Genomic DNA, 72,089 nt, shown 5'->3' with positions numbered 1-72,089 from the left:
CGGACTCGTTTTGCGCTCCTGCTGTGCCTCTATTGCAAGGAGTTGCAGTAGCATGGCAAATATGGGTATTTTCGGAATGAGGGCGAAGAGACAAATGAAATGGGCATATTCAAAGGGGACAGTTGGAGTAAAAAGTGTAAGGACTATTGCATATTGTGAATAGAAGGGCGGGCCTAAGTCACGATGGTACATCGATAACTTTGCTTTACCCGCTCACGGTGTGTGGATGCGAGCGGGCCAAAGGGCCCCGGGCCTTCGACTGGCCAATTTGGGGTCTGATGCGAGGGCCGAAGGCCCGAGAAAAGGCCGCCGGCAGGGCCCAAACTGGGCCGGCCCCCCGTCGAACCGAGTTTTCCCGGGGCAGCGAAGCGGAGCAGCGAACGGAGCTGGCAACCGGTTTGACGGGAAAGGGGGGGGCCCTAGCTTGTTTTACAAAAAATAAACGAGACGGGCCAAAAAACAACTTTGTTATCAAAAAATCAGAAAGCGACATTTTTCCACTAACTTTGTTAAATTTAGAAAAATGTAGACATCTCAAGTGTTTTTGGACCTAGCCAACTTTGCACCTGGGGTTGATATGTCCTAAGGGAGAGTGGGGTAATTCCGGACGCTTTTTTTCTTTTTGGTCTTTGAGCTTCTAAAAAAAATTATGAAATTTCATATCCAAAGGAGTCTAAAATTTCATAATCACGTTCTAAACCTCAATTTTCATATCCTGCGTATGAAATTTAAGATCGTGTAATGAAACCTAAGATTTGGGTTATGGATTTTAAGATTAACTGGTTATAAATTTTTAGAACAGAGTAACTTATAACTCCGGTTCTTAAAATCTAGATTTTCGTTTTGAAAGTTTATAACGCTTGCCGATTTTAGAGCAAGGTTCTGAAATTTTTAACCGTTTAGTCCTGCTGCCTACTCCATGGTTAGGTTAATAAATAGGTGAATTTTTCATTTTTAACGGCATGTGTTAACAATTTTTGAACCGCTATGGTAGGAGTCCTAGGGGCGGTCTACTAACTGAAAAGCGTACCTTTTATGCACTAACTGGAGCAAGCACGCTTTTGCTTGCGTATGCCTACTACTGTTTAGTGCATACATGCCATATGCACGGTATAACATGCATGAGTGCATGCTTGGCGGGCATGCGCTTGTTGGAGCGTACTTGCAGGCATGCTCCAGTTAACGCATGTTCAAAATTTGTGTGTAGTATTTCCCAAGAGGCTGCAAATCGCGTCCCTTGCAATGCCTGACCGGCCACCGTCCTCCGGGCCGAGCCGAGCCGAGCCGCAACGAACCGAGCCGGCCGAGCCGAGCCGGGCCGAGCCGCCCCGAGCCGAGCCGTAGGGTGCCGAGTCGGCGGCGCTGCCTCCACGGAAAATCACCGCTCGCCGGCCGGCCGAAGCTACCTGTGCCCGGCGAGGGGTCGCGTAATCCCTCGGCCGCACGGGATTTCGGCGACACTGCGTCACTTTTAGTGTGTCTTTGTCTCCAGTGCTGTGCACATCGTATCCAGTCCGCGTCACCGCAAGTTCGCGTCATCAATTTTGTTTCGCTGTACCGTTAGTGCGCGTAGTGCGTAGAGTGCAGTTAAAGTGTTGCTTGTGGTGCCGAACAGCCATCACTCGTGTTCAAGAGTTACAAGCTATTTTGGCGACCCTCGGAAAATGGACGTGTTTTCGCCAAAAGCGGTGTCACTGAGTGCTGTTATTCCATCTTCTTAACTGCAGGGACGGGCGATGAACGTGCGGGTGGCGTATTATATCAATTCGCTTCTCCTCTTTCATCCTCGTCCCCAAAGTAGTTTCTGCGTGTCGACCGAGTTTCCCCAAAGTGCATCTGGACCTTGTCCACTGCTGCGCCTCTGACTGTTTACAGCGTCGACTCAAGTTTTGCAGAAGTGCTGCACTACAATGCTTATTTCCGTTGGCTAGCTGCAATGATTTTCGATAATACTGAGTGTCGAAAGAAATCATATCTTTCTGAGATTTCATTATTTGTAACATCAAGAAAGAGAAATAAGTTTTAACTACACATTTTGTGGGCAGTATTGAAACTATTATCATGTTTCATAATATTGGTTGTAGAGATTCAGAACCAAATGTGAGTTTTCATAACACATTGATTCTGAAAATTAATATGCTAGTTCTTACATTTCATAAACCACTTCTGAAAGTTTAGAACAGCAAGTTATGAAATTTAAGAACTTTTTGGATATGAAATTTAAGATCCATTGTTCTACAAATAACTTCAAATCCAGATTATGAAATTTAAGAAGCATTTTTTTTAGAGTGTGAATATGCTTCTTGGGTTAAATGTTATGACAGGAGAGTAAAGTATGGACCTTTACCTTCAAAATGGTATACATGAAAGCCAAATCTCAGCAACGGTTAGGGAGATATAGGCGCCTAACAAAAGCCCTGCACGTGTCCGGAATTGCCCCAGCCTGGGGTAATTCCGGACGACCTATGGGGCAATGCCGGACGACCTTAAAATTTGACACTACTCGAGCTTACTTTCGCTTGTTTTGATGTGATGCATGCTTTTAGAAGGCGTTCAAGGACATTTGCTGCGAACTGAAGTGTTTGATAATTACTCAAAGCATATTATAAGGAATAATTTGTATCAAAACCCCTAAATTGACAACACTGTCTAGAGTAAAGCTCTTAAACATAGCTGCAATGCTATTTTTCGTTCTTTCTTTATCCTTCTTAACGGTGGGGATGCATGTCCACAATTTTGAACCGACTACCTTAATATTATGCGGGAAATTGAAGAAAATAACCCTTATCGTCCGGATTTACCCCACAGGTAGTGAAAACCTCTGATGTTCAACTGTAAGAAAACGGCGAGCCATACGAGCACTCCCGAAACGCCAAAGTAAAGTCCAATGACCATATAGTATGATAAAAGTTTAGTCATGGGACTGAACTTGGCGGTAAGGTACGATAAGTACATGGAAATGCGAGGGAAAGATGCAGCTTTTGCCTATTTTTGATGGTACTCAAATTTCGTGAAGCGATCACAGGCAAACGGTTTGACCTCCTACTTTGGCGATTTGCAATTCTCCTTTTAAACTGATTATCTTCCTCTGTTAGGCGGGCTTTTGAGTTATCTTCACTCAAACCCAGTGAAAATCGAAGTGTCCGGAATTACCCCGTGTCCGGAATTACCCCACTCTCCCTTACTGGTATCAATTGAACCAACAAAGCTTGAACCGATTCCGTGACCTAAGCCCGGATTTCGTTCCACCATGGGCTGGAGTTACTCTATATGGTTGGTTCCGTCTCGAGTTAAGTTGGCTGTTTGGGTTCCATCACCAAACTGATTTGGAGGCTCAACAATAAGAACTGGCATTCTCTCCAGACACAAACGACAGGACAGAAGTGGACTAAAATGAGACAGACAGCAGAAGTTGATGTTAATATTTTTCAACCAAATTTTTTTTGGGGTGATTTTAGGTATAGACCAATGATTTAAGACTGTTTGGAGCAAGTTCTGAGGGGGTCGGGGTCAAACCCCGTTCAAGTTGACCTGGATTCGCCCATAATGACTAAAATTTTGGGCGAGGAATTCCTAATGACCCAAATTTGGACCCAAATTTGGGCGAGGAAGATTTCCTCACCCAAATTTGGGCGAGGAAGATTTCCTCACCCAAATTTGGGCGAGGAAGATTTCCTCACCCAAATTTGGGTCATAATACTACGGAGCCATATAGGTAGCTGATACACCTCTCCTCATCCAATTTTGGGCGAGGAAGCCTTCATCGCCCAAATTGGGTGAGGAAACCTTCCTCGCCCAAATTTGGGTGATAAAGTATACCTCGCCCAAAATTGGGTATTGATCATGACTTTTTCATTCTCGGTGTAGACAAAAAGTTCGGTACCGTGAAAGCTGGTAATACCAGTGGGTAATTTGGATCGCCCGAAAACTCTTCTATATGATCGGTTATGCCGCCTACCTGTAGCATGGAAAACCGTTTCGGCCACTAGCATCCGAACCTGTGAGTTACTTGGCTCGAACCAATCATGTAGAAGAAGGTGTTCCAAATTACCTACTGGTGGTCCATTACCCGCATTTACGGTACAACAGGCATAGCAGTCACAGTTCATGAACGTCTTTTGATGATTTCCGTGTGGAGCTCAACAAAAAAAATTGACATGAATGCACTGAGAATCCAAACGCTATGAGTATAGCGTCGCATTGCACATTAAGTGCAATGCTTCATTCCCATGCATTAGCAAAAGCGCATCTTCGGGACGCATTGCACGTAAGGTGCAATACACTGTTAAAAATCCAGCCGTTTTAGAAAGGAAAATTCGTGCAAAGTTTGAAAAACGACTACTGACACACTGTCATGGGACTTATTTGTCCCACGATTTATGCAATTTTAAGCACATCCGACGCTGATACAATTTTGTTCCCGTCTGGCGACACAATTTTGTCCGACGCCTGCTGCAAATTGTACTTTCACTAGACAATTTGTCCCGCCTGGCGGACACATAATTGCATCACCACCGGATGTGCTTAAAATTGCATCATTCGTGGGACAAAACAAGTTCCATGACGTTCTCAAACGGCAAATCTGTTTTAAAACGAAAAATAATCATTTTGAAAGAAAATGTTACCATTTGGTAATGAAAAGCGTTTTCAAAACAAAAATCTGTTTGGAAACAAAAATTTCGTGTTCACAAACGAAAAAACACCATTCGCACAACGCCTTTTTCTGTTATATCCTTCAACAGTGGGCATTGTTTTAAAAATTTGCGTTATTTTTTCCGTTTGTAAATGGTGCGAGCCATTCCAACCTTTGTTCGTCGTTTTCACCGAACTGTTTTCAGTTACTGACGGCATTACAATTCGAAATGCACACTAAATGTTTATGTAGAATTTTGTACGTGCCACCTGCACGATTTTGTGCATGCGGGGAATTTGCATGATATTATGCGTGAAAATGCATAAATTTATGCAAATTCACGCACAATTTTATGCACGACGGCACACAAGTTTAAAATTATGCATCACCACGTACAAAATTGTACATAAACATTAAGTGTGTGGTCATCCGACATGTTGTATATTACAAGACACTCTCAGGTTAGACCAAATATTCCTCGTTTCGCCGCAACAAGCAAAGGTATTATGGCTGCTTACGGCTGAACCGCTCTGTTTGAGAACGGAAGTTTTCTAACAGTGTATGAGCAGCCTGCAGGCTAAAGTCCTTACGGATAGCGTGTTTGTAGGTTGCGGATAGTTTTGTGCAGCCATATTACAGATCGAATTTTGTTAGTAATACGGATGTTTTTGTCCGTAATACAAGGTAGGTTTACGCCAGACCGCGTCTTGTCGTAACAGGCTTCGCGATGTCTCGCTGCCTATTCATCAAATCCGCGCCTGACGTAAGGGAAGGTGGGGTACCATGTGACGGTTTTTGTTAAGTGCCCGTCAACCCAATACTACCAATCATATTACATCCATAAGTACTCATGCGAACAAAATGATTCTTCACCTTAAAATTTCTGTTGAGATTTCTAATTTATCTGTCTTGGTTGCTGAGTTATCCCGAGTTGAATGGGCCAAGTCAAAGTGTCACTTCGTACCCCACGTAGTACACTATGTGACAGCCTTAGTGCACCATGTGACAGTGGCCTTTTGTCAGTGTTACAATCCTATTCAGCGTATCTATACGCAAAGAATGAATGAAGAAGTCTTCCAGCTTTTTATTTCCGTTGAGTTTATCAATTAATCATCTTTGGTTCCCGAGCAATGAAGGTTTTAGTTATTAGTGTACAAATGTCATGGGCTGAACACATTCAACTGAGTGAATCGTGGAATCCCATAGCGAATGACGGTAGTGTCACATGGTGCCCAGATCAACAGTTTTAGGGGAGACAGCAATAACGCTCAAAGTTTGTGCCGTAGAGAATCGAGCCAAAGGTTATTTTGCGCTTAAAACATCAAAGAAGAACATCTTGCAGAGCAAATTTCCTTAAAATGTATTTTAAAAGTAAAAAGCGGACGCGGCGGGTAATAGAAAAAGTTTCTAATGAGCTATTTTAAGACTATTTCCAATTCTGATCGCTACCATTCCCGTCCTTTTCGAAGGAGAGTCACGACCTACTGCACGTCGATTCTCCTTCCTGATACCTTCCTTTGAGTCTTCTTACCGCTGTTGGATAGCAAGCCGTTTGGGAGAAAAAGCCAGAGTCACATGGTGGCCGTGTCACATGGTATCCCACCTTCCCTTACCTACCTTGGCCTGGGGCGCTAGCCTGCCTTCGGCAGGCAATGGCTCGTCCATTGTCGGTAATTATTTTAACTTGTCGCATGCTGGGGGGCTCTGCCCCCCAGACCCCCTACATTTGAGACAGAGATGCTTCATCTACAGATAACACGATCTTGACCCTTGTAACTTTTTAACTTGCCAAGGCTGGGGGGCTCTGCCCCCCTGACCCCCCCTTTCTCCAAGACAGGAGTGATCTATCTGCAGAAAACTCGATTTTTCGCCGTTTTTTATGTGTTCTTCGACTATACAAGGTAGGTTTACGCCAGACCGCGTCTTGTCGTAACAGGCTTCGCGATGTGTCGCTGCCTCTTCCTCCGATCCGCGCCTGGCGTACCTACCTTGGCCTGCGGCGCTAGCCTGCCTTCGGCAGGCATTGGCTTCTCCATCGTCGGTTACTTCTAACTTGATGCATGCTGGGCATTCTAGATCCCTTGTAACTTTTTAACTTGTCGGGGCTGGGGCCCCCTTTCTTCAAGACAGAGGTGATCTACCTGCAGAAAGCTCGATTTTTCGCCGTTTTTTAGGTGTTTTTCGGCTATAAAAACTGAACCAGTTGACCTAGGATAGTGAAATTTCGCGTGTGCCGAGCCAAGAACATACCTAATAAGCCAGCAAAATCTCAGCCAGATCGGCCGAGCCGTTCAGGAGGAGTAGTGTACACACACACACACACAGACAGACAGACACACAGACAGACAGACAAAACTTTTCAACCGCACTGGAGTAACAGGCTTCGCTATCGCTCAGCCAAAAAACTGAACCAGCTGAGCTAGGATGGTGAAATTTCGCGTGTGCCGAGCCAAGGACATACCTAAAAAGTGTGCAAAATCTCACCAAAATCGGCCGAGCCGTTTAGGAGAAGTAGTGCGGACACACACACGCACGCACGCAGACAGGAAAAACTTTTCAACCCCACCTGAGTAACTGGCTTCGCTATCGCTCAGCCAATAAAGATTTGGGAATCCGTATGTCACAACGAAATTATCTGTAAATTACGGACATCAAAACCTTTATATTACGGACAAAGTATTCGTATTTCAAACAAAATTCGATCCGTAATATGGCTACCCAAAACTATCCGCAACCTACAAACACGCTATCCGTAAGGACTTTACTGTGTACCGGGGAGGACTGGAACCACGCCACGTCCACGCGGGCGGCCTGCTCGCCGACGCGCTGCAGCGACGTGTCCAGGAGGTCGCCGATGACGGCGAAGAAGAAGAGGAAGAGGAGGCAGGCGGGCACCACCACTGCGGCGTACGGGTCGATTCGACCGCCCGCCAGGTTGAAGGTGCCGACCAGGGACACGGCCAGGTAGCCGTACACCATGGGCAGCAGCACGGCGTTGACATGCCGCGAGGCGGCGGCGCTCACCACCAGCACGGCCTGGTGGGCCGCCACGGCGCGCGCCACGCAGGCCTCGGTGCGACAGTGCTGCCAACCAACCCATCGCGAGATCAGCAGACGTGACCACATGACGACCGTTTCAAAAATTGTGCTTTTTGCAATCCAGTTAATTTTTGGAAGCCAGTGAACAAAAATATTGAAAGAGAATCCTCTTGTATTCAATGAAAAAAATCTCAAATCACAAATTTGGATACATGTCTAAAGTAGCTATTGTGAGTTCGTCAAATTTCCGCGAATTTCTCTAAACCCCTGCAGCAAACACACGTGTTGTTGGTTTGCGTGATTTGGACCAAACGGTGGGACCTCAACAGTTCGAACTTTGTGTGGATCATCAGAACACATGACATTCTGGCTCAATTGGACTTGATTTAAGGCCAGCTAGCCCTAAACCAAGACAATGTGTTTCCAGTTCTTTCTGGTTTCAGCCGCCTTCCGCGTCACCTTAGCGTACCTTGGTCTGCGTCGCCACGGCCCTGGCCAGGGCGGCGGAGCTGCACACAGCCGCCAAGACGAAGGCCATCACCGCGATGAGCGACGCGCCTGCCGCGAAGGACGACATCACTTGTAAGGTCAGCATGCCCCACCAGTACGCACTGCCTGTGCAAGGACAGGGACACCCCTCGGTCAAGGCAAAAATCAGAAATAGATCACGTTGGGGCGGGTCAAACGACACCGACAGAAAGTGTTTCGCCCCCCCCCCCCCCACACACACACACATAGGATCCGCTCCTGCTCGCAGTGAGAGGCACTGACCTTGGACCGGTGGCGGCCAGGAGGAGAACGTGAGCGTGCCGGTGATGATGGGCGTGGCGACGAGCACGGCGGTGCCGCTCGCCACGGTGCAGCTCTCCACGCGCACCAGCCACCGCAGCCAGCCAGCGGCGAGACGCATGTCGACCTGCTGCAGCCGCCGCACCTGCGCTTACAAAATATTTTTTCGTATTACGAAATAAATTGTTTGTACGTTACATCTGCTCGCCACGGTGCAGCTCTCCACGCGCACCAGCCACCGCAGCCAGCCTGCAATTTTTTAAACCCTTTTTTAACTTTTTAAACAAAAAAGTTGTCTTTATTTTTTTTTCTTGAAAACTATTGCAGATAATAAGCCAATCCAAGTCCATCCTAAGACACTTCTCGGGATGAGTGTCCCTGATTCCCCTCCCCCCCCCCACACACACACACACACAGATCTGAGCAAATATGCGAACAAAATATTACGAGAACCAAAATTTTAAACGTTTCGACTAAATTTCCAAAAAATGCCCCAAGTCACTTTACCTTGAGCCAAAAAGAAGCTTACTCAATTATCGAAAAGGGTTTTAACGCAGAAATTGTTGGCTGAGATTTGCACACTATTTAGGCATGTTCTTGCCATTTTTTTTTCACCATCGTAGATCAACTGGTTCAGTTTTTATAGGCGAAAAACACCTTAAAAACGGCGAAAAATTGAGTTTTTCGCAGGCAGATGCATTCTGTCTTGAAGAAGGGGGGTCTGCCCCCCAGCCTAGCCAAGTTCAAAAGTTACAAGGGTCAAGATCATGTTTAGATAAAGCAACTCTATCTAGAACGAAGGGGGGTCTGGAGGACGGAGCCCCTCAGCATGCAACAAGTTAGAAGTAACCGACGATTGACAAGACATTGCCTGCCGAAGGCAGGCTAGCGCTGCAGGCCAAAGGCAGGTACGCCACGCGCGGATTGGAGGAACAGACAGCGAGACATCGGGAAGCCTGTTACGACAAGACGGCGGTCTGGCGTGAACCTACCTTGTAAAATCTTAATCCGTCTACATAATTGTTTTTTTTACAAAGTGCTTTTAACATGTATGAGCCCCCTTAATCAGCCCTACGTACCTGCGCGTCGTCGAGGCCGAGACGCCCGTCGCTAGAGGTGCCTGCGGAAGCTTCGATGGGACGCGTCAGCTCCAGCAGCTCCTTCAGCATCGCCATCGTCTTGGCTTGCTGCGTGGCCGCGAAATACTGCTCCTCGCCGGCACAGGTGGATTATGAGCTCATATACGCCAAGCCCAAAGGCAATTTCGTGGAAGCGGGTAATATGGACCACCAGTAGGTAGTGTGGACCACCCCTAAAACTCCTCTGTATGATCGGTGATGCCGCCTACCTGCGGCATGGAAAACCATTTCGGCCACCAGCATCCTAATTTGAAAGTTATTTGGCTCGAACCGATCATTTAGAAGCACTTCATGGGTGGTACATATTACCCCCATTAACGGTACTTGAGTATTTTTTTTAGTATACACTCTCAGACTCGTAATGACTTTTTATCTCTTCCTATAAAGGTTTTAATGCAAACGTAATATGTACTATTTTCTCTTAAGCTATGCACTATTTTGTTCATTGTATAATGTATTTAGTCCATTAAACCGGGCTTTTTGTCATTTGCAATGTACTTTTTAATTTCCACATGATCTATTGACAATTTTATCTTCATAACGATCAAAATTGTGCATAGTTAAGGGGAGGTTCTGGTGAAAATCTAGCTATTTTCCAAATGGATCCCACAGGCACAATTTGTGCGGAATACAAAATCTTTCTTTGAGGAGAATAAAATTTGACTTTTGAAGGCAGATGCCAGGCTCTGAACCCAGTCGAAGAGTCTTTTTGAGCCTATTTTGGCTGTATCTTGAAAAATCTTCTTGCGCATACTATTTTGTCGTAAAAGGTTGACCTTGACATTTTTCACTTCTTCGATTCATTTTCAAAAGATGCCAGCATGCATAGCTCAAAATTTCCATAACATTAATAATTGTAAGCTTTTTAAGGGGGCTCACACACGTTAAAAGCACTTTAAAAAAAAAATTTGAGGTAGACGGATTAAGATTTTACAATTTCTGTGTTAAAACCCTTTTAGATAATTGAGTAAGCATCATTCTGGCTTAAAGTAAAGTGACTTTGGACATTTTTTGGAGATTTAGTCGAAACGTTCAAAATTTTGGTTCTCGTAAGATTTTGTTCGCATACTTGCTCAGATCTGTGGGGAAAAAATCAGGGAGACTCATCCCTAGTAGTGTCATAGAATTGACTACAATGGGCTTTATATACGCAATAGTTTTCAAGAAAAAAAATAAAAACAATTTTTTGTTCAAAAGTTTGTTTAAAAAATTGTTCAAAAAATGTTTTTTATTTAAACTATTGCAGATATAAAGCCCATTGTAGTCAATTCTATGACACTACTGGGGATGAGTCTCCCCACAGATCTGAGCAGGTATGCGAACAAAATCTTACGAGAACCAAAATTTTAAACGTTTCGACTAAATTTCCAAAAAATGTCTAAAGTCCCTTTCCCTTAAGCCAAAATGAAGCTTAATCAATTATCTAAAAAGATTTTAACACAAAAATTGTAAAATCTTAATCCGTCTACATCAATTTTTTTTTTTTTTTTAAGTGCTTTTAACGAGTATGAGCCCCCTTAAGGGAAAATCGGAGAAAACATTCCATTTCCCGTTTGCTGAACAAACAAACGCTATGAGCAAGAGAGAAAAAAGTCCATATGGGTGATTCCACGTTAAGATCGCACACTTCCCGACTTCGATGTCTCCGATTTCGCTGATATTTGGTGAATCGTCATCAATTAGTGTATAGATGACTCGTGCAAAATGGTTTTGGTCCGAAGTGGACCTTTCCGGAGATCTGGATACGTGACCTTTTAGGGTAACTAAAAAAACCGCGGTGCACTGTGACAGAAAATCATCCATAACTCGGTCATTTTTTAAGATATCGCACATCCGAGACCGGGTTTGGAAAGAGCATAACAATTTGCCTTAGACTGACCACTTTTTAGGTCGATAAGTCAACATTCATTCTATTCACTTTTTCTGAACATTAGTAAAAACTTTCATGAGCTAATACCTACGTTTCGATTTGTCTCATATTTGGTTTATAGGCCCTCTATACCAAGTAGAATTACCCCCTAAAATATTGCGTCTCGTTTGGCACTCGTTTAACCGTGGTGGGGTGAAACATGCTACAACGCACCAGAAAATCACGTTTTTTCTCGTTTTTTTCGCGTTTTGCACTTGCGCACGGCCCACACGGTGAAACCGATGTCTGGAAATTTCCAGATATTTTTTTCGCATTTCCAGATATTATCTGAAATGGCCGGTTTTTTTTTCAGATATTGTGTGGAAATGTCTACTTTTTCCAGATAATATCTGGAAATAGTCAAATCCCAGATATATATCTGGAAAAAAAATCGGCATTTCCAGATAATATCTGGAAATAAATTTTTCCAGATAATGTCTGGAAATAAATTTTTCCAGATAATGTCTGGAAATAAATTTTTCCAGATAATGTCTGGAAATAAATTTTTCCAGATAATGTCTGGAAATAAAGGCCTTGACGCCGAGGTTCACGGATTTGCGACCTGGGGGTCCCCGATGGTGTCCTCGAGGTCCTCAGGACACGGGGAGTCCAACGTTGAGGTCGCCGACGCTCTAGGACCAGCGGTTCCGGAGATACAAGGACGTACCACAAGGAGTCCGTCAAAGCAACTTTTTAGTCGGAGGCCAAAATCATCGTCGGTCTCTGGCTGCGTTCCACTTGGGTGTCCGGGACTTTTGACTTCAGAACTGCGTTGGGGTGCTCCTGGGCTACCAGGAACCCGTCAGGGGTCGCCGTCGGGCCTCCGGTGCGCCCAGGATGCCGACGAACGTCAGGCCCGCCGGCGCGCCGTGGCGGGCCGGGTGCCTGAACGATCGTCGCCGCGGCCGCGGCCGTTGTGGCGTTGACGGACACGTCAGCGGCGTCGGTGCCCACGGCGTCAGCCCCCGTGGTCTATGCTGTTGGTCGTGTCGGAGGACGCGGCGGTGGTGGCGACGCGATCGTTCAGGCACCCGGCCCGCCACGGCGGCGGGCCTGACGTTCGTCGCCATCCTGGGCGCACCGGTGGTCCGACGGCGACCCCTGACGGGTTCCTGGTTGCCCAGGAGCACCCCGACGCAGTGCTGAAGTCAAAAGTCCCGGACACCCAAGTGGAACGCAGCCAGAGGCCAAAGCTGTTTTGGCCTCCAACTAAAAAAATTGCTTTGACGGACTCCTTGTGGTACGTCCTCGTGTCCTCGTATCTCCGGAACCGCTTGTCCTAGAGCGTCGGCGACCTCGGCGTTGGACTCCCCGTGTCCTGGAGACCTCGACAACGGTGTTGAACCGTGTGGCGGCACAGCACCCACGTTCGTCGGCATCCTGGGCGCACTGGAGGTCCGACGACGACCCCTGACGGGTTCCTGGTAGCCCAGGAGCACCCCAACGCAGTGCTGAAGTCAAAAGTCCCGGACACCCAAGTGGAACGCAGCCAGAGGCCAAAGCTGTTTTGGCCTCCAACTTAAAAAATTGCTTTGACGGACTCCTTGTGGTACGTCCTCGTATCTCCGGAACCGCTTGTCCTAGAGCGTCGGCGACCTCGGCGTTGGACTCCCCGTGTCCTGGGGACCTCGAGGACACCACCAGGGACCACCTAGGTGGTGGCGACAACGGTGTTGTACCGTGTGGCGGCACAGCACCCATGTTCGTCGGCATCCTGGGCGCATCGGAGGTCCGACGACGACCGCTAACGGGTTCTTGGTAGTCTAGCACCACCTAAACACGATGCTGAAGTCAAAAGTCCCGCACACCCAAGTGGAACGGAGCCAGAGGCCGATGATGATTTTGGCCTCCGACTAAAAAGTTGCTTTGACGTACTCCTTGTGGTACGTCCTCGTATCTCCGGAACCGCTGGTCCTAGAGCGTCGGTGACCTCGGCATTTGACTTCCCGTGTCCTGGGGACCTCGAAGACACCATCGGGGACCCCAGGTCGCAAATCCGTGGACCTCGGCGTCAAGGCCTTTATTTCCAGACATTATCTGGAAAAATTTATTTCCAGATACTGGAAAAAGTAGACATTTCCAGACAATATCTGGAAAAAAACGGCCATTTCCAGATAATATCTGGAAATGCGAAAAAATATCAGGAAATTTCTAGACATCGGTTTCACCGTGCAGCCTTATTCAAATCTCGCGCGGTGAGTGGGGAATGCAGTTTCCGCTAGCATCCTGGCCAATGGAAGCCTCTCAGAAGCCAGATGGCTGAATTTTTCATACCAACATATGAATTTTTTGGCCCGTCCCGTGTATTTATTGTAAAATTAATACCAGTGGGACGGGCATAGTATGATGCATCCTTTGCGTCCGTCCGAGGACTTCCCGTGTTTTGATCTTGACCAAATTTGGTATGCACCCTCCTTGGGTGGCCCTTAAAACCGCTCGGTGGCTGCAAATCCAACCCAAGTCCCGGGGGGTGCAGGTGCATCATGATCTGCATGGGATCGAGGAGGATTTCGGCAACCGATAAGTAGATCATTTCGAAGTACAAAATGCACAATCAAATCGCGCAAAGCACGTCTCTGTACGACAAACCGTTTGTTTACAAAGGCAGGGAAATGGGACATCAAATTGTAACATTTCTGTAAAATGACCCATGCTACAACGAATGCGTTTGCGTCACAACACTCTGAAAATTTGAGTCGTCATTTGATGACAACATCAAGGCTAATTTTTCTTACAAAAATGTAATCAAATCAATTGATGACATTGTTGTCACGCCCCTACAATAAATATGGGAGCTTTGATGAAAGTGTCATCAATTTGTGTTGAAATTGTCATCACTTGAAAGTGATGAAAATATCATTCACGTTTTTGTCATGAAGTGACAACAAACTTTCACAGTGAAGGCGAATTTTGTCACGTTTGAATGTGATGTCTCATTCGTTTGAATGTATATTCACGTTGAAAGAAATAAGACATCCATAAGGCTGCTGTGTTACGTTCCAACAAATGTGACATCGTATTCATACGAACGGGACGCAATAAACATCGTTACGAACATAACGTCCAAAGGGGTATGCACTCACAAAACCTGTGACCCGACTCGCTGTAACGCTGTATAACGCCTTAAAATAATCGGAATTTGGCTAAAAACACCCAAACACCTCAAAAATGGGCAAAAATGGAAGAATTTCGGCTATTACGCCTCCTATTACGCACGCGTGCTAATACAGTCAGTGACCAGACTATTTCGCGAGTTCAAACCACCTCGATGACGTCATGTTCGTTGAAGAACGGTCCCCACTTTAAATTTTAGTGTGTTACTGCTTGCAATTTCAGACGCACCACGTAGCTGAAAGATAAGAACATGGTGGAGCCATCCATGAAGCCGACGCAGGCCTCTCTCAGGGTCTTAGCAGCAAAGGCACTGTGCATGAAGGACATGGCCCCCACCGTGAACGTCAGCACTGGGTTGACGCGCCCTGCGCTCGCCCAACGCCAAAACCAAGCGCACAGCCTGCGGGGAATGCAGCAGAATAAGTTTAGCAGTCTGACCTGCCTCCGACAATGACTCTTTTCACCTGTCTGACTTATGAGTACACATTTTTCCTAGACACTTCTTTTTTCAGAAATCGTATTGTGGTTAAAATTTGCCATTCGGTCTTTCCCAACATCTGGTTAAGCGAAAGCAGGGGATGCCAACGGCCTAGGGAGGGAGCGCGTGAAGCCATGCTCGAGCAAGGTGCAGGGGTAACTTATTTTGCTTCGATTTTAAGATCTAGGCCGTTGATTGCAAAACGCTTTGCACAGATCAAAAGAGCACAAAATTTGGGGTGCATTAGGCCTAGTAGACTGCCCGATACTTCCAATCCAACCGAGCACAAGGGCGGAAACCTTCACATGAATATGGCGCATACGAGTTTTTCCTAAATTTTATAATTTTTCGTGTTTTTTTGGTGTTTTTTCTGCACCTTGATATTAGGTAAGGTGGGAGTTTTGAGAAGGGCAATTAGCCCAATGCACCCTAAATTTCAAGCCCTTTCCATCGGTGCAAAGCGTTTTGAAAAACACAGTCTAGTTTTCATAATCTCGAAGAGTTGCGCAACCTCTGCACTGACGGCGCGAGCATCGCTTCACGCTCCCTCTAGGCCGTTGCCACCCCCTGGCGAAAGTTGCTGCAGAGCGAAAATAATTTGAAGCCTAATAAGGTAAAAAATCAATTGTGGGTCACATTTTTGAAAATTCCAAATTAAGGCCTTTAATTTTGACCTGGTGACAAAAGTGCATGTGCGGCCTTTAACTATGGTCCTTGGACTACGTTTTGCAGCATAGTAGCCCCGTCTATCATCCATATTTACTAAGCTGTGGCTGTTATAAAAATAGTCTGTTTTGGCCCACAATTGATTTTTGGAACCAGTTGTGGGTCAGCATTGTAGAAAGCTCAAATTTGGATATGATTTGCTTAAATGCGAGAGGAATTCACTTCTGAATTTATTTTTCGGAATCGTGAAAACTGCAGGATCTGTAGTACAATGAATCAATTCTGGGTCATATCAATTGTGGGCCATTTCGTCTTTTTGCTTGTAAATTGACCACTTTTGCAAGATATTTTCTTATTTTTATTAATAAAAGGTCCCTGGTTCTCAATAAACCAAGCAGGCACGTTTTTCACTCAAAGAGGAAAAATACATAAACCGACATAAACAGGCTTATTTCACTGTGAGACAGATGTGAGTTAAACGTCCTGGACTAGAGACGAAACTTTTATAGTGCATATTCTAGGGCCGCCGGTGTGGTAGACAATCCAACACCACACCCTGTCATTGTGAGGTATTGCTACAGTTTATAATCTATTTCAGTCAGAATATTTAGTCTGTAGGGATTGATTTGACTCCTACAGGGCCGTACTGGCCTCGGGTGCCTAGCCTGCAGTTAGAGAGCGGTCCCCTTCCGGGCGCTATGTAAGCCCCGCAATGCCCCCTTCCCAACAAAAAAAGCCTTATGGCGGACTGGAAGTAAGAGCTAGCGTTGTCATTCGGGGCTGTAGCCTAAGCTTTAACAACCTTCGTATCGTAGTACTATATGTGATTGAGCAGAAAAATGGAATTTACTGTGATACATCAGTCATTCAGAAGCACAGAAAACAAAAAATATAAGAAAAACTACCGCAAAATTCGTCAAAAATAATGGGTCGGGCATGGTAGCGAACGCTACTTTGCCATCACCCGCGCACCATGGCATCGAATGATTTCGGCTGTACTATGGTAAATTTATGTTCCCTGACCTATTATGAACCTAAATCAGCAAGAACGTCCCGTTTTACCTCGTAATAGCTTCACGGTGGCAATTTGAAAAACAAACGATTTTTCGGCTCGTTGGATGGGCGCATTTTTCGCGACTTTTTGAAGGGCCTTCCTTTGAAGCCTGATAGGAGCTGTTACAGTCGTCGCTCGGACATACACGCTATTTGGGGAGACAAAGAAAGGTTGGAGGAAGGTCTACCGCGAAAGTCAAATCGGTTCAATCTCCGCCGGGGTTGCGGTGACCCGTCGAAAAAAATGACCCACAATTGATTCGTGACCCACAATTGATTTTTTACCTTAATATCCAAATGGCTCGTCCTAAGACCGCTTGGACTACGTCGATTTTTTGGGCTTTTCCCTTTGAACCACCACTGGCTCGTGGAGAGAAACTATCTTTTGTCCTTGTCAGTGTTTTTAGCCCTTCGAAAGTAATATCCTTGCTCAAATCTTAAGCCAGATTCTTGCCAGGGATCCTTAAGGGGGCTCATACAAGTTAAAAGGCCTTTTTTTAAAAAAAAATTTGATGTAGACGGATTAAGATTTTACAATTTCTGTGTTAAAATCCTTTTAGATAATTGAGTAAGCTTCATTTTGGCTTAAGGGAAAGTGACTTTGGACATTTTTTGGAGATTTAGTCGAAACGTTTAAAATTTTGCTTCTCGTAAGATTTTGTTCGCATACTTGCTCAGATCTGTGGGGAAAAAATCAGGGAGACTCATCCCCAGTAGTGTCATAGAATTGACTACAATGGGCTCTATATCTGCAATAGTTTTCAAGAAAAAAAATAAAAAACAATTTTTTAACAATTTTTTAAACAAATTTTTCAACAAAAAATTGTTTTTATTTTTTTTCTTGAAAACTATTGCAGATATAAAGCCCATTGTAGTCAATTCTATGACACTACTGGGGATGAGTCTCCCTGATTTTTTCCCCACAGATCTGAGCAAGTATGCGAACAAAATCTTACGAGAAGCAAAATTTTAAACGTTCCGACTAAATCTCCAAAACATGTCCAAAGTCACTTTCCCTTAAGCCAAAATGAAGCTTACTCAATTATCTAAAAGGATTTTTACACAGAAATTCTAAAATCTTAATCCGTCTACATCAATTTTTTTTTTAAAAAAAGTGCTTTTAACATGTATGAGCCCCCTTAACTTAACATTTAACTAATACTTCTTTCATAACGTAACATAAGACAATGTTCGCTAAAGGTTAAGGGTACGGACTTCTGAAAGTACTTGCAAAAGTATATCCACACAAATTCGAGACATAAAAAAAATAACCTACCCTTTTGAAAAGATGTTAGAAGTTAGGGGTAATAACTTTAACTCATATCATAACGTTATGATGCCCTTATGAGGTAAGTTAAGGATCCCTGATTCTTGCTCCTCGATCAATGGCTCACAAAATCATCAAATTCCAACCATCTATCACATACACTCCGAAAACAATATTGAAGTCACTAAAGTGAAAACAATAAATGGAGTGGGCGCTAGGAATTTGCCTGCCCAACACACCTGTAGCAGCCAGACGACCACAATGCACCTGCAGCAGGAGGGTCGCCCTTGATTACTGCAAGAATGTTCTCTAAAAGAGCAGTCATAGTCTTTTCTGAAGTTCTCTCCATGTCGGCAAAGGTTTTCTTTCTCAATATTTCGTCTGTGAACAAAAACTTAAAACTTCCATATAAAGATTTTTTTTTGTCGACGGCTCCTTTGCTAATTGAAGACGATTCCAGGGATCCTTCACTTAACATTTACTCAACACTGATACAATGTTCGCCAAAGGTTAAGGGTAGCAAGTTCTTCCAAAATATTCTACTTACAAACGTGAGAAGCTACAAAAATAAATTATCCTTTTAAGAAGTCACAAGCTACGAGTGTTACTTACCTTTACCGCTTACGATAACGTTATGATGTTGTTAGGCAAGTTAGGATCCCTGATGATTCTTCGTCAATATGCGACGGATCGTTAGGAATTTTCCCCGTACCTACGTGAATTTTCGAAGAACCTTCGTTATTTACCAAGTACCACCGTATGTTTTCAAAGTTCCCTTCGGCAATTTTTTTTCCAGCCAGAGGTGCCTTTGTTAATACCAGAGATAGTCGTAAATGTCTTAATACCAGAGATAGTCGTAAATGTCAGGTGATCAAAGAGCGACCGCTGGACTTGTTGCTCGCGTTGAGATTCCAGCCACACTGACTCCACACAACAAGCCTGCCGAGGAGAGTCAGTGACCTGCGCAACGTTGGGGCGTGGCGCGCGACTCGCAAACACAAGAGGCCTATTTGCTGCAGGGCTCCTCCCACAAGGGCGCTTTTTCCCGTGTCATGGGTCGGCTGGCCGCACGCACTGTGGCCCAGCAAATCGATGAGACACGAAAACACAAGCCTGTGGTGAGACCGACTGACATGGCACGCTGGATGCGCAGGACCAAACCCAACGGAGGGCAGAAATTCAACCTACCGTCAAGTCCCCTAAATGTGGACACGAACCCTAAAGTGGGACATTTTGACTATTTTCCCTATTCTAGGCTGTAAACGGCTAACGCGTAGATATTTTGCGAGGTATAAAATGTTTTTGAGACGGTAGGACCCCTCCGAGACCATATCCGCAGAGAGTGTCTTGTTCCCGCTCATACCCCCTCCCCGAAAAAATCTTGAAAATTGGAATTTGATGCAGAAAAAAAGAGAAGTTTTTTCAGACGTCTAGCGCGGATTCAGGGCTTCGAGCCGTTGATGCTCAGACCATTCTAGACTTCAGACATGTTGTAGCGCGTTCTTTTATCTACAAGATGCACTTCAGAAAATTTGTTTCCGACGCTTCGTTTTACGGTGGGAAGCAATCTTCTAAGGGGCTGTAAAGTGGGACACACGAATTTTCTTCGTTTCTTTTAGGTTTTGACCGATTCAGAGGCGTTACATTCACCTCCAGCGTCCTACAAACGCCCGCAAACGCCGCCTGGTCTAGGTCCACTTGGAGGCCCAGGCAGTCGGGCAAGAACGGTTCGGTACGCTTTAAGTCAGCTCAAAATTTAAATGTTTGAAAGCAAATGCTTCCTCTTGGCTTAACCGAAAAAGATATCGTTATCGACCATAAAACAAATCTTGCGTAAAATTATATTTTGACCAAAAAACTTTTTAGAATAAAAGTTGCCTGGCAAACGGTTTTTAATTTTCAAAATTTCAACATCTATTTCTTGCCGTGCATTTCGAAACTTATAAAATACGACCTGAGCAAAAAATTTCATGAAATGTTTGTGGTCAGAAATTAAAGTTTAAGGCCATTTTGTTTTATTGGTTTTCGCCGTATTTCAATTGGTTTAGGCGCTACGGCGGTTTCTAATTTAAATATATCTAAGGAAAACTAATTGATTGAAGAGGCTCATAGCTTAACCAGTCGAGATATCGAAAAAGACTTCAGAACCAATCTTGCTTCAAATTAAATTTAGAACATAATACATTTTATGAAATCTTTTGCTACTGCAAGTTTTTGGGCGAAAAAGAATGAACGTGTCCCACTTTAGGGGACTTTGTCCCACTTTAGGAGACTTTGGCTCCTAAATTGGGACACGGTTCTTGCTGCTCATACTGGAGCCCCATGGGCTGAAAATTTTTTTTGTTTCCGGTAAAAGACGTGTTTTGACATGAAGATTCTTAAATCCCCGACGATTTTCGGTGTCATCGTTATTCTGTGAATAACAGACGATTTTCCGTAAAAATCGTCCCACTTTAGGGGACTTGACGGTACATTCTGTTTTAGTGGAGTAAAATAACAGGAAAAGTAGCGATACACATCGGCAACCTAGGCCCGTCCCGTACATTAACAAATGTGTGAATTTCGCCTTTGTTTAACCCTGACGGATTTGAACCTGAGTCTGGGGTCAAAATAAATGTTATTTTCGTCATCAGCGCCCTCAAAAACATAAGAAACAATGCTAAAACTCGAATGAAAAGAAAGTTTAAAATATACCCCACTGGGATTTGAACCCGGGTCCAAACTCCTCCGATTGCTTGAAACTAGCACCGTTGGTTTTGTCTCGTCGCCCAGATTCCAAAAATACCCCTACATGCCCTGCTAGCTGTATCCGTTGCCGAAATCCTCCTCGACCCCTTGTAGACCATGATGCACCTGCAGCAGCGCCCCCGGGGCTCGGATCGGATTTGCTACCACCGGGCGGTTCTTAGGGTCACCCAAGGAGGCTGCATACCAAATTTGGTCAAGATCGGACCACGGGAAGTCCTCGGACGAACGAACGGACGAACGGACGCACAGCAGGGATCATACTATATGCCCGTCCCTCCGTCATTTTTTAACAATAACAGGAAAAGTAGCGATATACATCGGCAACTTTGGCCCGTCCCGTAAATTAACAAATGTGTGAATTTCGCCTTTGTTTAACCCTAACGAATTTAAACCAGGGTCTAGGGTCAAAATAAATGTCGTTTTCGTCATCAGCACCCTCAAAAACATCAGAAACAATGCAAAAACTCGAATAAAAAGAATGTTCCGAAAATACCCCACTGGGATTTGAACCCGGGTCCGAACTTCTCCGATTCGTTCGAAAGTGGCACCATTGGTTTTTTCTCGTCGCACCGATTCCAAAAATACCCCTACATGCCCTGCTAGCTGCATCCGTTGCCGAGATCCTCCTCGACCCCATGTAGACCATGATGCACCTGCAGCAGCGCCCCCGGGGCTCGGATCGGATTTGCTGCCACCGGGCGGTTCTTAGGGTCACCCAAGGAGGCTGCATACCAAATTTGGTCAAGATCGGACCACGGGAAGTCCTCGGACGAACGAACGAACGGACGAACGAACGAACGAACGGACGCACAGCATGCATCATACTATATGCCCGTCCCTCCGTCATTTTTTACAAAAAATAAACGGGACGGGCCAAAAAATAAACGGGACGGGCCAAAAAATAAACGGGACGGGCCAAAAACAGTTCTCGTCGGCGCTGCAATACTTAACTCTACCCAACGGTCACACTTCTGTTAACTGGGCTGATTTGGCGGACCGTTGCTTCGGCGATGGGAGCACCGCCGTTTGATCGTGATTCCTGTTAAACCACTTTCTAGCTTAAGTAGGCGTCTTATTTGCAAATCGTGTACGCGCACTTCTAATGTTGACTCTTCGGGAAAACAAACTCGTTTTCAGGATTCGATACCCACAGGAGGAGTCATTGACGCACGGTAAAACCGGAATCTTGTTTTCCCAGGAACCCAATGGTGAAGGCGTAGGCGATTTCCAGGAAGTGCCTGGTAAAACTGGGAACCGTTTTTACCGTGCGTGATTGTAACTTGTTTTATTTGGCTCTTCCGCGTTTCGGGGTGGCAATGCAGGCCTGAGCACGCCGAAAAAAGTGTGAACATAAGTTTTAAAAATATGGACAATTTCTTTTAGCCCCTGGATCTTATTTTCTGATCATCATCCTTAACCTTGAAGTGCGCGCTCAGGTTTTGATGATTAAACGTGCGTCTACTTTGGCTGAAAAGTGGTTTCCCAGCTAACGCCAGAACAACGAAAACGCTGAAACGGCCGTGCATGCATCGCCGAAGCCACGGCTCAGTAAACCAGCCCCGTTCCCACCCCCTGCTTGCTTCTGACCACTCGACCACTCTAGAGGCGAGGCTTACTTGTCTGATCAACCACTCAACACAAGTTTCCCGTTTCTTCTTCTTTATTTTGGCGGGGAGTTGGGGGGGGGGGGGTGAAAGGGGTGGGTTTAAACAGAGGGATTGAAATCGTTTATCCCTCACCGCTTTGTAAAAATTTAACTTTAAGACACCTTTGTTGACTGTTACTTTGCCCTCATTTTGGCCCAATTTTTCCCAATGGGGTGTGTCATTCTTTTCCTTTTGGGGAGTCTTAAGAACCCCCCTTGAACGCCTCTGTGCAATTTGCCTCTGTGCAAATTTGAACAGTGTTAGTAAACCAAGCAGGACGTCATTGTGATGTAGGAGAGAGCGACACGCCAATATTGCAGCACAGAGCAGGTAAGTTGGTGGTTAGGATCCGTAAAACAATTCACTGTAGGGTCAGGGCGGGGAAGAACTGGACGTTTTGCAATCTTTCTCGATTTTGACTCTAATTGACTATCTTTAGCCAATGTATCGGTTGGGTCTATTGATCGAGCCTCAAAGAAAGACATTTCAACCCTCAGCGAGTGCGTTTGCGGCTTCATTCAGTAATAAATGAGAAAAAACAGTGTGCGATTCTTCCCCGTCGAAACGGGGAAAAATCGAACACCTAAGGGGAAAAATCGAACATAGGCTTTAATTTAACAAAAACCCATGAAAGTAGGTCAGAAATCTCTTGGGAACGATATTTGGGGGTAACACTTGCGATACCCACTGAAGCAGGCGCACGAGTACTCCTAGGTAGACAGAAATCATCGTAGCATTGTTGGGGGGTCCGTGGCGGCACGTTTTTGAGGTTAAATGACCAAAATGTATGAAATCGTCAACAGCCGTGTTTATTTTCCCACTAAATGTTGGGAAATGCTAAAATACACTTGTTACGACCACTTTGGTGGGATGTTAGGGCAATTCGTCGATTATTATAGAAAAAAGAGGTGTTCGATTTTTCCCCGCACCAGTGTACGGTTTTTCCCCGTTTCGTATTTAACCCTTCATATGTAATCCAGCTGAAAATCTGCTAAAACATTTGAACGTATCTTGGGCTCCACACTTCCAACTTTCGTTTACAATTAGAATATTCGTCTCAGTAGGCTCGGAAAGTCGTTCAAAAGAGATATTGCGGGCACCAACTTTGAAAGTTTTTAAGGTGTTTTAAACGAGACCTCGTTTAAAGGTGACTTTGAATACTTTCCGGTTCAAGTAGGCTAAATTCCTCTTGAACGCAATCTAGCAGATCATCAATAAGCAATACTGAATACTTTGCACGTCCCAAATCAGGCAAATTTGTGGCGAAAGTGCGGTGTGCGTTTCTTCCCCAACTTGCAGGTGTCCGGTTTTTCCCCGCCCTGACCCTAAACGAAAATCAACCGAAACGATCTTTATTAAAAGAAAACAAACTGAAACGATCTTGAATAGTAGAAAATAAACTCAAACGATCTCTAATAATAAGAGCCAGGTAAATCAATGAGCAGCTCGAGGAGGCCTAGGAGACTAGGACGCAGGCGTGAAGTCCTTGGCGTCGCAGCGTCGGCAGAGCACCCTGGCCTGCTTGGGCAGTGCGGTGCGCACGGTCGCTCGCTGGGCGCGGCAGCGCGCCGCCACGTGCAAGCAGTTCTCGCGCTGCAGCACCACCAGCTCCACGGCGCGGAGCTCGCACTGCGTCAGCAGCGCACTCAGGTCGGCGCCAGAGTAGGGGATGCTGTAACGAGGAATCTCCGTGAGGGCACTGTCAACAACAATCGTCTAGCCCCTGAGAGTGAAGAGAACTGCGAACCACGCACATGGGCCAAAACCCAGCGCAGGCGGTCATACCAAAGTCCCGGATGCATTTTCAGCTTCAGGTTTGCTAAATGAAACACGAACCAAACGTGTGGCCCCACCAATATCCTCTGAACGAGAAATCCATTGGTCCACACGCTGAGTTCGAGTTCTGTTCAGCGACTCGAGCTAAAACGCGTCTAGAGTGCCGGTGCTGGTCTTCTGGCCGACTCTGCCGTGTCCAATAGAATTGAATGCGTAATTTCTCGTAGTCCCAAAAAGAGTACCTCACAAACATTTTTTCAAAAGGGTAGGTTATTTTTTTATGTCTCGAATTTGTGTGGATATACTTTTGCAAGTACTTTCAGAAGTGCGTACCCTTAACCTTTAGCGAACATTGTCTTATGTTACGTTATGAAAGAAGTGTTAGTTAAATGTTAAGTTAAGGATCCCTGAATTAATATTGAATTGCGGTAGTATATTTATCACTTTATCCATGAGACAAGGGGTAATGGACTCGCAACGGAGCTGGCCGGAATCTCTGCCTTGCGAATTGTAGTCCATACTATTTCTCCGACTAAATATGCGATTTTTTAGATGGCTCGGGCATTTTTGGAAAGAAGATACCTTAAAGTATGCCCAAAATTCAAAAGAGTTTCAATTTTCCCACCAGGGCTTGAACAGGAACAGCTTCACCGTTGCGCTTCTCAAATGCGCAGGGCGACGGCCATGGTGCCAGGGGCGACGCAGAGGGGACGCATCTTCAACTTGCGAAATAAGCTCCTGGATGCCGCAATAGTGACCGGACATAATTTGTCTTCGACACGCTTATAATCTTACGTTGGTTTTCGTCCGTAATACGATGATTTTCCATCGTAAGGTACGACAAATTTCCAACCTGCATAATACGCACGAATGTCACCGTAAGGTACGCTGGATTTTCAACGAAATACGCATGTTTTCAACGTATTACGCACGATTATTACGTGCGTAATACGTTAGACCGTCCCTTATTTTTTCAAATTGAACCGAGACAAAAGTTCGTGGTGCCAAATTGTTCCATTTGTTAAGAAAACACCTCTGCCAAAGTTTGGTGGTGCTACGATATCGCATGGCCGAGCCTGAGGGGCCTAAGTGCAAATTTCAAAAATCGTTCGATTTCGGAATTTTGAAAGTAGTCTTCCCAGTAAACACGTCATTTTGATGCCCGTAGGGCGAAAATTCCACGCGTTTTGCCGTATCTCGAACCGTTATGGCCGAAACGGCGCTCTGAACGCGCTCCGCCACCGCGCGGAAGGCCGATCTGGACCCAACTACGATGCTTTTGGGCTGCCCCGAGCCGCCCCGGAGGGCAGTAGATCGCTGCGTCGCTGTCAGCACCTTCCCTAAACATGTATCTGCATTATCTCTGAAAATTCCAATGTGGTTAGTGGGATACTCAATAGGAAAATGCTGAAATATGCCCTCGAAGTGTCGAATTTAGCCATTTTAGCATTTTTCGCGTGTTTTGCTGTAAAATTTGGTCTTTACCACGTCTGTATCGAAATCTAACCTACCAATTACTATGCAATTAGTCAACCACATGTTTTGGGAAGGTGCTGACAGCGATGCAGCGATCCATTGCCCTCCGGGGCGGCTCGGTGCAGCCCAAAAGCATCGTAGTTGGGTCCAGATCGGCCTTCCGCGCGGTGGCGGAGCGCGTTCAGATCGCTGTTTCGGCCATAACGGTTCGAGATACGGCAAAACGCTTGAAATTTTCGCCCTACGGGCATCAAAATGACGTGTTTACTTGGAAGACACCTTTCAAATTCCAAAATAAGACGATTTTCAAAATTTGCACTTAGGCCCCTCAGGCTCGGCCATGCGATATCGTAGCACTACCAAACTTTGGCAGAGGTGTTTTCTCACCAAATGGAACAATTTGGCACCACGAACTTTTGTCTCGGTTCAATTTGAAAAAATAAGGGACGGTCTAGTAATACGTTGAAAACATGCGTATTTCGTTGAAAATCCTGCGTACCTTACGGTGACATTCGTGCGTATTATGCAGGTTGGAAATTTGTCGTACCTTACGATGGAAAATCATCGTATTACGCACGAAAACCAACGTAAGATTATAAGCGTGTCGAAGACAAACTATGTCCGGTCACTATTGCGGCATCCGGAAGCTTATTTCGCAAGTTGAAGATGCGTCCCCCCTGCGTCGCCCCTGGCACCATGGCCGGCGCCCTGCGCATTTGAGAAGCGCAACGGTGAAGCTGTTCCTGTTCAAGCCCTGGTGGGAAAATTGAAACTCTTTTGAATTTTGGGCATACTTTAAGGTATCTTCTTTCCAAAAATGCCCGAGCCATCTAAAGAATCGCATATTTAGTCGGAGAAATAGTAGACTACAATTCGCAAGGCAGAGATTCCGGCCAGCTCCGTTGCGAGTCCATTACCCCTTGTCTCATGCTTTATCACTCCAGACGTGTGAGAATCAGGGCCCAGACCAGCAAAAACAAAAGATACTAATTGAATTTTTAACGTGATAATTTTTAATGCTGCAACCTTAAATAACGCTGATGAGCATGAAAAAGTCTTCTTACTCGTTTTAAAACAAAGAGTTCGTAGCTAACTCTTTAACCGACTTTCAGTTTAAAACCAACTTTAATCGTTGGTAATCAACCAGGTCAACCTTGGAAGTGAGTGACTTTGTGGTTTGCCAGAAATCTAGTAAGCCTGGTATTTCCTCGGCAGTCAAAATCGACGCTCATAAAAATGGCTACAAGTTAGCAAACATCTAGTAGGCGAAAACCTAAAGTCTTCAGTAAAACAGTCCCAACATTTGAAAACAACAAACCAATTTCAATTTTACTGCCAAACTTCAATATTATTGTTAGGAGTGCATGAGCAGTTACCTGTCCCTGCCGCCGGTGCCCACGCCCAGCCACAGCTCGCGCAGCGTGAGGCGGTGTGTGCGGATCAGGGCGAACAGAGCGGGTCGCGGCAGGCAGGACGCCTCGAGCCTCACCACCCCGGACTGGCAGGGCATCTCCACTGCGTCCTTGCGGCAAGCCAGGCTCTGGGTGCCCGACACGCTGAGGCGGCGCAGCGAGGGCAGCGCGCCGTGGACGGCTTCCAGGTGCTCCCACTGCACGTACCTGCAGATGAAAACAATCCAATGGTAACGCATTGGGGAACGGGAACGGGTCCGAATCGCGCCGTAAGGAAGGGTGAGGCAGCTCGTAATAAGGGACATTTCGTTCAAAAGTAGAATATTTATCCAATGGGGTCTTCTGGAGGACGTTTCAGTGAGACCTGTCTGACCGGCTCAGTTAAACGAACTACCCGACCGTTCCTTAACGACGCCCCCCCCCCCCCCGGTCTATAGTTGTAGGAAGCTTTCAACGGCCCATGGGCCAGTGACCAACATGAGTACTTTTTAAAGGGTGTAGATGCATACCGCACGTCGAGCTCCTTCAGGTGCTGCCGTGGCACGCGCCTCAAGATTTCCAGGCTCCACGCAGGGTCTTCATCACAGTGCAGTCGTGTCAAGGAGCGGATCTGCATGCAGGTAAATACTATTAGCCGGGCTAAAAAAATGTTATTTTTCGGCCGCTATTTAAGAGCTTTTCGGCAGGTACATATGAGAAGGGATCCTTAACTTACCTCATAAGGGCATCATAAAGTTATGATATGAGTTAAAGTTATTACCCCTAACTTCTAACATCTTTTCAAAAGGGTAGGTTGTTTTTTTATGTCTCGAATGTGTGTGGATATACTTTAGCAAGTACTTTCAGAAGTCCGTACCCTTAACCTTTAGCGAACATTGTCTTATGTTACGTTATAAAAGAAGTGTTAGTGAAATGTTAAGTTAAGGATCCCTGCATATGAGCCGTGTGAGCTTCAAAGCTGAATATAGGCACGCGCTGTATCAACACTGAGAAACCAAACGTGCTCTAGACAACAACACTGTTATGGTCAAATGGGTGCCATTTTGGCATCAGTTGTGGTCTAGGCAACGTTTGGTGTGGTTTTTCCATGCAATGACCGAACCAAACGTGGTCTAGACCGCCGTCTTGGCAGGAACATGTATTTCTGCAGAAAAACTTTTGAGGGCACTTAGTCCTTGGAAATTACTGAAGAGGCGGCATTGTCGGGATTTCGCGATTTGCAGTTAGCAGTGAATTGGTCTAACTTCCAGGAGGCGGTACTTACGGTCTGGTTGGAAATGGCCTCCAACACGTCCTGCTTGGCCTGCACGTTGAAGCCCGCGGGGGAGACGCTCAGGTCGTACAGATCGACGTGCCCACCTTCGACTCCAGCGGATGCTTCGCCTGGAAACAGAAATCAGTGCACTTAACTCTCACTCGTTTCCGAACTCGACGGAGACGCCTTCAATGGCCGAGCACGAAGTTTGGGTCACCAGTCACCAAAACTAAACGGACGGTCATTTTAGCAGATGTTCTATTCTGATCAAAGTGCCATTGTACACACTTAATGTCATGGGACTTTTTTTGTCCCACGGTTTACGCAATTTTAAGCACATCCGGTAGTGATGCAATTTTTTGTCCGCCAGGCGGGACAAATTGTCTAGTGAAAGTACAAGTTGCAGCTGGCGCCGGACAAAACCCTTATAAAAATTATTTGCTCCGAGATCTGTCCGAGCGGGGTTCCAGCCCGAAAGGGGTCCGTCGGGCTAGTCCGACGAAGCTCCAGAATGTTCCCAAATCGGCAACTTTACGGATGTGTCCGAAAACCGAAATGCGGGCTGGTTTCGGACTGTCCGAGTCTCGGTTCCGAAAAAAATCCGACGGCGGTAAGCCAGAGGCAAGCCGTATTCGAACCCTCGCTTCCTACCTTCCTCTCTTTCTTTGCACACCAGTGCTGACGTCGGAGCCAACTGAGCTAACCCGACAGATGAGGACTGGGGGCTCCGGTGAGCCTCTTCACCGACTCTGCGCTGCGCTCTCCGCTCCGCTCCTTCCTCTGGGCGCTAGGAGGCGCGATTTTCAAGATAGAAGAGTGGGGATTTCTCAGGGGGACCTTGAATTTAAAATATTTTACGTCAAACACATTTTCTTATGCATACCTGTATTTAAAGTTTCATGTTTCTCCGGTTGTACGAAACAATTTAAATTAATTGAATGAATGCATTCTTGCAATTTTAACCACGTTTTGTGGTATTTGTTTCGGCACATACTCAGTAACGACAAAAAATTGCTGTATTTCCAATAAATTTTTTATTCTAAATTTCCTTACGAAAGGCGAATGTTTGAGATTGAACATTGCGGAATCACTTGGGCATACCTCAACTGTAGCTCCGCTAGAGGAATATTTGTCTAAGTCCCAAAGCGAGGGGGAAACGGTACAGAGTTCCGAAAACAGTCCGGAGGGGAGACTTTCCTCGGACGTATTCCGGGTAAGTCCGCTGCCCCGGACTCCCGGCGGACCGACCCGGACTTTCCAGCGAGTCCCGGACACATATCGGTCTGGCCCGTCCGAACAGCGGCCCCTTCGCGGACTAACCACGGAATCGTCCGAGGGCATTCGGACGCTTCTGGGGACAGCCCGAGGCGGCGGGGGCTCTTTCGGACGGCTGGCGGCAAGATTTCGGAACAATTCGTTTTTACACGGGAATGTGTCACCAGACGGGAACAAAATTGTATCAGCGTCGGATGTGCTTAAAATTGCATAAACCGTGGGACAAAAAAAGTCCCATGACATTTAGTGTGTAGTTACGGTATTCCATCGGGTCATCAAAAATGACCCCTTCGCCCCATGGAGTGGAGAGGTACGCTCCCTTTTCTCTAAATCAACAGTTTGTATTATACTCGTATAAATACTCGTACTTGGATTCGCACAGCAAAATTTTAAAAGGTTCATCTTACACACGGCGGTGGAAACAACCCTTAACATTCACCACACTTCTAAGAAAACGGAGGCGTTGCTGTTTGAAGAATCAAGCTCAAGGTTAAGCTTGAAATAACGCATGACCATGTTCTCCAAGCATTTAGTGGGAATCTGATCCGATGAGCCCATTACCCTTGGTTTGAAGCGTTAACTGCGGCGCTTCAAACCGGGATAAAGCTGCAGTTTCACAACGGTCTCATACACTTACCTGCAGTAGAGGAGCTCGACTGCATCGCAGCGGCCAACGCTTGCAGGTCTGGCTTCACTTCAAGAGCGAACTCGTCTAAGGACGACCAGCAGGAGCCGTTTTCAGAACCTGGCAAAAGAACGATAGACGTTGAACGAAGTGAACTGAAAACGCTATGCTTCTTCCCCGGGGAAGAACGATAAGCATTGAACGAAATCAACTAAAAATGCTGTTTGTTCCCGAGGCGATGGTGGTTCTATCGAGTAAGATGTTACGAGAAAATTAAGGCGCTTGTTTAGAACGACTCTATAATTTGTCTGAAAGTCTGATGCTCTTCCATGCAACCCTCTGCTTTGAGTGATTTTGAAAGCGATATTTGTGGATTTGTCACGGTTACACAAGAGAAATATACAAGGCGCAGGGCAGGCGCGGATACCGGGGTGGGGGTGGGGATGGGGTTTTTGCCCCCCCCCCCATAGCCCTAGATAGCCGCCTGACAGGTAGGCAAAAAGTGATTCTTTGACCCAGTATGTAGGCAAAGAGAGTTACTCCCCCCCCCCTCTGGGCTGCCTCTAGATCCGCCACTGGCGCAGGACGGAGAGGTACGCCAGTGGACGGGCTATCGATTGGACTATCCTCTTCTTGAAATCTGTCCCAAACAAACCTGTCATATTGCTGCTGTGCGAAAGTCTTGAAGAAGGCCCCTCTTCAGTGGACGTCGCAGGGTCTCCAATTCCGCGTTCCTCCTAAAAAAAATTACGTTGTGTAAGCCGAACGGCGGCACACGGCAAAATTGGTCCCACAATAGACCTGGCGCCACACCTGGCGCGTTACCCCTCATATCGGTGTCTTACCAATGATGAATATTGGCAGACTGCACTCCAAATTCACTACTGAGAAATGGCGTGGAGTCATGATACTGAGCTAATTCTCAGTACTCTACGACACAAATGTATCGTATTACAATTCTTTCGAATTGTGACGAAACTGATCATAAGTTGCTGAGAACCCCTCATCAAAGGATACTATATTCACTGAGCTGTAATAATACCAAGCTTTTTGTTCGTAAGACGAAGAAAGGGCTCATTAAGATCTTGGCAGTGTGGACCTGGATTCAGTCCTGACGTGTGAGATGAAAATCGTGGGTGATACACGAATATTAGGGGAAACGAGTTGGAAGGACAGAGACCGAACACGAAGATCTACTGCAAGGACACCGCAAAACCCGTCAACAGCGCACCGTAAATGCGCGTAATGTGGACCACCCCTAAAATTCTTCTTTATGATCGGTTCGAGCCGAGGTACTTACAAATTCGGATGCTAATGGCCGAAACGGCTCTCGATACCACAGCTAGGCGGCATTACAGCTCACAGAGAAGAGTTTTAGGCGTGGCCCACATTACCCAATGCTGTTCCATATTACCCGCTTTCAGGGAATCAAGTAGCGCATCGTTGGCCTGTCTGAAAAATGCTTCTTCGTGTCTCCTAGACAAGAAGAGCCTTCCCTATACGTTCTCGGGGATAGTTACTTCATCATGGATGGACGTGGCCAGCGTAACTCGCATGAAAAAAAATTTAGACGGTTAACCAAAAACAAGTGACACATTCACGCCCTAGCGAACGCGTCACGTTCCTGGAATGCGAGTGTTATCAGGAACTGGAGGGGCGTGGCCTGGAAGGCGGGCTCCTAATCGCGACTAAAGATTCAAAGACCTGTCTTGTTTGCTCAGTTCGTGGCTGTCGTGTCGCGTGCTCTCGACGTGACTTCGATTGTTTGCCCTGCCACAAAACACGGGGTGAAGGCTCTACACTAACAAACGTGAGCCTCTAAAGTGGCCATCACTGGGAAAACTGTGTGGTTATTTATGTTACATTTGCTCAAGGAATGAATTAATTTTCTAGGTTTTTCAATCTTGAAAACCTTTACTCCCATCCGTCTTACATGTTCCTGAAAATTTCCATACCTGTTCAACGCACGAGACACATAGTAAAGGGGTTACAGGCGGAGCTGCACTACAAACCTAACTGTCTACTAAGTACACACTTACAAATGCATGCTTGCAAGTACACACTTACAAACGCATGCTTGGCCAAGTACACACTTACAAATGCATGCTTGCAAGTAAACACTTACAAACGCATGCTTAACGCATGCTATTATACGGCGTCAAGCATGCGTTTGTAAGTGTTTACTTGCAAGCATGCATTTGTAAGTGTGTACTTGGCCAAGCATGCGTTTGTAAGTGTGTACTTGCAAGCATGCATTTGTAAGTGTGTACTTAGTAGACAGTTAGGTTTGTAGTGTAAGATTGGTCATCCCGCTGACAAAAAAAATTAAGCCCAGTTCTACATATGATGTATAGAATCAAACTGCACGGTTGAAAAAAAACACTAAATATGATTACAAAAATCTTTTTTTGAACAGTTTGAACTTTGAAGTACAGCTTCCTGCAGAATCAGCCGACAGTGCAATGTATGGTACCACAGAAGCTTATGTATGGTACACAAAAGCTTAGACCATCATCTTTGAAAAACAGTGCCGGTCGGTGCTCTCAGGCTTCAACACAAATTTTTATGAGTATAAAAATGAAAAGGGTAAGAAAAGTACAGTCCACCGGGGAAGTAAAGTACAGGCATAGGGGAAGAAAAGAACACCCTGTAAAAAACTTAAAGCGGGATGAATATGGAATTGATCACGGAAATAGATTTGATTAGGCGAGACAAGCAAAAAATGTCAACACATGTTTTAGAATTAGACTAAAAATAAACAAGTTATAGGGCATTTACGTCAAAAGGGGAAGAAAAGAACAAAAGAGCTGTACCCACTTATCGCTGATAAAAGGCTTCTAGGACCTCCTTTAGTGAGTCCATGTAGAATCAGAATCAACTGACCGATTTTGACAAAACTTGTAATGGCAAGTGGAAACTGTCCACTTTAGGGGTCAACGTGTATTGAGCCAAGATTGGCGGTCTTCTGGTTCGAAATCGCATTTCTTTTCGTTGTAAGCTTACTTTTCGTTCACGGTGGTGTACTTTTCTTACCCTTTTCGACAAGTACTGAAATCACATATATTTTGGCAATTTGTACGTAATGTGGGGAACTACAATCAATGAACAGTGATCCATTTCATCAGGAAGGGACTTGATTATAAGTTCACGAGAGCAGAAAAGTTAAATCCTCATTTGGAACTTCTGCACAGTGCAGAGTACGCGTTTTGTACTTCCCTTCCCAAACCTACCCCTATCACCGAAAATCGGTCAGTTGTCTCACCCTTCGAATTTCAGTGAATATTTAAATCGAAATCACCTACCATTGGCTTGAGATGCCCACTGGCGATCACAGCGAAGGCCAGCGTCCTTGCTACCGTGTCCTCGGAGGCGTGCCCCGAGGCGGCAAGCCCCTCTGCGAGGCTCAGGGTCGCGGCGAACGTCGCTCCCGATGTGCGCAGCGTCAGCTCGCACTGCACGGGCTCCACCAGCAGCCGAAGGGCGTCCTCCGCCTTGAAGTGTGTCTGCAGCAGCTCCTCCACGCGCCCACACGCCGCCTGCAGGTGCTGGGCGGCTCCGTCGGCCAGCTCCTGGGCACACACGCTTAACACCTTACGAAGAAGTTTAAGCATACACAATACAATTTAATTTACTTATAATTAGTAATAATAATAATAACTACACTGAGAAAACCTTACAAACTAATTTGGGCCTTACAAAGAAAAGTAGTTTGTATAACAAAGTATTTTGAGCATACATAAGCTTACAAAGAAAATACTTCGCAATTTGCGAATTATTTCTTCGTATTACGAAGTATTTTAGTTTGTTACACGTATGCTCAAAATACTTCGTACGGTTTTAAGAGTGTAATAATAGTAGTAATAATAATAAATAGTTCGTAAAGTACGAACTTTTTTCTTTGTAAGCTCAAAATTCTTTGTTATAACAAACTGCTTTTCTTTGTAAGGTTTTCTCAGTACAGGGACAGGCGCACTGCACTGGAATTCCAACTTTCGGCGACAACGCAGCCAATACAACCAGACGCATCACCGGAAAAAGGAAGATACAACTACATATCACCGAAATAAAGGTCGGAGATCAGCGAGGCTGGCCGTTTTCCTGGGCGAAACAGCACTCTTAACCGGAGAGACACACAAGTATCACCCTATTTACCGCGATACATCTTAGTATCTCCATTTTTCCTGCGATACACTGTTAAAAAAGTGCTGTAAATTAACAGCACTTATGCTGTTAAGTTTGATAGCAGCACGACTTGTTTTATTACGAGCATGTTGTAACCTTCGTTGCTGTTTTCTGACAGTCCGATTGTTATAAAACAATACTTCTTTGGAGTCTTCGATGAAGTCTTTGCTACATTTGTGTTGATCTCATCGTGCTGTTATTAAACAAGACCCTTGTATCCTGACAACAATGTATGTTTTAAGATTGCAAAAGGCTGTTTCTAAACATGAAACCTGTTCAACGACAACACAACTATTTTGAATGACGATTACGTTGTTCTTACTTGACAAGGAAATTGTTATGAAACGAAAATGCTGTTTCTGGATGGGTTTCCCGATCAGGCACAAAACAATACTGTTGTTATTTAATAGCATTACTGTAGGTGATTGTGTTGTTAGAGTGGATTTTTAACAGTGTACGTCGAAGTATTACCCACTATCGGTCAGACAGTTATGTCTGATCCCTCTGAGGGTGAGATGAACCACTATTTGATTTACAGTGTGCCGTAAACTGGGGTAACATGAAACAATTTTCGGAAAACTTGAGAGGGATGCTTTGAACCCCCAGTGAGGTCACTACGAAGACAAGACGAGAGGTTCCCCATGCATAAAGCAAGATGGGAGAAATCCGGGCGGATGCGAGCCTGTTACGCAGAACAGAGCACTTAGGGGGTAGGGAAAAGTCAGACGTCCGATGTTTCACTGAATTTTCTGGAATTGCTACTGATAATGAGTAAGGGTTCGTGTAGGGTAGTGATAAGTAGTAGGGAGAATCCCCATGACCCAAAGTAACCTGATATGTAGTTGAATCTAAATTGGGGATGTGCGATTTTCTACCGCTCCTGCAGTGTTTGTTTCTTCCCCGCACTGACCCTACATTTGAGCACAGCAGAGGGTAATGCTACCGTAGAACGGGGTAGGGTCAAGGCGGGGAAAAACCGGACACCTGCAAGTTGGGGAAGAAACGCACACCGCACTTTCGCCACAGATTTACCTGTTTTGGGACGTGCAAAGTATTCAGTATTGCTTATTGATGATCTGCTAGATTGCGTTTAAGAGGAATTTAGCCTACTTGAACCGGAAAGTATTCAAAGTCACCTTTAAACGAGGTCTCGTTTAGAACACCTTAAAAACTTTCAAAGTTGGTGCCCGCAATATCTCTTTTCAACGACTTTCCGAGCCTACTGTAACGAATATTCTTATTGTAAACGAAAGTTGGAAGTGTGGAGCCCAAGATACGTTCAAATGTTTTAGCAGATTTCCAGCTGGATTACATATGAAGGGTTAAATACGAAACGGGGAAAAACCGTACACTGGTGCGGGGAAAAATCGAACACCTCTTTTTTCTATAATAATCGATGAATTGCCCTAACATCCCGCCAAAGTGGTCGTAACAAGTGTATTTTAGCATTTCCCAACATTTAGTGGGAAAACAAACACGGCTGTTGACGATTTCATACATTTTGGTCATTTAACCTCAAAAACGTGCCGCCACGGACCCCCTAACAATGCTACGATGATTTCTGTCTACCTAGGAATACTCGTGCGCCTGCTTCTGTGGGTATCGCAACTGTTACCCCCAAATATCGTTTCCAAGAGATTTCTGACCTACTTTCATAGGTTTTTGTTAAATTAAAGCCTATGTCCGATTTTTCCCCTTAGGTGTTCGATTTTTCCCCGTTTCGACGGGGAAGAATCGCACACTGTTTTTTCTCATTTATTACTGAATGAAGCCGCAAACGCACTCGCTGAGGGTTGAAATGTCTTTCTTTGAGGCTCGATCAACAGACCCAACGGATACATAGGCTAAAGATAGTCAATTAGAGTCAAAATCGAGAAAGATTGCAAAACGTCCAGTTCTTCCCCGCCCTGACCCTAATATGAGACATGAAGGAAAATCGAGACATAGCGCATATTTTTCGGCTATTGTCGTGTTGCTCTCTAACGGTCGTTCGGAAGACCACCGTCAATTTTTTTTCGTGACCTAGGAGGCCTTGACAGCTTACAGGAAACGCACGAAGGCAATCAGAGACTCGCCAGGATTATTAAGAACCAAACGAAAATCCTCTAAATTCTGACAAGTTTCATAAAGCTAGTAAAAACCTCCCCAGGAACCTCAGTTAGGAGCGAGGGGGTAGCAACTCCCAAAAATCGCGGCCCGACTATTACGTTTTGAGACTATTACGCGTAATAGATGGGATATTACGTATATTACGCGGCTATTACGTTCTATTACGGACTATTGTGCTACGCGGTTATTACGCTTTGAAAAACAGCGCCAAATCTTTCACGTTGCTTCCGCTTCCTGCAACATACTCGTGTTATGAAAAATTCCGCTGCACATTTGCAGTGCACAGTTTTTCTTTTCTTTTTTGGTTATTTTTGAAGGTTGTTCGAAGTTATTTACTAGAACTAGGTCCAAATCAGGTGAATTTTCAAAGTGGTCCAAATCAAGATCTTCTTTCAGAAATGGATTCGTCTCGTCAAGACAAACAAAAAATGTCAACACATCTCATAGGTTTGGATGGGAATGACAACGTTATTGAGCTTCAAAAGTACCAAGAAGGTCATTTCTTGACCATCTATGCAAGTTTGTAGGTGAATAGCCTTTTTATGTTCCATCCAAACCTATGACATACGTTGACATTTTTTTGTCTTGTCGAGACAAATCCATTTCTGTAAGAAGATCTTGATTTGGACCAATTGGAAAATTCACTCAAACCGCTGAGAAATATTACAAGATTGGATTTCAAGGCGGCACTTGTAACGTCAAGTTGAAAAGATCTCGGGTTAAATTCATTTCCAAAAAGTTTTAGTAAATTTTCAAAATCGTCTAAACTGACTTTGATGTCATGAAACGACTGCACTGTACAAATTAAGGTGATCGCCGTCCTTCCAGGTACAGTAAACGCTGTACCTCTAGGTACAGTAAACACCGTGCTTCTAAGTACAGCAAATCCTGTTAATAAATTAACGGAGAATACCCTACATTTTTCGCACAGTGTACCCCCTCCACCCGACTCTGGGGGAATGCCGACAACCGTGCGTGGAGTATAGCCAACGCCATCAGGAGCTGTCAATACTCCCTGACAGGGGCATTTCTGACCTATTACGCGGTTATTACGCAGCTATTACGATAATATTACGTGTATTACGTTATTATTACCGATATTACGCGACTATTTCGGTTATTACGCCGTCATTACGGCTATTACGTTGTTATTACAGAGCAGGTGACCCGACTATTACGCGAGTTGCTACCCCCTCGGTTAGGAGTCGGGTTCTCGTCCGAACAAGGTTTAAATCTGTAGGCAATCATGTCAACAAAATCAGGACAAAATTTGGTTCCATTATGTCTCTTCCCAGGCTGCCTGTTCCCGAAGGGATACAATTTTGTTACCTTGAAGCGAAAATAGATTTACCATTTTTCGCTTCATACATGAGGCCAAACATACTCCACTGTAAATAATTTCAAGTAAGGCGGCGTGCAAATATTACGTCACCTGTTTTAGGCCACTTTTTGACCCCCTCCCCCCCATCATCACTCAGCGTCATCCCTGACGCAACCCCCTCCCCTCCCCCTATGATGACGTAGTTTTCTTATTTTCTGAGTTCTCGCAAGCGAATCACACTGTAGGTGCAAAAACATTAGCAATATCTCAAAGTATGATACAAAAAGTCTTCATTTGTAAAGACTAGTAAGAAAAAATCAGTCATGGCACTAGAAACGAAGCAAAAAATGGTCAAAATTGAATCAGAATCAAAACTCGGCTTGGCCGGTCGGGTGGCCGCAGTGTCGTCTACGCGAAGCCGACGCCACGCGGCTCTAAGCAGAAAACTACGTCATCTCTGCTCAACCCCCCTCCCCTCCCCACATCATCTACCATCACTTTCCGTCAGACCCCCTCCCCCCCCTAAACGGGTGACGTAATATTTGCACGCCGCCTAATAACGATTTTAACACGAATTTGTTTTACTACCTGACCGGTCTCAATGTTCTTTGTTAAGAATTTTCCTGTGGCAGGCACAACTCATGACTTCTTATACATTTTTCAGCTCTCTTTACCGACACCGATTTTTCTTCCCTCCAGACTATCTCCTTCATTATAGTCCCCAATCATCTTTAAAATGAATGACAAGAACTACTAAAGCTCCAAACACGCCGAGCAAATTTTCCATACATCTATACCATTTTTCTCTTTTGTCTCATATTACCCCACATTGCAGGGAAATGTGGGACTGCATTCCGAGGTTTATTGAAAGGTACCTACTGCACCTAAAAATCTGAAATTTGGTGGGAGTGTAGCCAAAGGGTCAATGAACAAGTGATGAACACCTCAGCACCTCAAATCAGGGGGTGGCAACGGCCTAGGGAGAGCGTGAAGCGATGCTCGCGCCGTCTTTGCAGAGGTTGCGCACTTGTTCGAGATTATGAAAACTAGACTGTGTTTTTCAAAACGCTTTGCACCGATGGAAAGGGCTTGAAATTTAGGGTGCGTTAGGCTAATTGCTCATCTCGAAACTCCCCCCTTGCCTAATATTAAGGTGCAGTAAAAACACCGAAAAACACAAAAATCATACAATTGAGGAAAAAAATCGAATGCGCCATGTTGATGTAAATGATTCCGCCTTCGTGTTCGGTTGAATTGGAAGTACTTATCGGACAGTCTACTAGGTCTAATGCACCCCAAATTTTGTGCTCTTTTGATCTGTACAAAGCGTTTTGCAATCAACGGGCTAGATCTTACAATCGAAGCAAAATAAGTAACCCCTGCACCTCACTCGCGCATGGCTTCACGCGCTTCCTAGGCCGTTGCCGCCCCCTGCTCAAATTGAAATTGAAAGGGGGAAATTCACCAAAAAAAACTCGAAATTTGTCTCATATTACCTCGTTTTACGGAACCTTGGTTGGAACGAATAGCGCCACTTCATTCGAAAACAGTTGCTAATTTTTAACGATTTAGGAATTAGCCGAGTCCACCCAAGAGCGACACCGGATGGTGCTGCCGCTCTGTGGCATCTCTCAGAACCTTTCGACGGTTACTTGCAAACCAACCGATGCGGCGCTCTGGTTACACTGAGAATGAAAGAGTCACCACCATCGCCCTTTCATTGGGTAACGCACGCACCGTTGCCCAAATTTGGGTGACGAGCCCGCGGTGACCAAATTTTGGGCAGTCATAAAATCGTCGCCCAAATTTGGGTAACGCCGTCGGCGACGCCGTAAGGTCCCCGATGACGCTCTACGGGGCCACCACGATGACCCAATTTGGCGTTGAGGCCTCCGTTCATCGTGGTGGCCCCGGAAGGACGCCATCGGGAACCTCACGGCGTCGCCGACGGCGTTACCCAAATTTGGGCGACCAAACGCCTGTTACCCAATTTCTGGTGATGAATTTTTCGTCACCAAAATTTGGGCAACGAAGTTGCATCACCCATTTAAAGGGTGATGGTGGTGACCCATTCATTCTCAGTGATTGTAACGGTGAGATAGTAAATAAACGTCATCCCTACCTGCACTTGCTGGGCGTAGTGGCGCACGGCCCTGCGTAAGCCCCACAGCGTGTGGGCGTCTTCGCAGTCCGCTGAGGCAATGGCACGGCACTCCACGCACCACAAGGGACGAACGGATCTGGAAATGCCATTGAAGACAGGCTTTGGCTTTAAGGATACTGTAAAGTGAAATTTCCCATTGCAAATCGAAGCGTGGACAGGCATGAACTAGATAAACGTAGGACAGTGTGGGACACGTCATCTAGTGCGCACCTGTCCCACACTTGGATTTGCAATGCGATGTCCTGGAAACGTAGGAGGCAGGAGGGCAAAAACGGTACCTGGTTCTCCCAGGAAGCCTAGGGGATCCTTGGAGTGGCTGGAAACCAGGAACCGCTTTTGTCGTGATGAAGTTCAATATGTGGTTCACATTCAATTAGTATGGCATGGGATTATTCCTGATTTTGGAGGCCCCTAATGTTTTTAGTCTTTGAGTTCAGGAGTTTTTTGCCGTTCTTCCACAGATTTTCTTCTGACATAGAAAAAGGCAGGGGTCCTTAACTTAACTTAACATTTAACTAACACTTCTTTCATAACGTAACATAAGACAATGTTCGCTAAAGGTTAAGGGTACGGACTTCTGAAAGTACTTGCAAAAGTATATCCACACAAATTCGAGACATAAAAAAATAACCTACCCTTTTGAAAAGATGTTAGAAGTTAGGGGTAATAACTTTAACTCATATCATAACGTTATGATGCCCTTATGAGGTAAGTTAAGGATCCCTGGAAAAAGGTTCCTTATAATCAGGGTTTTAGATATTTGCGACTAACTAAATTTAGGGGGAGTTTAAGTAACATTTGTAATGTTTTCATATTTTTTCAGCCTTCTATTGGCCACCCTGACATGAAAATGGACATCACCATTGGATATTCTCCATGCCTTTTGCCCATTAAACCATCTTTGGTTACGGGTCTGGTGGCACTTTTTAAGTTTTCGCAAACTTTTTAGATTTGGTCTATATTTGGGTTTTAATCCTCGCACGTAGGATTTCAAATTCAAATGTTGTCCCGTTGCCACATCTGTTTATGGTCAAAATGAAGACAAAGCAGCCGGATTTCAAAGACATGTTTTCTTTCGGTTTTTATCTTGAAAACTAGAATCATGACTGTTTTCATGCCGCTTTTGGACATTTATTGACCTGTTAGTTATAACTAAAGATTGAGATATAGTATTGAGACGGTGCTGTGGGTCGGAATATGGAAAGCTTTGGTTGTACCAAGGCCCAAAGAGTCAAAAAAGCAAAAACCGAAAATCGATAATCGATTTTCTCCACATTACCCTGCGCGATCACGATCCTAAGTTTGTGAAAGATTTCGATCAGTGCGGTGTCGCAGACCGGAAGTTCGAGCAGACCGAACAGGCTGCAGTTCCTTCGATTGCGAACATGTTCGCACATCTCTAGGCAGAGTTCTCATTTTTTCCGCGACGGGGGACAGATAACGATAGATCTGTCTGGGCACGATCCACGTTAAAAAGAACATGACTAAGACGATCGTGACACTTCGTACATTCGTTGCTAACGTGACGGTGAACATGAACGCACCTGTCATTGGAGGCGTGCGCCGAGGACTCGCTGAGGGCAAAGCTGTCCATGAAACTGGTGGGCTTGTGCAGTAGTACCTGCAACAAATGGGAGACAAGGATAAATGATTGACACAATCACGATGTTTCTTTACTAACAAAAAGGTAAGGGAGGGTGGGGCACCTAGTGACACTTTTTGGATTTTGGCACTCACTTCGATACTGTGCGAGAAATGAATCTACTTACACCTCAGAAGGTTGCTTTGATCCTTCCTTGATCGAAATAACATGTTGTGGCGTTTTGACAAAACCTATTTCTATTATTTACATAGCTTCCCGCAGACCTCTGCACTTGTCACTTGGTGCCCCAGCCCGGGGCACCTAGTGACAGGACATATACCTCACATTACCAGCATAGAGCGACGCTCCAGCTAATTGAAAACTATCCGTTTTGGACTCTTTAAGCTTTTTAAATATCAAACCATTCTGAACGGCGCCATTTTCCCCAAGAAACTGCATTTTACTAAATTGCCAATCAAATTCAATGTTCTACCAAATTGTCGTTAAAAGTAGTCTCATTTATGTTTCGTTGTGTGACAATCGGTGACAATTTACTTCGCGGTTGCCAAATCGATGTTTTGAAACGTTTAAATCGTTGAAATACGGTAAATAGAGTATGTCTGTCACTACCTGCCCCGGGGGCTCATTTTCGTTCAAAATTTTATATTAAGGAAATGAAATCACATGTTTGAGCTGGTTCAGCGAAAACAACTTACTAAAGGTCCTTATTATTGATTAAAAGTGCCAGAACGATCGGCAGTGCCGTTTACTGGAAGAATGGCGAGAAAACATTTTGTTAAAAAGTCGTAAAATCTGTGATTTTGGGTTATTATTTTCTTGCTTTTATTCTAGGGGCTAAAATATTTTGTTCAAAGTATCACTTTCACTTGAACATGATTCCACAGCATAAGACCTTTAGATTAGCCACCTCGAGGTGTCTGAAAGTGCCATAGGGTGGCCAGGGCACCCCTGTGTCACTAGGTGCCCCTGTCACTAGGTGCCCCACCCTCCCTTATGCGGGAGGGTTTCGCTCAGTAATGTCATATCTTTGAGCGCCAACAACAGAGTCAAAATTGACTAGACAGAGCAGAGATATGCAAATATGCTTTGGAACTTGACTTCAGCACCAGGAGACTACTGTCCTCGCTCATCAAGAACGAGAAAATATTGGACTAAGGAATTAAAATTTTCTTAAATCAAATAATGGTGAATGGAGCGAGCAGTGAATAACTAAGAAGGAATTAAAATTTGGCAATTTGAAAAGCTTTATTGAACCAAACTGAGCTTGCAACAGAAAGGGACCGCCCATTAATTACGTCACGTACCGAGGGGGGGAGGGGGGATCTGCTTGGCGTACCGCTGCGGTACCTGAGGAGACGGGGGTCCGAGTCAACAAGTGCCCATAAGTTCTTAACGTAATTATGGACGGCTCCTTAGTCATTTGTAATACCCTTAAAGATGTAGCTGCCCCTCAGCACGAAAGTTTGGGACAGAATTCACTAACGCAATGACACGACTAATACGCAAGCGCATACTTCCTCACTGATGAGTGAAGCAACAGATTGTTGAGATATGCGTGGATGGGTAAGTAACTAACAGTAGTAGCAACCAATTAAAGAAACGTATCAAGCAACAAGGTAAAGATTAGCGCGATTCAAAACGGCAGAAGGGAGAACAGAGCAAATTCACTAGCGAAAGAACTTAACGAATATGAATTAAAGGAACGTCCACTGATAGTCTATTGTTGTCGTCGAGCGTCGAGCAAATGACAGGAAGGTCAACTCAACCGGAAATGGCGCCGGCAACTTAACCCCACTCACCCTTTCGAGAGCAATAATGTAAGAGTTTCCGAAGCGACACTTGTTGAACTACAATTTAAATACTCTTTGTCAAAGGGGTACTCCAATGAATCCTGAAAAGGAAGAAGAACAAAGGTAAGCTCTATAAACAGCTTCTGCACAGTCAGAAATTTTGTCGTAAATTAGCGACGAAAATGTCGCTAATTTTGATAGCGACGGAAATCGTTCTCAAACTATTTCGTCGTAACTGAACGACTAAAAAATCGTTTTTCTACGACAATGTCGTAATCGCGATTAAATATTTTGGAATCTGAAATCCCCGAAAAGTTGGTCAAAAGTTACAATTTTGCTCGTTTTTTTAGATTTGTGTCGTTTATTTACGATTCATGTCACAAATTTACGACAAGAGTCGTAAATGTATGACTGAAGTCATAACTGCACGACATATTCCATAAATCAATTCCGATCGTTCGTAAACTTACGATTAAGTCGTAAACTTAGGACTTAATTCGTTTCAAAACGGAACGTCTCGCTATCAAAATTAGAGACAGATATGTCGTAAATTTACGACTCGAGTCGTATATTTACGACTTCAGTCGTAACAAAATATGTCGTTTAAAAACGACACAATTGTTCTACAAAATGTCGTAAATTTACGATTATTGGCTGAGCGATAGCGAAGCCCGTTACTCCAGTGCGGTTGAAAAGTTTTGTCTGTCTGTCTGTCTGTGTGTGTGTCTGTGTGTGTGTACACTACTCCTCCTGAACGGTTCGCCGATCTGGCTGAGATTTTGCACGCTTATTAGGTATGTTCTTGGCTCGGCACACGCGAAATTTCACTATCCTAGCTCAACTGGTTCAGTTTTTATAGCCGAAAAACACCTAAAAAACGGCGAAAAATCGAGTTTTCTGCAGGTAGATCACCTCTGTCTTGAAGAAAGGGGGCCCCAGCCCCGACAAGTTAAAAAGTTACAAGGGATCTAGAATGCCCAGCATGCATCAAGTTAGAAGTAACCGACGATGGACAAGCCATTGCCTGCCGAAGGCAGGCTAGCGCCGCAGGCCAAGGTAGGTACGCCAGGCGCGGATTGGAGGAAGAGGCAGCGACACATCGCGAAGCCTGTTACGACAAGACGCGGTCTGGCGTAAACCTACCTTGTTTTTAACAGTGTGCGCATGCGCATCCCCTCACCGCCCGGTGCGCATGCGCAGATGCTCTCATTGTCTTGCTTTTGTTCTTTTTCTTCCGTTTCAAGATTCAATGGAGTATCCTATTGAGAGGAGGGAGGAGGGGAGGACTGCGTTACACTGCCACTGAAAATTGAAAGGTGTGACTTTTGACTCTGTAAAGGGTGATACTGGGTGATAAATATTTGATCACCAAAGGGTCATACTAATTTGTATGACGAAAAAGGACCAATTTCGATATGACCGAAAAACAGTCATACTTTTTATGTATTACTGATGAAGGTGGACAAATAGCCAAGCTTAAAAAGGGCCAGTCTCACTGATGTCTTTCCTTTCTTGGCAAAAAAATGGTCAGATGTCTCATTCTTTGCCTTTCAGTGGCGGAACACCGGACGGGAGGTAGAACTCATCGGAACATAACGCTTCTATTTTAAATTTGAGAGCACACCTTCCTCCGAAGTAGGCACGGGTGAAAATGGAGAGAAATGTTGCGAGACGTTAAGCAAACACAGTAGGAGGGGTCTGGGCCACACTCCAAATATCCCACAGAGCTTTTACTTCGTAACACGAACAAAAAGCTTAGTATTATGATTGCGCAGCGAAGTTAAAGTGGTCTATGATGAAGAGATTCTCAGTAACTTCTGACCATTTTCTTCGTACATATTACGAGCAAATATCTCTGTACTAGGGCAGATTTGTGTCGTAAAGTACTCAGAAAAAGCTATGAACTATGACTGCACGACATTTGTCAGTAGAAAGTTGGGAGTGCACACTGTTAAAAATAATCGTAAATTTACGACATTTTGTAGAACAATTGTGTCGTTTTTAAACGACATATTTTGTTACGACTGAAGTCGTAAATATACGACTCGAGTCGTAAATTTACGACATATCTGTCGCTAATTTTGATAGCGAGACGTTGCGTTTTGAAACGAATTAAGTCCTAAGTTTACGACTTAATCGTAAGTTTACGAACGATCGGAATTGATTTATGGAATATGTCGTGCAGTTATGACTTCAGTCATACATTTACGACTCTTGTCGTAAATTTGTGACATGAATCGTAAGTAAACGACACAAATCTAAAAAAACGAGCAAAATTGTAACTTTTGACCAACTTTTCGGGGATTTCAGATTCCAAAATATTTAATCGCGATTACGACATTGTCGTAGAAAAACGATTTTTCAGTCGTTCAGTTACGACGAAGTAGTTTGAGAACGATTTCCGTCGCTATCAAAATTAGCGACATTTTCGTCGCTAATTTACGACAAAATTTCTGACAGTGCAGCTTAACGCCGCGCAATAGGATACTCCAATGTATTTTGAAACGGAAGATGAAGAACAGAAGTAAGCTCTAAAAACAGCTTCTGCAGCGTTGTGCTGTGGTCGTCGGCAAGGCTGCAGAGCCGGTAAAAACGGGGAAGTCCTTAGACAGTGGACAGCCTCAAGAGCAACCTAGCTGAACGCCTGAAGCATGAAAAGCTCGCACCGCAAATCTCATGCTCCAGGCAGGCGTCAAGCTCAAGACAGAATGAACAACAGGTCTAATGTAAGTGTATCACAGTATCAAGTGTGAAACGAATTATGAGTCTAGAAACTGACTTGCATGCTACCAGAAAAACCTTTTATGTGGGGTGATGAACCACTGCGCACTTGTGCGATCGAACGCCACTACATCGTGGCGGGGAAGAAAAAGGACGATAAGACGAAGATCGAAGAAGTTTGAGAGGAAATAGACAGAAACGTTGAAGACAAATCGGTGATAGAGGCGGCTGGAACAATCAAGGAAGAGGTCAGGATCACAGGCATCGCCTACCAGACCTGGTCTAAGGAAATTCATGAACGCGTTCAGGAAATCAGCAATTTGGATTTCCCCCTGCAGCATTCCTCTGCCTTCCCTCATAGTTGTTACTGATTACTCTCTCAAACTCGTTTTGACTTTTTTCACTCCATTATTGACTTATTGTCCTTTGCTTACGTAGTTTTTTAAGCAGCAAACATAATATTTAGTATTTCCTCTGTAACCACGCCCATTATTGTTCACTGTAAAGACTAAATTGTCATAAGTTATTGACTATTTTTGAAGACTGCGTATTAACCACTCTTAGTCAATAGCAAATTGACTTTTAGTCAATATAACGAACGAAATCTTACATACACACTAAATGTTTATGTACAATTTCATACGTGGTGATGCATAATTTTAAACTTGTGTGCCGTCGTGCATAAAATTGTGCGTGAATTTGCATTAATTTATGCATTTTCACGCATAATATTATGCAAATTCCCCACATGCACAAAATTGTGCTAGTGGCACGTACAAAATTCTACATAAAGATTTATTGTGTAGATATTGAGGAAATAATACTTTTATTGCTGTGTAAAGTACTATTTAACAAAGGACAAAAAGTCAGTAACAGTCTGAGAGTGTAGACAGAGACCCGGGCTCCTCAGGCATGTCGTTCCTTTCTTGGAGTCCTTCTCGACATTCCTCCCCGGTCCATGCGTACTGGGTTTACCGGTACAGTATCGATACGAACCAGGGCCAGGGACGACCTAGACCAAAGATAAACGCAGGGCGCTTCAGCGACACAATTCTCAACCTTTGTTTGGTCGCCTCACGCGATTGTGCGAAGAGGATCCAAAGGTGCAGTCTCGATCCCGGTCAGTATCAGTGGTGGCGTGATGCAGCTACGCAGCGCAGAGCCTCCGCCTCAATCCTTTGGAACTCAATGACGCGTAGATTTCTTTTTTTTCTTCTTCCTTTTACGGCAGTAACTATGTAACGCACTGAAGCTGGGAGACCACTCCGAGGGATACGGGCGGCTGTTCACTGGCCGCTTCCGGACGCGCTCCTGCGAAAGTCCAACCGCTCCCCAGTCTGAGTTACGGCTTTCGACACAGCGGTGAGTCCACTGCGAGGTACCAGTCTGATTGCGAGAGTCGTTGTCGTCGCTCTGTTCCTCTTGCACCTGTGCGGGATGCCCCATGAGTGCGAGAGAGAGAGCGCGACGAAAACTACTCTCGGAATCAGTCTGCAGAAGCCCACTGCCACATTGTCTTTGACACTGTAGGGTAAGGTTACCGAACATGAATCACTTTTAAGAAACGTACTGTATTTCGCCCGAAACAAGCGATTACCTAGATTTTCTTCGATACACTCCGAGATAATCACGAAGACAACCACCTCTCAAGAACTGATTATTTAATAAGAAATGCGTTGAAATTTACAGCGCTTTGAAATTTCCCTGATATTAGTGATCCATGTCTGACTCGCGTTTTGACAGGGGCGTTCCAACTACTTCCGGTCGTCTAAATTTTGAAAGGGTGCACACAACGAAGGTGTCACTAATTTTTTTTGAGACATTTCTGATGAATGGATTCTTTGTAATAACGCTTAGAATTTCGACTCCTAACCTAACCTGTAACCTGACCGTTTTTGGACCCTTTTGCAGCGGCACTTTTTCATTTGCATATTGTAACGGTAACGGTAAGAAGGATCAGCTCCCCCGCGCGTGATTCTAGCAGTCAGAAGTGCAGTCTACATGATAAACTTAAAAAAAAAATTAAATTGGTCGATTGGTTTGGCGGTACGGGCTCGCTGACAAAAATGAACCATGGTTGGTACCACGATCTGTGTTCGGCACTTTACCCAAAGGTTCCTTCGAAATTTGAAGAAGATCGCATTGAAGCTCCTACCGTTCGATCTTTTGGAATTCGCGAAGAATCTTCATGAATTTTCTCATACTCTGCAAACTCAAGTGGCACACACTTCCTGGTGCATGCCTGGCAGGCACACACTTCTTTTCTGCATGCCTGGCAGGCACACACTTGCTTGTATGCATGCATAAGCGACGGCAAGTGTGTGCCTGAGGCATGCACCAGGAAGTGTGTGCCTGCCAGGCATGCAGAAAAGAAGTGTGTGCCTGCAGGCATGCACCAGGAAGTGTGTGCCTGTCACACACTTGAGTTTGCAGAGTACTCTTGGCAGGGTACCAAGGAGTCCTGGTTCAGACTGCCGCAGTACCACTCAAAAAAAATTTCAATACAAAATTCTGTAACATGGTTACGCAGTAATTTCCATTACAAATGTTACAAAATTGTGTATCAGATGTGCACAGACAATGTATTTTAAATGTACGGGACGGGCCAAAGTTTCCGATGTGTATCGACACTTTTCCTGTTATTCTCCATTCTTATCATTATGAGGTAAAACACAATTTTGATTTTGTCCACAGAACAGAAATGGCTTCCAAAAAAGGACCCAAGTCCTCAAGACAGCAGAGGAAAGACTCGAAACGTAAGTTCTTGCGAATATTTCAGCCCCCCCCCCCCGGGGGGAGGAGGGGGGGTACGTCTCACACAACCCTAGCCATTTGGGAGTACCTAAAGGCTGTACACTGTAAAAAATTATGTTGTAATTTAGCAGTAAATATGTTGCTAATTTTCTTAGCGATCAAAGTTGTTTTCAAATGACTTTCGTTGTTTACTAACGAGTTGCGTCGTTCGTCCACAAGATGTTTGTAAACCGGTAGACAGCCTTATTTGCATCAATTTTTATTGCCGATTAGGTCACAGACCTAGTAGAGTCCCGGTTACCCCGCAGTAACCACTTCTTAGATTGTCCGGGTTGTTTGTACGCAGCAAAATATTGTTTTGAAACAGCATAAGTCATAAAAATAATTAGCAACGAATTCGTCGTTTTAAAACAAGCAAACTTGTTCACAAACAACAGCGTTGTCGAGGTTGGTAATTGTGTTGTTGTTTTAAAACAACAATTTTTAACAGTGTACATACTTATAAGAAAAAAAAACACCTTACACTAACTTCAGGGAGTCGAGGTAATCTGAAATTACCAATGAAAAAGTATTTAAAGAGGAAATAAAATTGCCGGCATCTGGCAGTTGGCCGATTCTAGACCTAAAACGCCTATCCCTCTCTTACTCTCAACTCGTGCGTGACTGTAAAATGGTTTTGCCGGCAGCCGACGAGGCGGAGGCTCAGAAGGAAGGCACTGTATCCTGGAGACTGCCCTCCCTGGCGGACATGCTGCCGTCTCTAATGTGCTGGCCAACCTGGCCCTCCGTGTCGGCAATCGCGTGGACCAGTGACCCGACCGACTCCCGTAAGCGAATCAAAGTGAATAGTGAAGGGGGAAGCAGGGGGTGGCAACGGGTGGCAACGGCCTAGGGAGAGCGTGAAGCGATGCTCGCGCCGTCAGTGCAGAGGTTGCGCACTTCTTCGAGATTATGAAAACTAGACTGTGTTTTTGGAAAGGGCTTGAAATTTAGGGTGCATTATAGGCTAATTGCTCTTCTCGAAACTCCCCCCTTACCTAATACAAGGTAGGTTTACGCCAGACCGCGTCTTGTCGTAACAGGCTTCGCGATGTCTCGCTGCCTGTTCCTCCAATCCACGCCTGGCGTACCTACCTTGGCCTGCGGCGCTAGCCTGCCTGCGGCAGGCAATGGCTTGTCCGTTGTCGGTTATCTTTTAACTTGATGAATGCTGGGGGGAAATAGAGTTGTTTTATCTACAGATGACACGATCTTGACCCTTGTCACTTTTTTACTTGTCGAGGCTGGGGGGCTCCGCCCCCCAGACCCCCTTTTTCCAAGACAGAAGTAGTCTATCTGCAGAAATCTCTATTTTTCGCCGTTTTTTATGTGTTTTTTGCCAATAAAAACTGAACCAGTTGAGCTAGGATGGTGAAATTTCGCGTGTGCCGAGCCAAGGACATACCTAAGAAGTGTGCAAAATCTCACCGAGATCGGCCGAGCCGTTCAGGAGGAGTAGTGCGGACAGACAGACAGACCGACAGACAGACAGACCGACAGACAGACCGACAGACAGACAGACAAAACTTTTCAACCCCACTGGAGTAACAGGCTTCGCTATCGCTCAGCCAATTAAGGTGCAGTAAAAACACCGAAAAACACAAAAATTATAAAATTGAGGAAAAAACTCGAATGCGCCATGTCGATGTAAATGACTCCGCCTTTGTGATCGGTTGAATTGGAAGTATCGGACAGTCTACTAGGCCTAATGCACCCCAAATTTTGTGCTCTTTTGATCTGTACAAAGCGTTTTGCAATCAACGGCCTAGATCTTACAATCGAAGCAAAATAAGTAACCCCTGCACCTCACTCGCGCATGGCTTCACGCGCTTCGTAGGCCGTTGCCGCCCCCTGGGGGAAGAGCTGGTGAAAAGTTATAAAAAAAAATTGATGTTGAGCTATGCATTTATGAGTACATTTGTGATTATAACCGTTTAACGCTGTATTTTAGAAGACAATTACATCTAGGGTCAAAACTAGAGCCAGCTGCCATGTTCAAAAATATTACCACTTTTTCTGGACACAACGAACTGTAGCTAATTATAGTTGACAGAAGTTTAAGTAGTTTAACTGCAGTTGAAAGAAATGCAGCTGGACAAGTAAATTACTTTACATTTAAAATCTTCTTGTGATCAGTAGATTAACTTCACTCAAAGAACAAATGGACAACACGCCGTGGAGTGACTCTTGCAGTTTTGAAATGAAAATGAAAGTTCAGTCCTTTCCACCCGTGGTAATTTTCCTCTTCCGCTTCCTGGATCAATTGCCGTGAATGCGTTTCAATCACGCACTCGTCATTTGTCCGTACACTGAAAACTCGAGTTTTCAGTGTGCTTACAGGGGGAGGAAGTTGTTGGGCTGATTTTTTGTCTGCCCTGGAGGACAGTGGCCACTTTAAAGGTCGGATTCGTTCTGTCTATCGATAAGACATGATGCTCAGTTTGAGCACTATGCGTCGATAAGAAAGTATCCCGGGCTCAGAGACGCATGCTCACGTGCAACCATTTCGGTCTCATATCTCCACGAGACGCGTCCCATTTCCGGCCTCGTGTTCGCCACCTAAGCGCCCGCCAACTGCGAATCAGCCACTTGAGGCAGGGAGGGGACTTTGAACTTAAATTGTGGGCACTCACCGATTAAGAGGGCAGTAGCACTTGGTCACGCTTTCTCAATTTTCTTCGAACTTTGTGTTTGAACCTAAATAAAAAGACTTGGATGAATGCTGTAAAGAAACGGCGGTGACCAAGTGGGTGATTCCGTACGTAGGGGCCGTTTTAGCCACCATAGAAAGTCACACAATCAATCTTGCTTGTTCGGCCTGAATTTTGCCTAGATCGCGTCAATAGGACACCAGGACGACACTCTGAGCGTGGGCGAGCTACAAGTTGGCTTTCGTTTTCTCCCCCAATAAAATATGACGAAGATTACTCAAAATATGACGGAAATTACGCTTGATGGAAATTACAAACAGATGTTTCTAGCTCACTGCAAATGCCCATCGCCTCAGAAATATTCTTTAAGTTTGGCACACTAGTCCCACGTCAAGACACGCCTTTTCACGTGTAGGATGACTTTCTTAACCTAATAGGAGAGGGGTGAGAGGGGCATTCGGAAATTGGATCAATTGTTACAACCCACCGTTTTCAGGCATACACAACGGCGGTGGTTTTCAGCAGGGAGCACTCCTAGTAGTTTTTATGATGGTTACTTTGAAACCACTAAGACAAAAGTCGGAGTACGGTGGACATTTTGTACGCGTTCTGAAAGGACACTTCCAACCAATATACGATCGTAAAATTCAAGCAAGATAGTCACTATACGTTAGAGATTTGATGGGTGTGTGTGGAATTCGAAGATTAGAATGGAACAAATGGTTACAGAGCCGCAAAGTTGGTGTAAGGTGCGAATGGACATGACGGAACTTACAAAATCAACCCTTTTGGCCCCCCTCCCGCGTCACATGTTGGCTTTGAAAGTCCATATACAAAGGGAACAAGCTAGTCTGGTGCCAAACAAGATTCTTAAGTGCATAAATGGCTGCACTCGAATAAATTTGCCCTGGGGAGGGTGTGGACACGGAAACGCCCACTAAGCGCGGAATCACCCCAGTGAGAGATCAAACTAAAACAACAAATTTAAAAAAATGGTTTATTTTAAGCTTGTCAATAAAGGCCTTCACTTCGCGCACGATTTCAGGCAAAGTTTTCAACTTTGCTGCAATCGGTTAAGTGCATCTGAAAGAGCAGAAAATGGTCCATGAAATGAACCTCGGGCGTTAATATCGGACGAGAAGTAAGATACACATGGTCACCGCCGTTTGTCCCCAGCATTCATGCAAGTCAGTTTGCTTGAGGTCCAGACAGAAATTTCGAAAAAAAAGCGCACTAGGTGTCACTGCTCCCCTAATAAGAGGCCAGAAAAAGCGCTGGCGGGTAGTGCTCGAGTTCGCTCATGTAAAGATAGGGCAACCTAGTTGGCGCCAGTCGCTAATTAAATAGGGTATTTCAGAAGAGACCCGGCCTGGGAGCCAAAAAATGCCATCTGTACCGAAAACACTCAAATAAAAAAAAAATATACCAAAAACTTAAAACAGCCAAATTTTTAAAAAATGAAAACCTAACTTTTAACTTTTGTTAAAACAATTAAAATGTTTTTTTTTTTCTGTTGTTTTAGGTTTGAGATGTATTTTTGGTTTGGACCTTAGAGGTGATTAAAGTGAAGCGTTCCAATTTTTTTTTGAGGTCCGGTCTCAGTTTATTTTTTGTCCCGAGACTCCGAGAAATTGCACAGTTTTCATCCGCCTGCACAGGTCCGGTCATCAAAGTGAGGGACGGTTTCCTCCGAGGAAAAACCCACAGCACCGAGCTGGGCACGACGTACTCGGCCTTCCGCGGAATCCCTTACGCCAAGCCGCCCGTGGGGAAACTGAGGTTCAAGGTACGTGTCGTCTTGCCTGCATTGTGCTGCTATGTAACTACACGATGACATTAAACTCATGAAAACATGTCATTGCATGATAATAGCTAATTGCTCATTTCATTCTAAGACGATTGCTTCTTATTCTTATACCATTTCATGGTAGTGTATTACTCACTCATGTCATTCCATGATGACATGTAATTCAATTAACATGTATGTTGTGTGATTGCCAGCACGTTACATGTACTTGACACAATTGTAACGTGTAACGTGTAATTTAACGTGTAACTACACGTTACATGATTACAAGAAAATGCATGTGAGTTTCATGTTAGCATGAAATTACATGTACATTACATGCACATTACATGCAAATGAAATTGGAAAAAAGAATTCAGTGGCGTACCAGCAACTTAAGAGGAGGCTATGGTGAAAATGCTATTTTCTCCTTAAGTATGTGCCTGTAGGTACGCACGTTAAAACAGTGTGCGTATAGACATGCCTCACATTTTAAACTGTGTGCCATGCAACGCACACACTTGCGTTTGCAGGATGGGCGAACTTTTCGCAGTCAAGGCCTGGTCCGAAATAATTTTCCATTTCTATCCGCATCTGTTCCGTTTACATTCTTAAAACTAATCTTGGGCGTTGGTTTCTCCCCAGGCACCGGAACCAGCCCAACCATGGACAGGTGTTAGAGATGCGAGCCGCGAGGGGAACATCTGCACTCAACCTTTCGTCAATTTTAAGTTTCAGCCAGTAAGTTGTCATTTCTCCCACTCCACCATTTATTCTATAGTGTACCGTCCATGGCACCGGTACGTTTGGTCCTTCTAGGCCATGGATTGAAACGCCCAACTTTTTCATGACCGCAGGCGTCATGGGCTCTGAAGGACATCAAGGCGTTCATGGCAACGATCCCAACGCTCGTTCGTAGAGTTGGCAAGATTCTCCGCCAAAGCGAAGACTGCCTCTTCCTCAACGTTTACACGCCAGCGGTATGTGCACACCTGCTCAATTTTCTTCGAACTTTGTGTTTGGACCTCCACACAAAAGACTTGCATAAATATGCTAGAGACAAACGTCGGTGACCACGTTACTTTCTCATTAACTCCGTAAGCAGCAATAGTACTTTGTATTTTTAAAGTATACATTAAATGTTATGTACAATATTGTACGAGACATCACAGTTTTTTGTGCACACGAACTTTTCGTACAATTTTTGTATGAAAAACGGCACAAATTTCCCCATTTTGTGCCAAATCTTGTACAAATTTGTACGAAAATTTCGTGTGCACAAAAAACTGTGATGTCTCGTACAAAATTTTTACAAGAACATTTAGTGTGTATGCCTAATTTCCTTTGTAAAATTGTGTAGAAAGACAATTGTCAGTACATTATCTAATTTTTTTTATTGCTGCCACAGATGCGATAATTTGAAGGAATCACCCTGGCCCTTTTGACGCAGCAAATTGTATGAAACTTATCACAGTAGAAATATTAGTGTTCGTTCCACATCTTGTCGCTAAGAAAGTTAGCGATAAATGTGTCGCTAAGTTGCGACAGAATTTTTATCAGTGTGCCCAATGCCCTTGCCCTTCTAAGTGGGATATTCGTTTGTTGCCAGTTGCCGCACGGTGAAGAGTCCGAGTCGCTGCTCCCTGTCATGTTCTTCATCCACGGCGGGGCCTGCCTCGTCGGCGACGGTGACAGCGACATTTTTGGCCCGGACTACTTCCTGGACAAGGGCATCGTCGTCGTCACCTTCAACTATCGCCTTGGACCGTTCGGTATACACGCACACATTACGCACTCACTCCAACAACTCCAAACAAAAAGTTGTTTGTTTGGCCAAGCTCGATATCTGCTATCGGAAATCTGGCATTTACAACCAATAGCTCGTAGCCATGACAGTAACAGGTCCGAAAACAACGAAGCTTAGGTTTGTTATCGTCGTACAACTGCAACGTCGTAAAAAATCTTAGCACCGCCGTTGGGTCCTTCGTATCAGATTCTCCATTGAAGCTATCGACTTAAGCATATCGAACAAAGTACATCACCTTAACGAAGTCTTTTGAGGTGCTAAACGAGGCAAGTGTTCCAGACCAAGAGTAAGGGAGGGTGGGGCACCTAGTGACACTTTTTGGATTTTGGCACTCACTTCGATACTGTGCGAGAAATGAATCTACTTACACCTCAGAAGGTTGCTTTGATCCTTCCTTGATCGAAATAACATGTTGTGGCGTTTTGACAAAACCTATTTCTATTATTTACATAGCTTCCCGCAGACCTCTGCACTTGTCACTTGGTGCCCCAGCCCGGGGCACCTAGTGACAGGACATATACCTCACATTACCAGCATAGAGCGACGCTCCAGCTAATTGAAAACTATCCGTTTTGGACTCTTTAAGCTTTTTAAATATCAAACCATTCTGAACGGCGCCATTTTCCCCAAGAAACTGCATTTTACTAAATTGCCAATCAAATTCAATGTTCTACCAAATTGTCGTTAAAAGTAGTCTCATTTATGTTTCGTTGTGTGACAATCGGTGACAATTTACTTCGCGGTTGCCAAATCGATGTTTTGAAACGTTTAAATCGTTGAAATACGGTAAATAGAGTATGTCTGTCACTACCTGCCCCGGGGGCTCATTTTCGTTCAAAATTTTATATTAAGGAAATGAAATCACATGTTTGAGCTGGTTCAGCGAAAACAACTTACTAAAGGTCCTTATTATTGATTAAAAGTGCCAGAACGATCGGCAGTGCCGTTTACTGGAAGAATGGCGAGAAAACATTTTGTTAAAAAGTCGTAAAATCTGTGATTTTGGGTTATTATTTTCTTGCTTTTATTCTAGGGGCTAAAATATTTTGTTCAAAGTATCACTTTCACTTGAACATGATTCCACAGCATAAGACCTTTAGATTAGCCACCTCGAGGTGTCTGAAAGTGCCATAGGGTGGCCAGGGCACCCCTGTGTCACTAGGTGCCCCTGTCACTAGGTGCCCCACCCTCCCTTACTGTATTGGCGTCTAGCAAATTTTACATACATCTGAAGTATTCAATTTGGTATCGACAAAACGTGTGACTTTTAAAACCGTTCCAAACTCTGATCAGATTATGTCAGATCGTTCCTAGGAAGATAAGCATCGCTATCGCTTCACTTCTCAGCTTAAGGGGGGACCCTGGTGAAAAAATCGCCAAAATTCCAAAAAATGGTATTTTCCAAGTTTATAGATAAGAATGTGCATAGAAGGTTTCAGATTCAACAGGTTGAACACCTTTAAGCTAAGTGGGTAGTTTCTTTATCATTTGGAAGGAAACAGCATTGAGATCAGTTGTCGTTGGCTTCTACGCTCAACTTCACAGCTTTGCTCAGTCAACAAAAAATTTTGTCGTAGAAAGACTTCCTGCGTTCCTGGTTGACACCTACATGAGTCGTCTTGCATGGACTCTATTCATTGATGACTTGTCGACAAATTTTAGTGACGGAATCTTGGTATCAGCCCTACTTTTTTTTAAACACACCTACAAGTTTGAAAAAAGGGGAAAAAAATCACCTTTTTTTTAATGTTAAAATTTGAAAACTCATATCTCAGGACAGAAGTTGAATTTGAATATTCCGTCACTAAAATCTCTTCTATACATCTTTAGGATAACCCAAAAAAATTTTCAAGACTTTCCGTCCCAATGTATGACGCAGGAAGATTTATCCCCAACGCTCCAAAAAACACTAAAAAGCTACTTTTCTCAGAGACCGTTCAACATTTTGGATTGAATTTTGTTTTGGGAACTCACCATAATTAACCTAATAGTTAAGCAAAGTTTCAACTTCCTGGGATTAATTTGAAGCCTACTTGAAAGTTTCACCAGGGTCCCCCCTTAAATTTTTATCTAATATTGGTTTGAAATATTGTCCGCTGTCTATTCTTGACGTTGGTTTGCAGGACCACATTAAGCAAGTTCAGGTAGACGAATTACACTGTTCGAAAATTTTTCGTTTATTTACAAAGATTTCACTGGAAATTTTTATAAACGAGAGCTTTGTAAAACGTAGTTGATGAAATATGCCTTTAAGTCCGAAAATTCATCGTAAACATCAATTTACAAGATACTTTGTAAATCTACAAAACATTCCGTTATACTTGTGATAATTGTATATAATTAATGTAATTGATAATTGCCCGCCAGAGGCAAGTTGCACACCCCTGATGTACAGGTAAATTGAAACTATTCAACCCAAGTCAACATGACTCCGTTTAACTTATTGTTAGGAGATAAATCAACGTGTGTTTTTATACGTCGATTTAAAAAGAATCGAGTCAACTTAACCCCATTTCGTTTTCAGAACTTGAATGGATAAAAGGGCTCAGTCTTAAAAGTTCACCTTTGGCACCCTCGGCTGACAATAGTTCCATTGGACTTGGCTCCAAATTCCACTTCGTTTCGGAAATATAAGTTGAGATGACTCTGTTTTCCATTGTAACGGAAAGTGTTAGGTCACAGAAATCCTATACGCAGTGACCTGACACTCCTGATGTGCAACTTAAACTTCTTGAACTTGTGATCATCTGTAAGAATCCTTTGTTTAGTGTTAGTTCACCCTGCTAACAGTTTTCTTCTTTCTCCTGTAAAATGGTCATCGTAGTGGAGTTATCCCCTTCCTCCGCTTCCAGGATCAGATAATGACCCACTTTGGCTCTCGGAGAGATTTGGGCTGGACCCTGACGTTTGACCTTTGGCATTGGCAGGCTTCTTGGGCGTCGGCACGGAGGCGGCGCCCGGCAACGCGGGGCTCAAGGACCAGGTCCTGGCGCTGCGCTGGGTGCGCGACAATGTGGCGGCGTTCGGCGGCGACCCCAACCGCGTCACCATCTTCGGGGAGAGCGCCGGCGGCGTCTCGGTGCACCTGCACACGCTGTCCCCTCAGTCGCGAGGTTCGTGTGGGCGCAGTCCTAGACGTGGTTGACAAACGCAGGGTGTGTCGCGGGTCCACCATCCAGAAACGAACCGGCCGGAGCTTATTTTTCCCTCATTACCCACACTTAGAAGCCTACAAAGAACTACTCGTTGTAATACAAAGGAAACGAAGGCTTCGCAGCCTACGAAGAAAATCGTTCGTAATACAAACAATTTTGTTTAATTCAAAGAAAAAATTCTTCGCAGGCTGCGAAGAAGTTCTTCGTAGGCTACAAAGGATATTTCCTCTGTAACAAAATTGTTTGTGTTACAAACGATTTACTTTGTAGGTTTCAAAGCCTTCGTTTTCTTTGTACTCCAACGAGTAGTTCTGGTCAGGAATTTATCTGTCTTCTAAATCCTTGAAGTCAGAAGTATGCAGTAAGCGGGTCGATTGGACGTCCTTGATCAAGCGACTATCGTCTCGCTTGTACCCCTCTAGGTTCAACTGGTTAGAAACCCAGAGCCAAAAACCACTCGGTCAATCTGTTTCAAAACGGTGGAGGGGGGGCAGCCAGCCCTGCGTTTGTCCAACACATCTACGACTCTACGTTCACTCTCGTTCCAGGAACGTGACATCACTTTAAAACGAATGTGACAACACTGCTAATCCAAGTGTGGACCAGGTCCACGCAGAAAACGTGGAACACGAATGGCCCACCCACGCTAGGAGACGTGGACCAAGCTGTGGTCCACACTTCACAGCATTTGACTCCTCATAGGCCAGCTCTCTCCTAAGTGTGGACCGCAGCTTGGTCCACGTTTCCTAGCGTGGTCCATTCGTGGTCCAGGTTTTCAAGCGTGGACCATTCGTGGTCCACGTTTACAAGCGTGGACCATCGTGGTCCACACTTGGATTAGCAGTGAAAGCGTCACATTCCTCTGAGCATTGTATCACATTCGCTTCAACGTGGAAAAGCTGATTTATGGCTGATTCACGTGCAAACGAATGTAACAACGCTCAATGGAACGCGACATTTCGTCACATTCATTTCAATGTGCTGTCACGTGCCTGGGATATCTCTGTGGCAGAAAGGTACGGAAAATTCTGTTAATTTTTTTGCCAGGATTCTCCGTAGCCCTCTTATCAATGTTCTCCGTGGACTCTTACAGTATTCTCCGTAGGGCCCTGCAGTATTCTCCGTAGGACCGCACAGTCTTCTCCGTAGGACCTGGAAGACTGTATAGTCCTACGGAGAGCACTGTAATGTCCTACACGCTCAAGTCCTTACGGATAGCGTGTTTGTAAGTTACGGATAGTTTTGTGCAGCCATATTACGGATCGAATTTTGTTTGTAGTACGAATGTTTTCGTCCGTAATACAAAGATTTGGGAATCCGTTTGTTACAACGAAATTATTTGTAAAATACGGACATCAAAACCTTTGTATTACGGACAAAAACATCCGTATAACAAACAAAATCCGATCCGTAATATGGCTGCACAAAACTATCCGTAACCTACAAACACGCTATCCGTAAGGACTTGACTGTGTACGGAGAACATTGTGCGGTCCTACGGAAAATACTGTAAGAGCCTACGGAGAAGGGGGCTACGGATGATTAATTACCACAAGTTGTTAACAGAATTTTCCGTAGCGTTTTGCCACAGTGATGAGAGTGCAAGGGAGCGTGCTACGGAAGGAGACGTAGGGGACCAAAGTCATCACTGAGTCCAGCTGCGCGGCATTCACACTTATCATCTTACGATGGTAACGCGGACGTAACATACGCTGAAATCAAAACATGCGTATTATGCTGAAATGTCACCGTACTACAATCGCAACCAACGTACCTTACGTTGACAACGTGCGTAATACGTTGAAAATCCTGCGTACCTTACGTTGACATTCGTGCGTATTATGCAGGTTGGAAATTGGTCGTACCTTACGATTGAAAATCATCGTATTACGCACGAAAACCAACGTAAGATGAAAAGCGTGTTGACTTTGAAACCTTGATACACGCAGGTCTCTTCCACGCCGCCATCGCCAGTTCTGGTTCAGCTCTGCACGGCTGGGCCATGCAGGCCGACCCCCTGGCGAAGGCCCGCGAGCTGGGCCATCATCTGGGTATCGAGGAGTCGGACCCCGACGACCTGGCGGCCGCGCTCTCGACGATCAGCGCCGGTCGCCTCCTGAAAGCCATCTACAAGCTCAAGCACCCGGCGGTGAGTAGCTACCGGCTGGCGGAGTGTGCGCCAGAATACCGACGCAGGCGGCCTGAACTCGTTACACAGGAGACTAGAACCGAACGTGCGACCCCACCAATGAACTCGAGGCGTAAATCACTCAGCGCAGCGTTCTGGTGTACACGTGTACACATGAGTACGGGGGAGTGCACCTTACACTGAAGATAGAAAGGTCAGACTTTCGACCCCTTAAACGGTCTTACTGAAATGTACGACCGAAAAAGGGTCATACTGATATGTAAGACCGAAAAAAGGTCCGATGTATGACCGAAAAACGGTCATACTTTATAGTATATCACGGGTGAAGGCTGATATATCTCCAAGCTGAACAATAGCCAGTCACGCTGATGTCTGACCTTTTTTAGGTCATACATTTAAGTATGACCGTTTTTCGGTCATACTTTTTGTATCACCGAAAATCGGTCAGATGTTTCACCCTTTGAATTTCAGTGTACTTTCCTTAACTCATAAATTTCACATTTGCGAACGTGTTAAGGCTTTATTGAGCGTTTTAAACGACACTCAATGACAAATCAGGCGAATAAATTGCGAATTTCGCCATTATTAAACTTGTGAGCACACTGAGTACGGGCGAATTAGTACACATGAGTACATTAGTGACTCACTCCTCGAATGAACTCCTCCTTCGAAGAGCAATCCACGGGTGGGGCCACACGTTCGGTTCGAGTCGGCCATCAAGCAACTCTGGAGCTTAAATCGCGTCTGCACGCACAGTCAAGTCCTTACGGATAGCGTGTTTGTAGGTTACGGATAGTTTTGTGCAGCTATATTACGGTTCGAATTTTGTTTGTAATACGGATGTTTTTGTCCGTAATACAAAGATTTTGATGTCCGTATTTTACAAATAATTTCGTTGTAACATACGGATCCCCAAATCTTTGTATTACGGACAAAAACATCCGTATCACAAACAAAATTCGATCCGTAATATGGCTGCACAAAACTATCCGTAACCTACAAATACGCTATCCGTAAGGACTATAGCGTTTGGAGTTTTGGCCGCCTCCTCTGTGGGCTGGTGCTGGTGCACACTAAACTTCTTACGGATACATCCTATCGGTATTACGGACATTTGTGTGCAACTGCAATTACGAATAGATTTTGCTTGTAATACGGATGAAATCATCCGTATTACAAAGAGTTTTACGTCCGTACCATACGGATATTTTCGTCTGTATGTTACGGACGTAAAACTCTTTGTAATACGGATGATTTCATCCGTATTACAAGCAAAATCTATCCGTAATTGCAATTGCACAAAAATGTCCGTAATACAGATAGGATGTATCCGTAAGAAGTTTAGTGTGTGCGCTCTTGCTGTTGCTGTTCAACTTCCCCGCCACTCAAGGTGACATCCGAGACATTTATTTTATTTGATTGCAGCGGTTCTTGTGCCACGAGCTCATGATCCTGCCCGTGGTGGAGCCGCCCAGCCCGGACGCCTTCCTCAGCGAAGACCCAAGGGAGATTTTGAAGCGGGGTGACCAGGCCTCCGTTCCCATCATGTTCAGCGTCAACAATCGCGAAGGCTTGCTATGGCTCGTTGGTACGTCGGACGGGAAGATATCGAGGGGTCCTATTCAAAAGATCTTATCTGGGGGTTCCCCCCAAGACAATCTTATCTTAAACGCAGGTGAATTTCACATAGTTTGATATTTTGGTACAGCAACATATCAATATAATTTGTAAGTTTGTTACAGTAAATCTAAAGATGAGAGATGAAAGAAACCAAAAGTGCATGTAGAAATATGTTTCGCTTACCGTCGTATTTATTCTGATTGATCAAAATGAGTGAAATTTGCAGGCGTTTAAGATAAGATTGTCTTGGGGGGAACGCCGAGATAAGATCTTTTGAATAGGACCTCTCGATATTTCCCCCACTCGCACGAACCCGAATCTGATGACTCCTGGTTGTAACCTGCACTCGAAATGTCTTACAATGAAATTTGGCCTATGTTATTCGTATGTTACAGTGAATTCGGCGCAAGCATAATACGAAGCAATATTCCTTCTTAATACGAATCTTTTTAGCTTTTTCACTGTAAGATACAAAGAAAAACCTTCGTAATACGAAGAAAAACCACCTTCGTATTATGCTTGCGCCATTTCCTTCGTATCAGAGTGTGGTCGAAGTTGGTGCTTCGTGTTCCTTTCGAGGTTCCTTTTATGCATTTGCCTTATTTAATTTCTTTTCTCCCATTTTTAAGAGCTGTCAGAATTTTGCCAATGCTCTCATTCCAAGTGCGTGACATCACGTGGAAACGTACGTGACGAAATGTCACGTTCGTTTGAGCATTGTGTCACATTCGTTTGAATGTGAACAAGTTACTTTTTGGCCGATGCACATCCAAACGAATGTGACACAATGCTCAAACGAACGTGACATTTTATAACGTTCTCTTCCACGTGATTGCACGTACTTGGAATGAGAGTGTTACATGCCTATCAAAACCCACACGGAGAAAGCCTTACAAACCATTTTAGGATTTGCAAAGAAAAGCAGCTTGTTATAACGAAGTATTAAGCTTACAGAAGCTTACAAAGTAAATACTTCGTACTTTACAAACCATTTAATACTTAAAATACTTCGTACTGTTTTAATGCTATCTTTTTCCCTCCCTGAATTGACCCCAGAAAAATCCAGAACAGATTAAATGCACTAGTTTTCTTAAGAAGGAAAAGGTAGTAACTTGAACCTTTCAAAGAGAATAACCGTAGAACGGGGTAATATGAGACGACAAATTACGAGGTTTTTTGTGGTTTCCCCCTTTTAATTTCAACTTGAGGTGCTGTGGTGTTCATCACTTGTTCACTGACCCTTTGGCTACACTCCCTCCAAATTTCAGATTTTTAGGTGCAGTAGGGACCTTTCAATAACCCTCGGAATGCCGTCCCATATTTCCCTGCAATGTGGGGTAATATGAGACGAAAGAGAAAAATGGTAAAGAAGCATGGAAAATAAACTCATTTAAGCGGGTTTGGAGCTTTTTAAGTTCTTTTCATTCATTTTAAAGATGATTGGGGACTATAGTGAAGAAGAGATAAAATCTGTAGGGAAGAAAAATGGGTGTCACTAAAGAGAACTGAAAAATGTCCACTTGAAATTTAGAACAGTGGAGGTTTTTACGACCTTTATAAAACCTGTCAGAATTTAGAGGATTTTCGTTTGGCTCCTAATAATCCTGGCGACTCTGTGATTGCCTTCGTGCGTTTCCTGTGAGCTGCCAAGGTCTCCTAGATCACTTAAAAAATTCACGATGGTCTTCTGAACAAACGCTTGAGAGCAACACGACAAAAACTAAAACAAGTGCGCTTTGTCTCGATTTTCTTTCATGTCTCATATTACCCCGTTCTACGGTATCGTAACAATCTATTTTTGCCGTGCGAGAAAGATCGTGATTACACTCTCTACACACTAAACTTCTTACGGATACATCCTATCTGTATTACGGACATTTTTGTGCAATTGCAATTACGGATAGATTTTGCTTGTAATACGGATGAAATCATCCGTATTACAAAGAGTTTTACGTCCGTACCATACGGATATTTTCGTCTGTATGTTACGGACGTAAAACTCTTTGTAATGCGGATGATTTCATCCGTATTACAAGCAAAATCTATCCGTAATTGCAATTGCACAAAAATGTCCGTAATACAGATAGGATGTATCCGTAAGAAGTTTAGTGTGTACTCCTCATTAACAGACGCATTTCTGTAAGCAACCATAAAACTCTGTCTTTCACGGTGAAACCGATATCTGGAAATTTCCAGATATTTTTTCGCATTTCCAGATTCTATCATCTGGAAATGGCCGTTTTTTTTTCAGATATTGTCTGGAAATGTCTACTTTTTCCAGATAATATCTGGAAATAAATTTTTCCAGATAATATCTGGAAATAAATTTTTCCAGATAATATCTGGAAATAAATTTTTCCAGATAATGTCTGGAAATAAAGGCCTTGACGCCGAGGTCCACGGATTTGCGACCTGGGGGTCCCCGATGGTGTCCACGAGGTTCTCAGGACACGGGAAGTCCAACGCCGAGGTCGCCGACGCTCTAGGACAAGCGGTTCCGGAGATACCAAGACGTACCACAAGGAGTCCGTCAAAGCAACTTTTTAGTCGGCGGCCAAAATCATCATCGGCCTCTGGCTGCGTTCCACTTGGGTGTCCGGAACTTTTGACTTCAGCATCGTGTTTAGGTAGTGCTAGACTACCAGGAACCCGTCAGCGGTCGTCGTCGGACCTCCGGTGCGCCCAGGATGCCGACGAACGTGGGTGCTGTGCCGCCACACGGTTCAACACCGTTGTCGCCACCACCCAGGTGGTCCCTGGTGGCGTCCTCGAGGTCCCCAGGACACGGGGAGTCCAACGCCGAGGTCGCCGATGCTCTAGGACAAACGGTTCCGGAGATACGAGGATGTACCACAAGGAGTCCGTCAAAGCAAATTTTTTAATTGGAGGCCAAAACACCTTTGGCCTCTGGCTGCGTTCCACTTGGGTGTGCGGGACTTTTGACTTCAGCACTGCGTCGGGCTGCTCCTGGGCTACCAGGAACCCGTCAGGGGCCGCTGTCGGACCACCGGTGCGCCCATGATGCCGACGAACGTCAGGCCCGCCGGCGCGCCGTGGCGGGCCGGGTGCCTGAACGATCGCGTCGCCACCGCCGCCGCGTCCTCCGACACGACCAACAGCATAGACCACGGGGGCTGACGCCGTGGGCACCGACGCCGCTGACGTGTCCGTCAACGCCACAACGGCCGCGGCGACGATCGTTCAGGCACCCGGCCCGCCACGGCGCGCCGGCGGGCCTGACGTTCGTCGGCATCCTGGGCGCACCGGTGGTCCGACAGCGACCCCTGACGGGTTCCTGGCAGCCCAGGAGCACCCCGACGCAGTGCTGAAGTCAAAAGTCCCGGACACCCAAGTGGAACGCAGCCGGAGGCCAAAGGTGTTTTGGCTTCCAACTAAAAAATTTGCTTTGGCGGACTCTTTGTGGTACGTCCTCGTATCTCCGGAACCGCTTGTCCTAGAGCGTCGGCGACCCCGGCGTTGGACTCCCCGTGTCCTGGAGACCTCGAGAACACCACCAGGGACCACCTGGGTGGTGGCGACAACGGTGTTGAACCGTGTGGCGGCACAGCACCCACGTTCGTCGGCATCCTGGGCGCACCGGAGGTCCGACGACGACCGCTGACGGGTTCCTGGTAGTCTAGCACTACCTAAACACGATGCTGAAGTCAAAAGTTCCGGACACCCAAGTGGAACGCAGCCAGAGGCCGATGATGATTTTGGCCTCCGACTAAAAAGTTGCTTTGACGGACTCCTTGTGGTACGTCCTCGTATCTCCGGAACCGCTGGCCCTAGAGCGTCGGCGACCTCGGCGTTGGACTCCCCGTGTCCTGGGGACCTCGAAGACACCATCGGGGCTCCCCAGGTCGCAAATCCGTGGACCTCGGCATCAAGGCCTTTATTTCCAGACATTATCTGGAAAAATTTATTTCCAGATATTATCTGGAAATGCTGATTTTTTTTCCAGATATATATCTGGGATTTGACTATTTCCAGATATTATCTGGAAAAAGTAAACATTTCCAGAAAATATCTGAAAAAAAAAACACGGCTATTTCCAGATAATATCTGGAAATGCGAAAAAATATCTGGAAATTTCCAGACATTGGTTTCACCGTGTTCTTTCTTAAATACTCAAAATTTTAATTGTAATTAACTTAGAAAACGGTAATATCCGTACAGCAATAAGCAATTGCTCAGTAATACTGACAAAAAATACTAAGTATCATGGTTGCTTACAGAAATGCGTCTGCTAATGAGAAATAGTCAGTGAAAGGCTAAGAGTGTACTCTTCTGAGGAGGAAACGGTCAACCTCACCAACATGTCGTTCATATCAGGAACACGCCACAGATAACGTTTATATACCGGGGTAATTCCACGCCAACTTGAACACTCATAAACCTGACGTCGTCCGATTTCAACCAAAATTGGTGAATCGCCACCAATTAGTGTCTAGAATGACCCCCTAAAATGGTTTTGGCCAATAGCCCATAGTTCCGGAGATGTAGCACTTCACCATTTTTGGCCATTTTCCAAGTTACAGAAACAGTGTTTCACTTAAGTGCTATTATCTCAGCTCCTATTGGACTTACAGGTCTGATTCTGTGCTCATTGGAAAGGGAATGAAATTTTGCATCAAAATGTGGTACTTTTAGGTTGATAGGTCAAAAACTTAAATAAATGTCTTTTTCGATTAAATGTTTAACTTGAAAATGTCGTTTCCAAAATACGTCATCCTGAAAAAAAAAAAATTTTTCACCAAAAGGTCTCCTAAGGTGTCTACTTTAATGTCCTAAAGTGCTTCAAAAAGTATTTGAGTTTTGCAGTATTTGCAGGGGAAACCGTGATGAAATGTGCCCAAAAAGTGCACTTTTTTCACTCTTCGACCAGCCTACGATGGTCCTGTTGCAGTCCCACTCCTTCACCACCCTCTAAACTGTTACTCCTATGCCCAGCATCTATTGGTATGTATCAAAGTAGTTGTTTGAGTAAGTCTGAGCGTTCAGGGAAGGGGTCAGATCAAATTCCAGCTTAGAACTTTTCGTAACAAGACATCAAATCGACTACTGAGTAACTCCACCCCAAGGTAGACCGAGATCTGGGATTGGGTCATGGATTCGGTTCAAACATTGTGGGTTCAATAGGTACCACGAGTACCTATCAACCCTAAAAGGAAAGTTGGCTAGCTCAATTAGAACCTGAGATATTTGCATTTTTCTAAATTTGACTAATTTAGCAGAAAAATGTCGCTTCCCGATTTTTTATGGTAAAAGTTGTTTGTTTAGTTCTGGCTTATGATTCTTCTTTCTAGTCATAAAAAAAGAAAAAGAAAGGTGGTGGTAGGCCAAGTTTTGTACGTTGCTTGGTTTGGCCTACTTGAGCAATTTTGTCGAATTCATCGAAACTTTCAAACCCAAAATACTCCACCTTGGATTTGAACCTGGTACGTCTCATTTCACTTCTATTACTCTAATAAACATCTGCTACATAGTCCCTAGCACCAACAATTCCATATAGGCCAGAAAAATAAAAAACACATTTCTCAATTTTCTACTTTGACCTAATTTTGGCACTTTCATCAAGATTTGGGCTTCTACATGACCATGGGTGATAGGAAAGATCCTCCCTGCCCTCAATTTAGATAGTATCAACACAAACAAAGAAACCCAAACTCAAGGTGCACTAAAACTTTATAATGAAATTGTTTCAAGCAAATTTTAGTAGTTTTCGAGGGGTGTGAGGAATTTAAATCGGATGAAAATGTAATGTGTCTGCCAAAGGTTGATTTGTGGTTCATTAGTTAGCTTTCTCTAGTAGGTTGTGAGCCCTTTTAACTATGACTATAAAGGGACTATACCAGGGACCACCAGGGACTATAAAGCAATTGTTTATTACAGTAAAAGAAGTGGAATGAGACGTATTAGGGTCAAATCCAAGGTGGCGTATTTTGGGTATGAAAGTTTCAATGAATTCGACAAAATTGCTCAAGTAGGCCAAACCAAGCAACGTACAAAACTTGGCCTACCACCACCTTTCTTTTTCTTTTTTTATGACTAGAAAGAAGAATCATAAGCCAGAACTAAACAAACAACTTTTACCATAAAAAAATCAGGAAGCGACATTTTTCCACTAAATTAGTCAAATTTAGAAAAATGCAAATATCTCAGGTTCTAATTGAGCTAGCCAACTTTCCTTTTAGGGTTGATAGGTACTAGTGGTACCTATTGAACCCACAATGTTTGAACCGAATCCATGACCCAATCCCAGATCTTGGTCTACCTTGGGGTGGAGTTACTCAGTAGTCGATTTGATGTCTTGTTACGAAAAGTTCTAAGCTGGAATTTGATCTGACCCCTTCCCTGAACGCTCAGACTTACTCAAACAACTACTTTGATACATACCAATAGATGCTGGGCATAGGAGTAACAGTTTTGAGGGTGGTGAAGGAGTGGGACTGCAACAGGACCATCGTAGGCTGGTCGAAGAGTGAAAAAAGTGCACTTTTTGGGCACATTTCATCACGGTTTCCCCTGCAAATACTGCAAAACTCAAATACTTTTTGAAGCACTTTAGGACATTAAAGTAGACACCTTAGGAGACCTTTTGGTGAAAAAAATTTTTTTTTTTTCAGGATGACGTATTTTGGAAACGACATTTTCAAGTTAAACATTTAATCGAAAAAGACATTTATTTAAGTTTTTGACCTATCAACCTTAAAGTACCACATTTTGATGCAAAATTTCATTCCCTTTCCAATGAGCACAGAATCAGACCTGTAAGTCCAATAGGAGCTGAGATAATGGCACTTAAGTGAAACACTGTTTCTGTAACTTGGAAAATGGCCAAAAATGGTGAAGTGCTATATCTCCGGAACTATGGGCTATTGGCCAAAACCATTTTAGGGGGTCATTCTAGACACTAATTGGTGGCGATTCACCAATTTTGGTTGAAATCGGACGACGTCAGGTTTATGAGTGTTCAAGTTGGCGTGGAACTACCCACCGTTTGCTCGGACGTACTTTTGGCACATTTTGGTGCATCTTTGATATGGACAAATCAATTGGTTTAAAGAAAAAACAAAAGTACACGGTGTCTTAAGTCGCGAGCTGGAGAAAATAATCTGGATCTTTCGCGCGCGGCTCATGTGATTCCGTTACGTATCGTAGGGTCAAACTGATTCTGCACATCAACCGTTATAAATTTCTACGGGAGGGTTTTTATTCAAGGTTTCTATCCTCAGCCAACCCGACGGCCGGGCGCTTTGCCCCAGAGACGGAGAGAGAGATGGCGCTGTTGGAACGTCGGCGTGCCAACCTGTGCTTCCTGCCCGAGGCGCTGTACGACGGGCTGGACCCCGAGCAGCGCGTCCAGTGCCACGACGAAATAATGCAGCACTACTTTGATGGCAAAACCTTGAAACTTGACATGCTGCCTCAGTTTCTAAACGTACGTAAATCCATACAATAACTTCACATTTCGGCGCCAGTTTGTCTTGTAGGATTTTGAGCACAGTGGCAAGTGACCTAGAGACTATGAGGGTGTAAACAACACTGTAAAAACGGTTATGAATTTTTATAACGAATTTTTAATGAAATTTTATAACATTGATGTGAAAAGTCATAACATCGACCGATTCATAACTTTTTCATAACGCTATCATAACAAGTCGCTTGTGATGAGTTTTCATAACATAGTTATGATTTTGTTATGAATTTTCATAACACACTCGCCCGCCGCGGCGGGGTGTCATATACCTGCACCATCCTTCTCCCTCCAACGCACTTGGTGTAGCTCAGTGGTTCACCCTCCGACTCCGAACCAGAAGAGTGGAGGTTCGAATCCCGGTAGTAGAGCATCGACAAAAGCCAGTTTCGGAATGATTCCGACCAACCAATGGCGTCAAATAGCTACCAGTATGACGAAATCATTTTTGTTTTTCATTTCACGTTTTTTCATAACAGCGTTATAAGTTTTCATAACATATGTGTTATGACTTTTTCATAACAATTTCACAACAATGTTATGAAAATAGTTTCATAACATGTTATGAAAATGTTATGACTTTTTTCTTACAGTGAACTCAAGAAATCGTAATCGTATACGGTATAACGACGTATGGTCGTATTAGATGTGTATTACGGCATTGAAATGCCAAAATGTTAACGTTTCTTTTTTCACGTCTCTTTTCCACGAAATCCTACACTCAAGACTCCTTACGGACACCATGTATCCGCAATACGGACGGTTTTGTGCAAGCGTAATTACGGATGGATTTTGTTTGTAATACGGATGATTTTATCCGTAATACAAAGGTTTTCGTGTCATACAGACAAAAATATCCGTAAGGTACGGACGAAAAACTCTTTGTAATACGGATGAAATCATCCGTATTACTAGCAAAATCTATCTGTAATTACGATTGCACAAAAATGTCCGTAATACAGATAGATGTATCCGTAAGAAGTTGTGTACAAGAGCTTTACAGCCTGGCTGAAGGTTCATTAGCGCAATTTGAACGTTTTCAAGTGCAATCGGCTGTTGCAGCCAGTTTACAATCATGCACTGGTCCCACGGTCCTCACTGTATACAATCCGACTTGTGCAGGCATTTGCCGACGTAGCTTTCCTCAACCCCTTGTACGAGGTGACGAAACTTCACGCTATCAACGAGAAAGCTCCCGTCTACGTGTGTCACCTGAACTACGATGGCGGACTTCACTTCTTCAGGAGGCTCTTGCAGCACAAACATCCAGGTAAGCACACTCGTTAAGTCCCTAGGGACTTGGAGAAGGTGAACACGCTAATTACTAAATACATTTTAGTGCTTGCACAGTAAAGTCCTTACGGATAGTTTTGTGCAGCCATATTACGGATAGAATTTTGTCTGTAATACGGATGTTTTTGTCCGTAATACAAAGGTTTTGATGTCCGTAATTTACAGATAATTTCGTTGTAACATACGGATTTACAAATCTTAGTACTACGGACTGCATAGAAATGCAGGAAGTTGTGCGTAACTAATCTCGAAAGTGTGTGTTGCTGCGCATGAAATCTTATATTTCACGCGCATGTTTAATTTCTTGCAAATGCTACGTACTTAAAAAATACCCAGTAATTAAGTGTGCACTGTGGAAACATGTGTTTAGTGAGGAACCTCCGTCCACCCGTGCAGGAGGTTTCTCCGTAAATGTCCCACAGATTTGTCTCATACGCCTTTGTCCCCACCCCATACCAAGTGGAAGACAAATCTTTGTTTCATTCAGTCTGCTTATCAGGCATTTTATCAGAGTTTCCAAACCTTTCTTGCTCTACACAGTACTAATGTTGATCTTGACCACACAGCCTTTGTGAAACGCAATCTCACGAAATGTCACTTTCTTGGCAGGAATGGGCCACGGCGATGAGCTGGGCTACTTGTTCCGAATTCACCTCCTACCGGAGACTACGCTTTCAAGCGCTGACATGCTCTATCGACAGAGGATGCTCAATCTTTGGGTATGCTTCATAAAATCCACGTAAGTACGAAAATAATCGTTTTACTAATCTGCAGGTGGTTCCTTGTGCAATGTCAGTGGACTAAGAAAAAGGAAAGAGAAAGAAACGAAACGGCTGCTTTCAGTTAATTCTGTACAACCCCGCGGAGAGTTTGGACTCACTAGGGACCCTCTCTGTCAGAGGTGCGCACGGTCGACTGCTGGAGCAAACCGGGCGATTTTCGCCCCGTGCGAGGCTAGCACTGCGGGGCTCCTGGCCGGGCGGCGTTCCCCCTGCATCCCCATTCTGGCCTCGCACCGGGCGGTTTTTCCCCAGTTTACTCTCGCCTAATCAGAGGGCCGGATTCACGGCCAGCGTGCGCATCTCTGACAGAGAGGGTCCCTAGGACTCACTCATCGGAGTCTTTCCGTGATACGATATCCATCCATGGTACAGAGAATTCGGGA

At 44.6% G+C, this 72,089-nt stretch overlaps 2 protein-coding genes across 25 annotated transcripts; one reads left to right on the top strand and one right to left on the bottom strand.

The window, feature by feature from the left end:
• Positions 1 to 23,817: 23,817 nt before the first annotated feature.
• LOC117642133 lies at positions 23,818 to 51,717 on the bottom strand. 21 transcript variants are annotated; one of them, XM_034379995.1, is made up of 12 exons: positions 47,250 to 47,363; positions 46,269 to 46,418; positions 43,479 to 43,570; positions 41,621 to 41,697; positions 40,035 to 40,152; positions 33,603 to 33,890; positions 30,956 to 31,037; positions 30,313 to 30,420; positions 28,410 to 28,528; positions 27,655 to 27,755; positions 27,110 to 27,352; positions 23,818 to 24,153 (listed from the first exon to the last, which is right to left on the bottom strand). In XM_034379995.1, the coding sequence occupies exons 4-12, from the start codon at positions 41,668 to 41,670 to the stop codon at positions 23,946 to 23,948; spliced, it is 1,317 nt and encodes a 438-aa protein (XP_034235886.1). In that variant the 5' UTR covers positions 41,671 to 41,697; positions 43,479 to 43,570; positions 46,269 to 46,418; positions 47,250 to 47,363; the 3' UTR covers positions 23,818 to 23,945. The 21 variants fall into 21 exon arrangements, with proteins under 21 accessions (XP_034235886.1, XP_034235884.1, XP_034235888.1 ...); XM_034379993.1 differs by lacking the exons at positions 46,269 to 46,418; positions 47,250 to 47,363 and adding an exon at positions 49,591 to 49,726; XM_034379997.1 differs by lacking the exons at positions 46,269 to 46,418; positions 47,250 to 47,363 and adding an exon at positions 48,346 to 48,409.
• LOC117642132 (cholinesterase 1-like) lies at positions 47,190 to 71,663 on the top strand (the record flags this gene model as incomplete). Of its 4 annotated transcripts, XM_034379984.1 has the most annotated exon segments (14): positions 47,190 to 47,310; positions 47,422 to 47,552; positions 48,885 to 48,946; positions 49,631 to 49,771; positions 53,293 to 53,420; positions 54,066 to 54,161; positions 54,278 to 54,400; positions 55,030 to 55,192; positions 58,155 to 58,340; positions 60,332 to 60,531; positions 61,957 to 62,119; positions 69,390 to 69,595; positions 70,754 to 70,901; positions 71,534 to 71,663. In XM_034379984.1, coding segments are annotated over 12 exon segments (1,739 nt in total), but the record flags the coding sequence as incomplete, so codon positions are not given.
• Between the last annotated feature and the right edge of the window lie 426 nt (positions 71,664 to 72,089).

The sequence above is a fragment of the Thrips palmi genome, unplaced genomic scaffold (assembly GCF_012932325.1).
Source record: "Thrips palmi isolate BJ-2018 unplaced genomic scaffold, TpBJ-2018v1 HiC_scaffold_16, whole genome shotgun sequence".
Classification (NCBI taxonomy): domain Eukaryota; kingdom Metazoa; phylum Arthropoda; class Insecta; order Thysanoptera; family Thripidae; genus Thrips; species Thrips palmi.
The sequence above is the reverse complement of the archived record's forward strand: the minus strand, read 5'-3'. Positions and strand labels throughout refer to the sequence as shown.

Bases quoted from the DNA above. Each gene is read 5' to 3' on its own strand.
- LOC117642133 (XM_034379988.1), bottom strand. From the start codon at position 42,809: ATGAGCGAGGACAGTAGTCTCCTG. The intron at 30,421-30,955 runs GTTTGTTTGGGA...TTCTTTTGCCAG, and splicing joins GCACAGCAGCAATATGACAG to GTTCTGAAAACGGCTCCTGC. The intron at 28,529-30,312 runs GTAAGTGTATGA...TTCTGTTTCCAG, and splicing joins GTCGAGCTCCTCTACTGCAG to GCGAAGCATCCGCTGGAGTC.